Here is a 71,250-nt window from a genome sequence, read left to right as displayed (position 1 = left end):
CACCAGAGGGTGCTCTGGGCGAATGCTCACCCACCTCCTACCCTCTGTGGTGCAGTGAGCTCCAATTTCCACAAGAGGGCGCTCTGGGCAAATGCTCACCGCCTTCCCCCCTACCCTGTGGTGCAATGAACTCTGCTTCCCAACAGAGGGCGGATTGGGTTAATGCTCACCACCCTCCTCCCCTCTATGATGCAGTGAACTCCGCTTACCATGACAGCGCACTCTAGGTGAATGCACGCCGCCTCTCCCCCCCCCGCCCCCCGTGTTCCAGTGAGCTCCACTACCCACCAGAGGGCGCTCTGGTGAATGCTCACCACCCTCCTTACCTCCATGATGCAGTGAGCTCCGCTTGCCACCAGAGGGCGCTCTGGTGAATGCTCACACACCTCCTCTTCTCTGTGGTGCAGTGAACTGGGCTTCCCACCAGAGGGAGCTCTACGTGAATGCTCACCACCTTCGACCCCTGCGTGGAGCTGTGAGCTCCACTACCCACCAGAGGGTGCTCTGGTTGAATGCTCACCACCCTCCTTACCTCCATGGTGCAATGAGCCCTGCTTGCCACGACAGTGCGCTCTGAGTGAATGCTCATCACCTTCCCCGCCTCCCACGGTGGTGCAGAGAGCTCCACTTGCCACCAGAGGGCACTCTGGGGGAACATTCACCACCCTCCTCTCCTCCATGATTCAGTGAGCTGTGCTTGCCCTCCAGCGGGTGCTCTGCGTGAATACTCGACACCCTGCCCCCCTCCGTGGTGTAGTGAACTCCGCTTGCCACCCGAGGGCGCTCTGGGTGAATACTCACCACCCTACACCCCTCTGGGGTGCAGTGAGCGCCACTTCCGAGAAGAGGGCGCTCTGGATGAATGCTCACCGCCTTTCCCGCTTTCCCGTTGTGCAGTGAGCTCCACTTGTCACCAGATGGCACTCTGGGTGAATCCTCCCCGCCCTCCTCCCCTCCATGGTGCAATGAGCTCCGCTTCCAAAGAGAGTGCTCTGGGTGAATGATAACTGCCTTTCACCCCTCCATGGACCTGTGAGCTCCGCTTGCCACCAGAGGGCGCTCTGGGTGAATGCTCACAGCCCTAGACCAATCCATGGTGCAGTGACCTCCGCTTACTACCAGAAGGAGCTCTGGGTGAATGTTCACTACCTTTCACCTCCTCCATGGTGCAGTGAGCTCTGCTTGTCACCAAAGGGCGCTCTGCATGAAGGGTCATTGCCTTCCCCCTCCCCCATGTTGCAATGAGCTCCACAACCCACCAGAGGGCGCTCTGGGTGAATGAGCACTGCCTTCCCCGCCTTCCCGCTGTGCAGTGAGCTCCACTTGCCACAAGAGGGTGGTCTGGGTGAATGCTCACTGCTGTACACCCCTCCGTTGTACAGTGAGCTTCACTTGCCACCAGAGGGCAAACTGGGTGAATGCTCACAGTCCTAGACCAATCTGTGGTGCAGTGACCTCCACTTACCAGCAGAGGGCAAACTCCCCTCCGTGGTGCAGTGAGGTCCACTTACCAGCAGAGGGCGTGCTGAGCCTGTGCTCACTGTCCTCTCCTCTGTGAATTGACTCACCCTAACCTAGGTTTGTGGATTTCTGTGACCTTCTCAGCTGTGTCTCTGAATGTATTTTTCTGAGTATACGGACTATCCTAACCCTTAGACCTCTCTACAACTTCAAGATTTCTACTAAAGAAGGAATCCCAGCTTTTTTCCAATTTCTTTTTTTTCCCAGTCCTGGCTTAGAACTCAGGGCTTGAGTACTTGGGCTTTCTCAAGGCTAGAGCTCTACCACTTGAGCCTAAGCACCCTTCTGGGTTTTTCCTATGTATGTGGTACTGAGGAATCGAACCCGTATCTTTGTGCATGCTAGGTAAGCACTGTATCAGTAGGCCAAACTCCCGGCCCTTCTTTCCAATTTCTATAGCAAAAATCATTTGCATCTTATATGTTTTCATTACCCCAAGGTTAAGCTGTACATAGACTCTTTTTGAGAGAAACAACTTTATTTGCATATGGTGCCTATTTCACTAATGAGATGGTTTGAATAAGATATGTCCTCCATAGGCTCCTGTGAAGAATGCTTACTCTCCAGATGGTGGTGGTATTTTCAAGCGTTTTGGAGACCCCAGAATGGGGGCCTAGCTGAAAGAAACTGTTCACTTGGGTCACACCACTAGGCCTTGAACTCAGGCTTAGGTGCTGTCCTATAGCTTTTTCACTCAAGCCTCTCACACTACCACTTCAACTCCACTTCCAGCTTTTTGTTTCTGTTGTCTCGTGGATTTTTCTACCCTATCTGGCTTTGAATTATCTCAGCTTCCCGAGTACCTAGGATTACAAGCATGAGTCAGATGCCCTGCACAAGCCTCAGCGCTCACAAGATTATGCCCCACAACACTGCTATACAAGGGACCAGGCTCCTGTCACATGACCTTGAGAGACAACCCTCCTTCAAATCACATCAGCAATCACTCATGGTTATAACTTAAGATTTAAATTATGATGTAATTGTTTAAATTATTTTTTCTTTATTGTAGAATCTTCTAGAAGACTTAGCAGATCCCAGGACAGAAAAGGAAATGAATGTGTCAGTCTCTGAAAGTCTGCAGTATTTCCATTAGCCTCCACTCTTTGTATAAACCAGAAGATATGCAGTTTCCCGCCTAAAAAGAGAAATTTATGAGCACAGTAAAATTAAACATCTGCGGCGAAAGGAAAGAGGGTCAACAAGCTTCCAGGCTAGCGGAGCAAGTCTTCATCCAATCACCCATCTCATCAAGGAGAAAACAGTGACTTGGGAAAGTCACTTCTACGCTCTTGTGAGTTGGCAAATCTTCATCTACCCATCACCTACCATCCATCTCAGATGTTCAGCTCAAGGCTACCACCCTACCCCTTGAGCCACAGTGCCACTTCTGGTTTTCTAGTGGTTAACTGAAGATTAGTCTCACGTTCTTTAGTGCCCAGGCTGACTTTGTGCCCAGATCCTCAGATCTCAGCCTCCTGAGTACCTAGGATTACAGGTGTGAGCCACCTCGCACAGTGCTTATTTCCAATTTTTGCATCAACATTGCTGGGCCAAATAGTTTAAGGAGGCGATACTACCATTTCTCCCTTACACCATACCCAAGGGCCATAGATTTAACATTTTACAGTAATTTTGAAAAGAAACTTTATTGATTATTAGATCATTCTTAAATTGTAATTTTTAAAACATGTGTTTGCTTGTTCAGTGCAGGTACTGGGGCTTGAACTCAGGGCTCGGAACTATCCCTAAGGCTAATTTGTCCAGTGCTGACACTCTACTACTTGAGACATACCTCCATTTCTGGACTTTTGGTAGTGATCTGGAGATCAGCGTCTCACAGACTTCCCTTGCCCTGCTGCAATTCTAACACTCCAGCCTCCTGAGGAGCTAGAGTATAGACAGGAGCCATCAGCACCCAGATAAAGGATAAACTATAAAGAAAAAAGCTGATAAATTTACATAAGCCTACATTAGAATTAGAAATTTCTCTTCTATACTCCTTTTTTTACTTTTGGAAGAAATATAATTTAGCCCATTCTTTATGGAGAACAGTATGGAGATTATTCCAAGAGACAAAAATAGAACTACTACAGGATCCAACAATACCACTCCCAGGTATCTACAAGGGAATAAAAGTCAGAATACAAGGAATATACTTGCTTACAAGTGCTTATCGTGACACTACTTATAATAGCCAAGTCATGGAATCAGCCAAAGTGCCCATCAATGGATAAATGGACAAGGAAAACAAGGTTGTAGGACACACACACACACACACACACACACACACACACACACACATCCAATGAAATATCAGCCATGAATGAAATCCTGTCATCAGAAAAAATAAATGGAACTGGTAAACATGATGTTAAGCAAATAAGCCCAGACTCATATATCTCATACTTCACTCATATATGGATTTTTTTTGTGCCAGTCCTGGGCTTGAGCTCAGCGCCTGAGCACTGTCCTTGGACTTTCTCAAGGCTAGAGCTCTACCACTTGAGCCTCAGCACCACTTCTGGCTTTTTCTATGTATGTGGTACCAAGGAATTGATCCCGGGTCTTTGTGCATGCTAGGCAAGCACTCTACCACGAGGCCAAACTCCCAGCCCCCATATGTGGATTTTTTTAAGAAACATGATAGTAGAGATTGGAACTATTAAGGAAGTTATATTTCTAATGTTTATGACTGGTGGAAAGGGGGATGGTAAATAAGTCTGGTAAATGGGAGGGGGTGAATATGATTAATATAGTTGGTATACATCTATGAAATTTTCACAATGGAATTCATTGTTTTCTACAATTAAAGGATGCCAAGAAAATGTCACTAATAATGTACAAGGTAAGACAGTGTGAATAGATTTTTGTGGTGTATGTTTATAAAAACGAACCTTTAAAATGTACATGAGGTATATGAAGAAAAACTATACCATGAAATGAAACAAAAAAACTATCCACTTACAGGTTTTAGCCAGCACTTCATAAGTAAAGGGACAGTTAACTAGCAAATTTACAAAGATGTACAGATTCAGTAGTAATCATCGAACCGAACTTTAAAAGCAAAAAATATTACTACATACTAGAATAGCAAAAACAATGTTAATAGAAGCAAAAACAATAAAAAAAAAACCAGTCTAACAAAGGCTGGCAAAAAAGTCAGTGATTTAGAATTGGGACACACTAGTGGTGACAGCGTCCACTGACGGGGCCACTTTGAAAATGAATGGCTAGTATCTACTCAGGTTGGCTATGTAGATCAGTAATTCCACTGGTTTTACCAGTTCCCATGGTGATTATTATATATAATAATCACACATCAGTAATGCTAATGAAAAGAGGGAAATTTGGTAATAAAGTGGGCTTGTCTTGGGGATAGAAGCCCTTGAATACTGTCCAAAGAGCTGAAGTCACTGCAGCATTTTTGTTGTTGGTGGTGGTGGCTGAGGGACTTAAACTCTGGGCTTGAGTATTGTCCCTGAGCTCTTCAACTCAAGGTTACCGCCCTACTCCTTGAACCACAGTGCCACTTCCAGTTTTCTGGTGGTTAAGTGAAGATAAGAAGAGTCTCATGGACTTTTGTACCTGGGCTGTCTTTGAACCAGGATCCTCAGATCAGCCTCCTGAGTAGCTAGGATTTCAGGCATGAGCCACCGCACCCAGCAGGAATATTCTTAATGGCTAGAATAATACTTTAAATGAGTGAATCTTCTGAGCATCAGAACAGAGAATATGAGGGAGCTGCCTGTTTTGGACATCTTCTATGGGTAGATAACTTTAGTGCAGCAAAGCATGGCATTCTTGTTTTGCTTAGCCCTCTGAGCTCTCGATTATGCCCTTCCTCTTCAAAGGAAGACACTGAGCCTACTTTGGCATGCCTTGATGCTTTGGTCTTTCCTACTAGACACTGCTGCTAGTAATACAGAACCAGAAGGAATCAAGGTCTGGCCTGCTGGGAGGGTCTAGTGGCCAGGGACCAGTAAATACATGTCATATAGGGTATCTACAGGTTTGTAGCAGGGAGAGGAGAGAATAATCAAAGACTACCCTGTGAATTCTCCTAAATGGCCAGGAAGAACATTGGTAGCAATGAAATTCTGGAACCACAGCCTTGGTTACTCCTATTTGTTACCTACAAGTGAAGCCTGACACAGAGTACAGAATAGAAACAGGATTAGAATGTATGTGCTGAGAGATGAGTCAACACACCATTCCAGTTCTGTATTCCAAGCTACTCATACAACTAGTACTTAGAAGATGCTTCAGTGAGTTAAACAGGGACCCTCAAAAGCTCCCACTCCCAACTCTAGCGTTTCCCCATCACCCTTTAGAACTTTGCTACTTATAATCTATGAAGTTGAAGGTTCCCTGACCCAAAGTAAATTAAAATACATTCGTATACACACTCTTCTGAAAGAAGTCTTGTGCTGTGGAGATGCAATAAAGACAAATACATGGAGTGACTGTCCCTTCAGTCTGCTGAGAAATTTACCTGTTAGCTTTGAGCTTCAGTAGTACCCTCAAGAGAATGAGCTGGAAGGTGTGGTCTGCAGAACAGTGTCTCCCCCCAAAATGCCCATAACCTACTCCCAAGAACCTATTAATATGTTGCTTTGAATATGTAAATTCAGGAACTTAAGATCAGGAGATCACCTTGAATTATCAAGGTGGCTCACTCTTCTAGGTGTTAAAAGATCAATCCTCATACTAATATGCCTCATTACCAAAATTGTTTGAAAGGTTTTCTGTTCTTGTGATCAATGTTTTTTAAGCATGGAGATTCTGATAAGTTCTGTTTTCATCTAAATCTTAAGTTTTGCCTTATATTCTAGTTGACATTGCCTGGTTTTTTTTTAAAGCATTGACCATGTGGTTCTGTGTTCCATCCATGCTAGACATCTACAGTCCAATTATATGGACATTCCTCTTTACCTGTGATACTCCAAATTAAAAATTTTTTGCCTTGTGCCCAGGGTTTGTCTTCCTGTGTCATTCATATCAACTAGTCCTGCCACCTTGTCAGCTTTTTGCCTGGTCTCACCTTTTCCCTGATCTCGCTCTTTTCAAGTTTCTCTTTAACAGGATAACAGCCCTCACTTGGGACACTAACTGGGAGCACATCAAGGCCTTCTGATTACTACAACTAAAGGCTTCACTTACAATGCCCTGCCCTGCCCTGCCCTGCCCGGTACAGACCTGGGCCCTGAAGACCCTAGTCTCAGTAACTCCTTGATGCCCCATATCAGCAAGAAGTAGCCAGAAAAGACCATGACGCCTTTCAACTTTTTATGCTCCTTCAGGCTTTCGAATGATGGGAATCTGCTTTGTTTGCATAACTCCATGTTGCTCCTCTCTTACCAAATTCTTTCTATGTATCCGAAGATGGAATATGAAGGATTGTCCCCCACACACCTCCTGTTCTCCCAGGTGCATACAGATACGAGGCAAGCCACTAAAGATAAGTGTGGACTCCCTGAGTGGAGTAAGGCAATCTATCTAAGTCTGGCTGTAAACATTGCATTAGGGGCCCAACCTCAAAGCCCCTCATCTATTTTAACTTTTTCATTAACCTCTGCTCCTGCTCAAACCTCAGAAAAACCCATCTCTTGTCCCAGCTCTTTCACACAGTCTCCAAGCCCCTGGGAAGGCTGCATCACTCATTGCTATGTCTCAATAAATAGTCCTTACCTGTGGAAGACTGAGTCTAGTCTGTTTCCTTCCTTTCTCCCCCATTTTCCTAACAAAGTGTATTTGCTGGCTGCTGGTCTTTGAGACAGAAGTCCGCCATGTAATCACCGTCATTTTAATAAAATCTCCATGATTCAACTTGCTTGTTTTCTCATCTTGCAACACTATATGTGCTACCCAACAGGGTCAGGATTCTTATTACCAACAATTCTTCCATTTCACATTAGCATTTATTCATTCTACTTTTTACATTGTTTCATGTGAGGGAACTACAGGGTAGAATTATTTTTTCAAATTACACAGTCATACATTAAGAATTAAGGGATCATTGCAAGTGGTTGTATTGAGTTTTCATGTATATTTTACCTTAGGATGTAGGAGACAGTATTAGTCACAGTGAAGCCAAAGGAATACCTTCTGCATTCTAAGGCAAAATGACTGGCTTTTGACAAGGCGAACTAATTCTACCCAAACCATATTACTTTTCCCCTTGCAACCTAGAATGTCCCTATTTCCTTTTTGTTAAATTTTTGTAGAAATTGACTGTGATGAATGGAATATTCCTCCTTTTCAGAAAACTGAGCTTAACTTACAGTGACAGGTTCTTAACTACCTGATTCTAGGAGTTCAACACAGCCTCGAGTATATTCATAATTCAGTTTAAGGACATCTACTTTGGATTTTGTATCACTGTTTGTGGAATGACTTTGGAAAGCATTTCCTTTGATCAAATTCATCCCCTTGCAGGTACCTGTCTTGACTAAGAACCATCTTCCTGACACTGTAGTCCAGACAGGTCGTCTCTGGGGCACATTTGTCACATTCATGATCGAGGAATAACACACAGTTTGTAGTGTGGTGGGATGCTGCCAAAGCCAATTGTAATAGGGCTAAGGTTGATATCCTTTGGGTCAACCAGAGACTTCAGATTAAAATGCTGCAGGATAGCAGACAAGAGCAGAAACAATTCCATGCGAGCCAGACCTTCTCCAACACAAACTCGCTTTCCTAGAAGTAACAATAATTGATGAGACAAGGAGAGACCCTCAAGAGGTTATTAACACTATTAATAGTAGGGCTTCGAGGGGAGAGCAGGAGGAGGTGGTAGGCAAACTACAACCTAAAGCAGATGACACCCTTCCAGCCCAACGAAAAGCAAAAGACATATTTACAAAACCCAAGAATATTAGTAACACTGACTTATTCAAAGAACAGTTTGTGTGCTGCAATAGTCATGCAGAACTCAGCTGCAAAAACTAGTATTAGAATAAATAAGTGCATATGTTATTGATAGATAAAATAAAAATAGTAAATCACAATAAATATTTGTCAGATCAATTAAAAAAAAACAAATAAACTAGTGTTAGATTGGGGAACTGGCTTCCAACCAGCGAAGAAGGAAACACCCAGTGCTTTCCCTAATTCCCCTCACGAGAGGAAATGAGATTAAAGTCTGTTCAAACGTCAGGTGTTTATCTATCAAGTTGGTTGTAGGTGCTTCCTTCAAGGGAACCCTAGTGAGGCATTGGGAAGGGAATAAAAGCCACAGAGTCATATCATAAAAGGTCTTGTTGCTTCCCAAAAAGAGACTGGATAACCAAAGACTACAGGATTGTTTTCTTTATTATTAATCCTTGTTTAAAATGATAAGGAATTAGAAAATTTGGTTTCGAAATATTCTTACTAAATCCAGTTTAACAATGAATGTAGAAAAAAATTCCAAAGCATCCCATTGAAAAATTATGTAATCTAACTTCTCCCAATCTGGAGGAACAGAACTAGCTCATGTGCTAAATACAAACAGAGACATGACAGGACTGGGTGTGGTCCATGTCTGGGATGATAGCAAAACATACAAGGAGCAGAAATGAGCAATGGAGGATATGATCCAGGGAGTACTACTCTGGGACCCTACTTACCTGCAGAAAATGGCTTAAAATAGTCGCTGTATTTGAACTTCCCATTTTCATTCAAAAAGTGCTCTGGCTTAAATTTGTCTGGATCTGGAAATTCTTGGCTGTCATACAAAAGTGAGTCCAGAGTTGGAATTACAACAGTGCCCTAGAAAAAGTAGACACTTTGGTCAGTCAACTTCACAAACTACGGTCTTCTCCTGGAAGCTCCAACGAAAAAAAAAGATCATTTGGTTTTTATTATGCAGGATATTAACTATCTAGTTAGAAAAGTTGTTTGGCTAAGGACTAGATGGAAAACAACAAAGGGTCAAGTCTAAGCGAAAGAAAGGCCCTCAGCTGAGAGTGTAGCCTAGAGGAAGAGTGCTTGCCTAGCATGCACAAAGCCCGAGGTTCAAGCTAGAAGTGGTGCTGTGGCTCAAGTGGTAGAGCTCTAGCCTTGAGAAAGTCCATGGACATTGCTCAGGCCCTGAGTTCAAGCCCCAGGACTGGCAAAAAATAGGCCCTAAACTTTTCACAGGATAAAAACCAGGTCATGGTTGTTGCTGATTTTGCCTCCTGGTGTTAGAATGTGCTACAAATTCTAAGCCTCATTTAAGGATGTACTCTTCTAGTATACCTGTTTCTCCAGTCAACAGATCAGGCAAGAACTTCCTTCAGGGCAGTGGCACTCTGATGGATGGAAATGCTGATGTGGACCCACCATCAGTCACCCAGCTAAAGAGAGAGAAGTCCTTGCATTCCTGTCTGGCCCTCATCAGTCAAAACGGGGAGCCCTTCATCAGGACAATGCTCACAGGAGGCATTCTCATGACTGACCTTGGGAATCCGGTATCCTCGGAACATGGTGTCCCGAGTTGCTTCATGGGGAAGGTTGGAGGGCACAAGATTAATGAATCTCTGAATCTCATGCACCACAGCATCCATGTAGGGCATCTCCAGCCTGTCTTTGACAGCAGGGATGCGAGTTGGCCCAATAACCCTGTCAATTTCTTCATGAAGTTTCTCTGCCAAGAGGAAGAGATTGATTTAAAGAGCCAATCCTGAGCAAAGCAAATTGTATGTCTACATGGGCATATCTAAATGAAATCCCTCAGTATAATTAATTAATGGTAATAAAAAGGTGGCAATAGATGAATAAGTAGTTGATTCTCTAGCCACCATCCTCCCCTGTGTTTAATCATTTGCCTACTCATGTTTCCATTCATCTACCTGACATCCACTCACTCATCCACATGCTCATCTACCAGCTCATCTATATATACCTATCCCTCTATCTATGCACCACTCATTCATCCACACATTTATCCAATCACCATCTCACCCATTCACCTAGCTTATGACGGGTCACACTTATGGTGTATCTTAAATTTGTTACCCCAGGTAGTTCACAATCTGGATAATTTCCCCACAAATGTCAACAAGACCTTGGTCTCACATTCTTGAAGGTGAGAGTAATCACAGTAATCAACCACAGTCATGCAACCACTTCTTTGAGGGAAATTGTTTCACATTGCACATTGGTTCTCAAGAACTGATGAACTGGATGAACATAGAACACTGAAGGATGGCCATTTGCCTGTCAGTCCCGGCAGTTCCTGTCAGCAGCAAGTATGTGCCTGGTGCAGTGCTCTGGATAGAGACTGCACCAAGGCTAACAAGTGACAGAACTGCAGATCCTTCACCCCAGGCTGCTGTTCCCCCTGCTGTCTCTTTGCTTGGAGGTTAGCACCAACAAGCTATCTACATTGACGTGCCCTCACATTGCTTCCACCTGGCCCAGGCATGACCCTCTGTACACCAAGCCCAGGCCTCCATGCTTGCACCACGCCTGCTCCAGACTTGAAGTCCTATCTGCCTGTGTGCAGTTGGGAAGCCAGTGGAAAAATGTGGCTCTGAGGAAGCTTTGGGTTGCTTCTCTCTAGGTTCCACCTTCAGACCCAGATGGAATAATATATTCCAAGACAACTCCAGCCTTGACCCAGCTATACCTAGGCCCAGGCTCCCTTGGAGGCAGTTGGAATGCTGTTATTGCTATCATAACTAGGTTATTTATTATGAAAAATACAGGCCTGTGGCCTCTCTCCTGTTCAGTGTTGAACTTCTCTTTTTTCCATATATTTTTATTGTGATTAATAGAAGGGTTACATCATATTCACCAGATAGAGGGTGCATTACTTCACATACATTGATACCCTTTCACATGTCTTGGGCCCCATTTCCCTCCCCCCACCCCCACCCCCATCTTGTTTTCCCCCCTTCCCTATTTGATTTCAAATAACCAAATAAGCATGTATACAATATATCAAGTTAACAAGGTGAAATACTGTAACAATATGAGATAGCCAAGGGACAGCAAAAGAGATGAGAGATAACATAGTACATTAAGGACAACAATCACTCGTTATACGGCTTTTGTTTCTATATCCTAGAGGTCCTTTCATTTAGCGTCATACTATATGAACTCTTTTTCGTAACCACAGGCTCTGGCGGAGCATGGGATAACCAGTGTTCAAAAGCAGCCCAGGGACATCTGCCTTTAAAGGAAGTAATACCATGATCCTGAGAATGTTAACAAACAGCCGTAGACTAACAACTGAGGTCTAAATGAATAAGGCTAGCCATGTGGAGATTCATCCTTGACACACAGGCTTCTGGCTTGTTATGTACATACCTTCAATCTCTGGGTATTTCATTAGTATCAGGAGACCGTATCTCAGAGTGGTACTAGTAGTTTCTGTCCCTGCAAAGAACAGGTCTGCCAAGGTCACAGCAATATTTTCCATTGTGTATATGGGCTCCTTGCTATGTTTTTCCTGTGAAGTGGGAAACAGGTACTGGTTGAAATGTCTCCTGGTGATGAAAAGTGATATCTTCTACTGTTCATCAGAGTAGAGCCAGAGGTGTAACAGGATCTTCTGGTTCCACTGGGGTTTGATCATCTCTGACTCACATCTCAGCAAACAGAGGCTGCCAGAAAATAATCTAGTGGAAGGACAGGGCTCCTCATCAAGGCCACAGAGCTGTCTCCATCAATAAAGCTAGGGCTGTCCTGGGGGCACTGAGTCAACTGGTCTCCTCTGCTAATGACCCTCCAGCTTCATGGGCTGGGACAAGACTTCTTTCAGGCTTGAGCAGGGAGGATTGAACTAACAACAGGAATTCTCTGCCCCAGAATCCAGCCAAGGGGGATCAGCAAAAATGTACATGTTGTAAGAAGTGTACTAGAGTCTTCACCAGTCTGAGCTGAAGCAGTCCTAGTGGGTTACAAAGACATAAAACTGGGGAAAACCAGAGCCTCATGAAGTTTAGCACTACTGGGGAATAAATGCCAGCCAGGATGCTGAGGTCTTCTGAAAGGGCTACAGCCCTATCAGGCCTGGAGGAAACTGAGGGAGCGATCTACCCCTCTCCATGCTTCCCATGAGTGGAGAGAAGAGTTCAGTGGTCATACTGAACCAAAACATGTCTTTATAAATCCAAGACATCAAAAAGACAACAAAAGCAGACCGTCTAGCTGGGCGTGATGGCTCACATCTACTCAGGAGGCTGAGATCTAAGACTCACGGTTCAAAGCCAGCCCAAGCACTAAAGACTGTGAGATTCTTATCTCCAAATAATCGCTAGAAAATGGGAAGTGAGGCCATGGCTCAAGGGATAGGGCAGTAGCCTTGAGTTAAAGAGATCGGGGACAACGCTCAGGCCCAGGGATAGGGTAGTAGCCTTGATCTGAAGAGCTCTGGGACACTACACAGGCCCGAGATCAAGACAGTCTAGATGCCAGCAAGTGGGTCATAGGCTCAATCTGAAAAGTGAATGTTCCCTATCACATTTACCCTTTAGTCTATGGCAGATACCTTCTCCATTTCCAAGAGCAGGCAGTCAGTCACATCCCTGAGGCAGTTGAAATCAACTGACTGAAGATGTTCCTTGGCTTCTTCCAGTGCGTACTGTTTTATCTCAGACACATTCTTAAGCACTTTTCTATGACTTCCAGGCAGGAAGCGTAGGTAGCCAGATAAATTGTTATAAAGCTAAAAAGAATAAGAATATGTTACTGTGTCATGATTTTATGTGCTGGGCTAGTAACCTTCAAACATAAATGCATGGCTGAGATCACCATACAATTTAGGATATTTTGTGCAACATCGTCTTTGTGGGGACAGGGTGGGAGAGTATCATTCTCCTAGGTGTTATATTTTCTGTGGTGAAAACATGCTCACTTGTGAATAGAAAAGCATGTCTAGGTTAGGAAAAAGATGCTTAGGGCTCCATAGATACCTCTTGAAAAGCTACTGAAGCTATCTAGTCAAACACTCAAACACTTTCTGACAGGCTCCTGTTCTTTGGTTTGTCTAGGCCTGTCTATCCCATATGACCTAAATTGTCCCTCTATTTCTAATATAAACTGTGCAGCCACAGAGTAATGAAAAAGGAGGCAAATAATTACCTGGATCCAAGGAGTGCTTAGCAAGTAGAAGTCTTCATTGAACAACCTCATGAGCCTATGAACCTTCTTGTCATTATAATCAAAACGTCTGTTGAACAGGATGTCTGCTATGACATTGCAGGGTGCACAACCAATGAGAAAAGTAGGGTCAAAGGGCTGGCCTGGAAAACAGATGAGATGTTAGCGTCCGTGTTGGGGTGAGGAGTGTGACAACACTAGCCATAGCCTATTCTAGCCGACAGCTCAGACTCCATTGAGTCCTTACAAGTTCCTTCTACACAGTCTTTATTTTTCAGTGTTATCTAAAGGACAGCAGTCACACTTGGTGGTCACTCTTACTCCGTTAGAAATGAGAACTGGTGCCAAGTCAAGAAAGCTGTACATGAGAATAAACATAACTCTCTCGTGAGGAAAGGCCAACTTCCAAACACTTACAGGTTGTTCAGTGACTCCTGGGGGCCTGTCCAAGAGCCCCCTCCCTGGTTGTCTGCCTGAGAATACTCACCCTGGGTCTTCCTGAGCTCCTCCACTAGGAAGCGAGCCTCTCTCTGGATACGTTCCTCGTTGCCCTGTTTCCCCATCCCGTAATCTCGAAGAATGCTCAGGGAAAAACGCCGGACATCCCTCCAGGTGTGAGAATTGTTGAAAATAACTCCTGAAATAAAAGAACCAACAAAATTCATTCCAATTGCCCAATTCTCAAAAAAACAAGGAGGATTGAGGAGTGACCTCATCATAGCCTTAGGGTACCAACTAGGATGTGTAAATATAGAACAAGTTCACAGGAAGGGAAGGGACATGCCACATTCAAACCCTCTTGGATGTCTTCATCATAGCAGCAGTTTATTTCCTCTGGTTTTACACTTGCCACTAATCTTTTCCATGCTAAATAAAAACATACACAGCCACATCCAGAAAGAACTAACCAGTTTTTGGCCTACTGACAAAATTCCCCCGCCTCTCTCTCTGTCTCTATCTGTTTCTCTCTCTGTCACTCTCTCTGTCTCTCTCTGTCTCTGTTTCTCTCTCTGTCTGTCTCTCTCTCTCTCTCTCTCTCTCTCTCTCTCTCTCTCTCTCTCTCTCTCTCTCTCTCTCTCTCTCTCTCTCTCTGTCATTACCTGACACTTCATGTTGCGCAGCACAACAGGATACCAGGCCAAAGAAAATTAGAAAAGGCAGAGATCGAGAGATAAGATATGAGAGAAGAGCATCCGTGGGTATCAGGGGTCCCAAGGTCCTCTGGCATTCGGGCCCTGATTTCCCACAAGCAAGCATCTTTACTTAAGTTCACACAGGGACGGTTACAGTGGATTCATGCAAAGAAAACCCCAAAGCATCCACACTATTATTACAATCAGAACTGAAAGAGTTTGTAAGAGACACCAGTTCCCTTGTTATCTTGAGACAGGACAGTGCAGCCCAGGGAAAGTCCAAGCACAGTGTCCACATATTTAGCCCAAGCCCAGGCCCAGCTGTCAAGTCAAGGAAAGGGGTAGGGTGGGGTGGCCATCTTCTCCCTAACCCTCTAACAGAGCTGCCTGCTTTAACCTTCCATAGCCAGCTCTCCATGTTCAAGTGCTGTCAGGGCAGGGTTCTGACCACTCAAGCCTTTTCCAGGTTTCACAGCTCACCTTCCGAGTTCCTTTCTGTTTCACTCATTAGGTAGTGCTCGACCAACTGAGCCAGGCCTCCAGCCCTCTTTCTGTCCTTCTAACTCCATACTGTCTCTATTATTGTTTGTGTAGGACTTGAGAGGGGCATGTCACTGTCTCTATGGGCTTATCCATACTTGCTGCCTGGGAAGTAGACTCACCTTTGTTCTTATACTCCTGGAATACAGGGATATCTCCTCGGCCAGCGAAGTCATTCTTGTGGTTCAGCAACACCTCCTTCACAGCCTTATAGCCATGCAGCACCACAACACGTCGAAAACCCAGATGCAGAGTGAAGACTGGCCCAAAGCGCTCTGCCAGCTGTGGGGATCCTCACACAGAGTGGTCAGGAAGTACAAAGTCAGCCTTCTCTAGACTGCCAGGCATTGCTACCACTACTGGCTACAGAGGGATCCCAGGAAAGGCCACCTGTCTAGCCTGATGTGGGGACACTCTCCATCGGAGGACACCCTGGACACCGAATCTGGGGACACTGGCCCCTCACATCTCTTCCCTGTGGCTATTTTGCCAACACTTGTGCTCATCACCCTACTGTTTGTTTCTGAAATCAAGGCAATGCACTGAAAGATGCTGCCAGCTGACCTAGAGTGTATAGTCCCACGGCCTGTACCCATTGTGTAGTGCTGAATGATGCCCCTAAAGCAAGCCTCAAATGCCAGGTCTGCTTGATGGCATGTTGGCTTCAGTCAAACTCACACAACATTCCCAGGACATAGGTGTGGACATTGTAATGAAACACCACAGTCCAGCACTGAACTGTTGTCTTTTCTTTGACATTTTATGGTTTGACACCAGCCAAGATGTAGCTGACTTTATATCACAAGTGGCCAGCTATCTCAGCATCCTACAGTCATCCCAACTCCATACATGGTCCCAGTGTGGCAAGGCCATTTCTGAGTGCCCCATGCCCGAGGTGTACCACTAGTTATTACGTTTGGACACTACTATTAATTCAGTCCATTTATAAGGCCATTTCTGGGTGCCCCATGCCCGAGGTATACCACTGGTCATTACTCTTGGACATTACTATTAATTCAGTCGATTCATAAGAGGTTGGTATTGGAAAAGGCAAAAAAAGAGGTTGATATTGGATACCAATTGACAACTCTTATATGAGATATAATCCCCAATGAATTGTCCCTAAAATACCAATATTTCTCTTACCTTGGTGAAGGATTTAGGAATATCCTTCAAATCCACATTGAAAAAATTCCCAACAATGGGAAGTGGGAAAGGCCCTGGGGGCAAGTTCCAGCTGTTGTATATCTGCTTCCAGACAGATATGAGCAAAAGGGTGGCAAGCCACACCAGCAGGGCAATGGTGATGCCAAGAGCAGCCATGATGCATCTGGACTCCCAGGCTGACTTGTATGGATGATCTAGAGGAAAAGCAAAGTTTTTATAATGCATTATTGAGAAGGAGGGTGATTCATCAACCAATGCCACCTTCTTTTCCCCTTGGCCCCAGATATTGGCTCATTGTTAGCTGCCCTTAGACAATACTTCAAAGTGCAATCCCTACAGTAGCTGCCTTTTAGAAGTTTCATCTAGTGATCTTGCAGTGATAAGACTGGGTTTGTCAATATTCTGGTTTGAAATTCCCTGGCTCATTTCCAGTAAACACATCAATCATTCACCATCCCACAGGCCTGGGGATGGTAGACTGTCCTTATCCTTGATATAGTGAGGACCTTCAGATTATGTTTCCATGGTTTTATTTGGGATAAGGTTCATGGAAAGCAACACTAGCCATGTACTGGTTATTCCAAGCAGGTTCCAGCTTAAGTGGTGCAAACATCACTTAACTTCTAATCAAGAGGATTATATAAGCAGCCCTAGTAACTTGGATCACCATGTGGAAATTATTGAGGAGGGAAAATTAATTTCTGATCCCTATTCCACTTTTCCAAATCAACTTAAAAATTCATTGAGAAAAATAGCAAAGAAAGAGTTGACTAATTTTTTAGAGTTAGTTTCTATTTAAAAAGGTACACAATTATTTGCCTTTTGCTGAATATGTGCATACACACACACACATACACACACACACACACACACATATATATATATGTATATATATATCTACATAGGAATGTTTGTGTGTGGACAAAGAGTGTGTATACTGAGGATAAACCAAGAACCTTGTACAGGGAAGTAACTTGTAAAGGTCATAATTTTGTAGAAAATTAGGTGGAAATTATTTTTCATTATTATTTTTTTCCTGAGTGTTACTGCCTCTGGAATGGAATCCTAGCTACTCAGGAGGCTGAGGTCTCAGAAATCAGCCCTGGTAGATAAATCTGTGAAACTCATACCTACAATTGATCAGAAACAAAGCGAGAAGTGGAGATGTACTTCAAGTGGTAGAGCAACGAGCCTTAATTGAAAAAATAGAAGAGAGAGAGGCCCTGAGTTCAAGCCCAGTACTAACACATGTGCTCTACCATGTGTGCTCTCTGTCTGTCTGTCTGTCTGTCTCTCTCTCTCTCTCTCTATCTATCTATATACATATATATTATATTTTGTTAAGCTCTTTATTGTATTTTTCTGTCAATAAATTAAGTTTGTATGCTTTTATACATCTTTGCATACATTATTTGCATGTATTATTTATAAACATTAGAATTTTTTACTTCATGCATTCAGCATGGGAACTTTACCTCTAAGTCACACCCCAGGTCCTTTCAGGTTTAGCTGTTTTGGGGATAGGGTGTCATGATTTATCCTTGCTGGCACAGACTGCAGTCCTCCTACTTATGCTCCCCCAAACAGCTAGAATGACAAGTGTATGTCACCACACCCAGATATTGACTTGGTTGAGATGGAGACTCACTAACTTTTTCCCCAGTTGTTTTTGAATTATGATCTTCCTGGTCTCTGCCTGCTGAGTAATCAGGGTTACTGGTGTAAGCCGCTATGACTCTCTAGAAAGTTATTCTTAATTGGAAGCTATAGGAATATTAAACTTCTGGGCATCTAGAAGGCTACAGAGTAAAAGCAGCAGGGTCAGGGTTGAAAATAGTTCAGAATAGTTGATTTGAGTACTCTCCTCTAGGAATATGTCCTTGCTTGGTATGGTAAAAGGAGGTTAGCCTTGGAAAGCTCTCTTATTTCTAATTTTTAAAAAAGATTCTAGAACAAAAAATTTGTTGAACCAGTATCTAATGTTCAATATGATTCCTCATTATAAATAATGGCATTCACAGAGCCAAAATCTTTCCAAATACAACAAAATCTTCAAATATGCAACATCAGTGTCCAAAGAGCAAGCCAGCTTGGCCTAGGAGCAAAGTTTTCCACATCAAAGAATTCTTTGATGTATCCTCTTATCTGTTATTTGGTTCTTCCTCCAAGTCTGAGCTGCTGTGTAACATTCTGGCAGCAAACAACATTGTTTTCCTACAAACAGTGCCAAGAACTGGCCTAACACAGAGTGGAGAAAGCAGCCTCCTGGGCTCTAAACAGGCTTCAGTTCACTGAGAAACCCAAGAGAAATGCAGAGCACCACATTGGTGATGCTTGACTACCAAGAGCAGGAGTCATGACAGACAAGTGCTGCCTGAAGTCTTTAATGTCGTGCTTGGTTTATAAAGCAGAATGCTATAGTGCTTCCCTTGTAAATAATAAAGAATGTGAACAGAATGAGCACCAAACACCTATTTCCCAGCCCAACACTGACATTGCACCAGCACCTGCTCCCCAGGATCCAGTTACATCACATCCCGTGCTGATGGCTATTCTGAAATTTGCTCCAAATCTTCCATGTGGTCTTCTTTCTTTATAGTATTAATCAGATGGCATTTGCATTCCAAAAGACCTGAATGTCCCCATTATTACCTTTGCAGGCTATGTCCAGGGTAAGATATGTAGCTCTGGCTTACTGACATCAGTGTTTCTCTGTTACTCACCTTGTCAGCACTTGGCACTCACACATTTCACCCAGCAACTGTGAAATGGTGTTTAACTAATTTCTCTGATTATGAACAAAGATTTTAGGGATGCTTTATACATTCTTGCTAATAACCTTTGCTCAGTTTTATGTGTTTCATGAGTTTTTCCACTTTGCAGTTATTTCTGTGCCCTCCCTTCCCTCGCTACTCCCTCCCTCCCTCCTTCTTTCCTCCTTCCTTGCCTCCCTCACTAACTTTCTTCCTTCCATCAGATAGTCTCAAATATCCTGTCTTAACTACGGGATTCACACTTTTGAGGGGAATTTGAAGATTTTTCTGTACCCTAGAAAGATCAATTGCCTATCTTCTTGATAATTGCCTATCTTCTTGATTTCCAGATTCCATGTAGAATTGACTTTCATGTATGATGAGGACAAGGATATAATTATGTAGATATGAATATTCTAAGGCTTCATCCATGGTCCTCAGTTCCTCCTTATGCACGGATCAAGTTTCCCTACAGGAAACAATGGTCCTTAGGCCAACAACGTGCTGCTGTTTTATTAATAAAGATTTACAAGAAGTCTTGAAATTAAACATGCCAAGTTCTACCACCATATATATTTTTTCAAGAGTGACTTGACCCTTTTTTATTCCATATAAATTTCTAGACAAATTTCTTCAAAAGCACTTCTGGGATTTTGATTTGGAGTTATTCTGTGAAGTAAATACTTTTAAATACTCCTCCTTCTATCTATGGTATATATCCACTACCACTTATTTAAGCCATTTAATTGTTTTTTTCAATTAAATTGTATAAGTTTCAACATCTAGATTTACTCTTGGAGAACTGAGTTTTCTTAACCAAAATTCTGTATTAATTATATTTCACAACTATTTATTACTTGTATGTACCAACACAAATGGTTTTGGATTATTGACCCAGAGGCTAGACATATTTCTAATAATTTCTGTGAAGTTTCTTTTGAAGTTTATCAGCAGATAAGCCTTAATCACTAATAAGATTAATGTGACTAATGAGAGTCTTACCTTGTGTTTTCCACACCTTATCTTACTAATGTCTTTTTGTTGCTTTATTGTGTTAACAGCACTCAGTATACTGTTGCTTGGATTTCTCTTTTAATAAAATGTTTTTTTAAGTACTTCTTTAAGAATGGAATTTGTATAGGATTTTTACACCAAAAAATGTGATTTTCTGCAACTAACTCAAGAAGATATATTCTTTTGGGGTTTAGATTAAATACTCTTTTATTTCTAATATACAAAGTTTGCAGTTGATGTTGAATTGTATTAATGATTAAAATTTTTCCAAGTTATAGAGAATTTATATTTTCCCTTTAATTTGTGAATGTGGTATGTAACATTTATATATCCCCAGTGTTAAACCAGTTGTTAAAGATTGTAATAAGCTCAATTTAGATATGTCACTGCCTTTTTCACATATTGGTCAACCTGTAGCCCAAGAGAAGACCAGCTCAGTAGTTTGGCTAGTTTATGAGTTATTTTGGACTTTTGCATCTATATTCAAGATAAAACAGGACCATGCTTTTCACCTAGGACCATTTTCTGCTTTTATAGCAAGATCATTTAGGTATCATAGACTGATATCATGACTTACTCATTTCTGATCTTTTAGAAGAGTTTGTGTGAGATCAGGATGATTGTTGGAAGTTTGAAAGAACCCAGACATGAAATAACCTGATATTTTAAAAATAGAAATATGTGGAATTCATAAATCAACTTATTTAAGGATAATATAGTTGCTCATATATATATGTCTTCTAGGTTCAGTTACAGAAAATTACATTCCTTGGAAAATCATATATCATTATAGTTCATTTTGGTATTATCCCATATTTTTACCTTTTGTGGTTTTATCATATGTACTCTGTCAGTAACATTTTTTCGCTACAACAAAATGCCTGAGAAAATAAACTTTAAAGCAAATCACATTCTTCCAACATAAATCTATAGGAAGAATTAGACACAAGCAAGAACAAACAACAAGGCAATCATTGGTTTCACATCTAGAATTTGACATATGTGGTGGCATAAAAAAGTTCTAAAAAAGTTGGGTAGCTGGTGATAACAGATTGGGCCTACTCAGAGTTACTCAGTGATATGTAGCCATTCCACTTTCAGTGTAAGATCCAAAACAAGAATGGCTTTACATCTGGTTGTACACGTAAACAACTACCATGTATCAGACACAAATATTTATTTATTTTACTTTATTTAATTTATGCCAATAAATTACTACACTGGCAAATCTATCAAATCATATCAGAAACACCAGGCATGAACTTAAGAAAGATACTAGACAGAGTATTGAAAATATTCCCTCTCCTGAATTACATAAAGGAGAGACTCCTAGCACGGGAACACTGGGCACGTATTGAATTAGGACAAGAACATGTACTCTTGGCTTCATAAGCACTTTACTGATTTGACTGTTCTTTTTCAAAGAACAAGTTTGGTTTTGTTTCTGTTTATCTTTGTTTGCATTTCACAATTTCTGTCTTTATTTTTGTTATCATTTGGCTGTCTTCCTCTCTTCGGATCCATTATTTTGTGTATGCTCATGTTTGACATTAGCGTTATTGCTCTTCACACCTTATATTCTAGGCACAGGCATTTATTATTTCACCGCATCTCCAATTCCTACTTTTACGCTTCCCAAAATTTCATATTTGATATGTTCATTATTAATTGGGCTCTAAATGTTTCCTTAATATCCTTTTTAATTCACACTGTAGAAATGAGATACTATTCAAAATACATAGAAATTATTATTTTAGTTAGAAAAAATTTCAAATGTACAAAAATAGTGAGAAAAGTACAATAATGTGTATATTATTCACATTTAACAATGATCAAAATATGTCAACTTTGTGCTGCGTCTTTGGAGTTTTAGTTTTTCTCAATCTGTAATACCAACATCACAGCAATAGAACCATATTTCACAGTGATTTTTATTTCCTTTATATTTTTGTTCTCAGTATATACCTTTCTCTTATTTATTAGAATGTTGCTCATATATATACCATCCCTTAGAGGGTGATGGACAGGTTTCATGAGGTGATGCATGGAGTATGACATTGTAGGAATGGTACAGACCTGTGAAAAGGCTAGGACAGAAGCTACCGGGAGTAGAGACACAGTACAACACTACATCACTACCCTTTACATAACATAATCCTACTTCTAGCAATCTGCCTTTAAATGGATGTTTTAAAGAATTATCAGTTCATAAAAAAGCAACAGAATCAACAAAAAAACCCTGAAACTACTACAGCTAGTATGAGAATCATTGACCTCAGTTATCTTTGTGGTTTAAATTTGTTTGGAAGGTTTCATCATAATTGGTTTCTGCTTGTGATTATTCAATGAAGATCTGACTAATCAATTGTTTTGTTCATATTCAATACATCTAACTCATTATCATTCAGAGAATGTGAATTTTTCTTTAGTGGCTAGTATTTCTCTCAATCTTAGCTTTTGGCTTTTTAGAAGCCCTTTCAGGTTGGTCCCCTTGACATTTTTCTTCCTGGGAGCACTTTGCTACTCTCTCCAGTGCTGTAAAGCTTCAGGCCCATCTTACATTTATACTGATCATGCAAATAGCCACTTATCATATCCAGGGCTCCTTTCAATGAATAACTGTATTTAAAGGTCAACCAGGCATGGTGAAACATGGCATCAATCACAGAACTTGGGAGGTAGAGGCAGGAAATTTTCCAGGCCAGTCTAAGCTACATACAATGATCCTGTTTAAAAAATAAATGAATAGAAAGATAAGCAAATGCTGTGACATGAAACATACATGAATGGAAAAAAACATGAATAGTAAGCAAATTCTGAGATTTAACCACTGGTATGGTCACTAGCACTATTAGATCTTCTCAACACTCTTAGCAGACATAACTAAGAAATACAGACCTGTGTTTGCACACCTACTCACACTCATGTACATGTGAATGCAATCCAGAGACCACAGGATCATACGCTGAGGATTTGGTGTATCCAAATGGCCTAGGGCATAAAACAGATTTCACACTAGTGAAAGGAACTACTTAAGTAGCAGTGATATTTAATTAAATAAGTTAAAGTTATATCTTAATGTTCACCACAATCTAAATTCGGATGGTACAAGGAGTATAGCAATGCATGTTGCTTACTAACTTTCAGAGGAATAAAAATATCAGATATTCTGTGACACAAGATACGGCATTAACCTACAGACAAACAGACAGCCCCAGGAGACAAAACCAACAAATTCCAGATTCAACATATGAGAAGGGTCAGGCCCTCTCCGGCCACTTTCCAAGTTTCTCTTCTTACCTAAGGTCACCTCACAAAAGACAGGAGCTTTCTGAAGGATGCCTTGAATTCTTTGTTTCTCAAGGTATAGATGAGGGGGTTGAGAGAAGGAGTGACAGTGATGTACAGCACTGCAATGACCTTGTCCAGGAGCTCAGTGGAACCCATGGCTGGCCGGACGTAGGTATAGAGCACCGTGGAGTAGTAGAGGGTGACTACCATGAGGTAAGCTGAGCAGGTGGAGAAGGCACGCCTCTTGCCCTCAGCTGAGCAGATGCCCAGAATGTTGGTGATGATGCACCCGTAGGATGCCATGGTCAACAGGAAGTTAAGGCCACTCAAGAACATGTCTGCAATGACGGTCATGATATCATTGATGAAGGTAGGGCTACAGGAAAGCAGAAGGACGGATGGAATCTCACAGAGGAAGTGTGTGATGAGGTTGGGGCCACAGAAGGACAGACGCAGGACCAGGCAGGTGGGTCTGCAGCTTGAGCTTCCTTCCTGAGCACAGACGAGCTTTGCTTTTACCTAAATGTCAATGTTTCATATGTAAAAATCAAGCCCATGCAATGAGCCACCTGTCTGGTAGAAAAACATTGCTTAAATTTAAATTATCAGACAAAAAGTTTAAAGAAAAAACAACTCGGGCCGGGAGTTTGGCCTAGTGGTTAAAGTGCTTGCCTAGCATGCATGAAGACCCGGGTTCGATTCCTCGGTACCACATACATAGAAAAAAGCCGGAAGTGGTGCTGAGGCTCAAGTGGTAGAGCTCTAGCCTTGAGAAAGTCCAAGGACAGTGCTCAGGCCCTGAGCTCAAGCCCAGGACTGGAAAAAAAAAAAAAAGAAAAAACAACTCCTGGTTCTCTAAGTAAAGGGAAGGGCAGGTCGGTGAGAAATTCCACAGAGACTTGTTTGGGAACACAGACAGTCACTGGGGGCTCTACTCAACACACTGAGCAAACAGGGTCACATTTTCTCCACTCCACTCCACACATGGGGCAGCGATGGCCAGGAGTCAGTGAACTGGTTGTGATACTTCCTCTACAGTATAAATGGCTGAGGGGAGGGTGGAAACTGGGGTCAAATCGTGGGAGCCAGTCATAGGCATGCTTTACCTCCAACAGCCAATTCTAGGCTGTGGTGACAGACAGCAGAGTCTACAGCAGTTACCTCCATGGTTCTCTATGCCTCTGCCATCCTGGAGATTCAGCCATTGGTACCACATTACTGGAAACTCTAGAGTCACATAGCTCTCCCAGATTCATGCCATTAATCTGTCCAGGAAATGGCCTTGCTGGGTGATCCAGCAAGACATGTTTACATTGTACTGGCTATAGTTACAGTTTCAAACAAGCAATCCAAAGCTCAAAGTGATAAAAGCATCAGCGTAGCTTCAGTCCCCACTCCCATACCCTCTTCCATGAACTGCTTCTCATTCCACTGGCTTTCCAACTGCCAGCCCACAGACTCTCAGTCACACTTGGCTCTTGTTCAGTCTGTGTCGCACTAACAGCCCTCCATTACACAAGAGCGCTGCTTGTCATTGGTCACCTGGTTTCTCTGAATGCCACATGTTTCAGACATGATGCTAGATTTACCAAATAAGCTGCAACATGTCCAATTAAGCCTGACTTTCTGAAGCGGGGTATGGTGGTTCATGCCTGTAATCCTAGCTACTCAGGAGATTGATATCTGAGGATCATGGTTCAAAGCCAGCCCGAGCACTAAAAAGTTTGTGATACTCTTATCTCCAGTTAATCACCAGAAAACTGGCAGTGGCACTATAACTCAAGGGGTAGACTTGAGCTGAAGAGCTCAGGGACAATTCCCAGGCCCAGAGTTCAAGTCCTACTACTGACAAAAAAAGCAACTGAATTTCTGGTAATTATGGTGATTATTTTACAAAAAGTTTCTCCCTAATCCTGGAAGAGTAATTCTTGATATGGACATTCTGTGTTTTCTCTGAGCATCTGAGCCCAGACACAACCAGGTACCTTCTGTTCTCTATCAGGATGCTAGTGGCTCATACCTGTAAATCTAGCTACATTGGAAGCTGAGATCTGAAGATCACAGCTGTCCTGGGTAAGGAAAGTTCACATGAAACTCTGATCTCCATTTAACTACCCATAAAGCCACAAGTGAAGCTGTGACTTGAGTAGTAGAGTGCTAGCCATGAGCACAAAAGCTCAGGGATATCACTCAGACCCTGAGTAGAAACCTCAGGACACACACACACACACACACACACACACAGAGAGAGAGAGAGAGAGAGAGAGAGAGAGAGAGAGAGAGAGAGAGAGAGAGAGAGAGAGAGAGAGAGAGAGAGTTGGGAGCGAGAGAGAGAGAGAGAGAGAGAGAGAGAGAGAGAGAGAGAGAGAGAGAGAGAGAGAGAGAGAGAGGATGACCATGTGTGAATGGCTATCACCACAGCTCAGCACCAACATTACAACTACTTTCCTTTCCCAAGCACCACACTCACCTCCAATACCTCTCTGAACAAACCAGAGTTGCCAACCCAGAGTGATTATACAAAAGCTGCAGCCCCAAACCCATTTTGGGGTTCCTAACAAGGTGGAGGTGAGCCATGTCAGAAGCAGTTTCTCCTCCCTAGGGAAGGGAGGTGTCCTTTCTCTGTCCTGTCCACCTTTTGGATGGATTTGCCATGGAAAACATTTGCAGATGCCCTGGGAAAAAGTGCAGAAGGATGGCTACTGCTGGGACTGGGGCCACAGTGTGGCTGAGAGGCCACCCGAGCAGGAGCCCTTCCACCCTGTCTAGCTTCTGTGGTAGAATTCAGCTCCACATACTTTCCAGTCACGAACGCTATGCAATTATCTTGTTTGGGGGCATTTGTGAGAAAGACTCATAAACTCTACAGAAAACATCATGCCTCTGTTTCTGAGAAGCAAGTAGAATGCGTGACTATGGAGCCCACCACCTGAGGCAGCGCATAGGCTTTGGCTCCTGGTGGCATCAACAAGGAGGAGGCTAGGGAGAGGACTGTCCGTGACTGCCCACGAGTCTGCTCATATTCCTGTGATATTTACCAGAGCACCCTGAGCTCCCTTTTCCTGGACATCGGAAGTCCTCACAGAATGGAATCCATGTCCTCTTGACATGGGAGCCTCTGGGGCCTGCAGGGGCCTACAACAGCAAGTGACCATCCTGACTGAACAGAGGAAAGGGCTAAGACGTACCGCCTACCTGTGAGCAGCACACCCGTGCATCTCTAGACATGTGAGCTATTCCAGATGAACCCTAGGGGACAGATGGTGCCAGGGCCCAGATGCACTTGCCCAGAGAGCGTGGACAGATATTATAGCAGGGGTCAGCTCCACATGTCCTCCCTGTGCCATTCAGGCTCTGGGGCTATGATCCTGCTGTGTGGAGTCCAGAGGAGGCCGCTGGCTGCTGGTCATCCTGGTTACATAAGGTTGTTTTGGCTGTGTGATGCAACCGAAGCCCTAAGGAACCAGGCCCTCGGGGTCACACTGAGGTGGCCTTGAAGCCTGCCTGTGACGTCCACAGTAGAGAGTTACTCAGAAAGCCATCTTCAGAGTGAAGAAAGCCTCTTGCCCCCAGGGACAGAAAAGATAATCACAGGGGTCTTGCTGCTGCATTCTGGCTACACATGGTAGAAAGCCAGATGCTAGCCCAGATCTTGCTTAGTCATAGGCTTTGAAGACGCAAGGAAGTAGAAGGATCAGATCAAGAGGGAAAGGATCTTCACTTTCTGACCTCACTGCTCCATTCACAGTTGAGTGCTTGCAGTGTTTGATCCTCTAATGACAAAATGTGTATGGGAAATGGTCAAATCTACTTCCTCTCCTGTGATTGACACAGAAGGCCACCTACAGAGACTACTGGGACCTCAACATGAGAGAGGGGCCAGAGAAGAGTCCTCAGGCCAAGGGCTGCCCTGGCTCAGTCTGTGCCCTTAAGACCAATGCCCCCCTCTGCAGAGGCTTGAACTTCCTGCTCTCACTGCTGTCCTGTGGCTGTCTCCTCCAGAGCATCCTGTGCATACGTTCAGCTGAGGGGAAGCACAAGGCCTTCTCCTCCTGCTCATCCCACCTCCTCGTGGTCTCTGTGTACCTCTCCTCGGTGTTCTGTGCTTACATCAGCCCTGCCTCCAGCTACAGTGCAGAGAGTGGCCAAGTGTCTGGTGTTCTGTATTCAGCCCTGAGCCCCACTATGAAAACCCTCATCTACACTCTGAGGAGCAAGGAGGTCATGAATGCCTGCAGAGACAACTCTTTCCTTCTCTCCAGCACCACATGAAGGTGTTTTCAGCCAAGCTGGGTCTTCCCAATGTTCTGAGAACTATAACTCCTCCCAGCAGAAACCCTCTGACTTGGTTTTACTTCAGTGGAGGAGTATTTTAGAACTATCTCAGCTCCCATTCAGGTCTTACTGATGGGATATTAGCTTTTTGCACTTCTGATTCCCAGCTGTAGGATATATCGGAGCCTGATCCTCAAATGAACTATCACCTGTGTAATAGGGCAGAGAAAACACTGGGACAAAACAAGGAAGAAGTAATTCTGTTCACAAAGTAATATACTCAGTACCTGATTATATAAATTTAACCCTTCTCTACATCAACTTTACAATAAAAAGTTTAAACACAATCATTAAAAAAATATTTCCTAAGAATGACCAGGAAATGCACTGATGCTGGAGGGCCTAGCAGCCCTGGAATTACTTGTAAATCATGTAATACCAACACTTTACTGTGATCTAGGATCACTACTATATCCTGTGTTCCTTCAGCTGCCAGCAGAAGATGATTTCAAACATTATCCCTTGAGTCCGAGCTGTAAAAGTTGGTCAGTTAATGTTCACACACAGTCCTTCTAGAAAGAATTGACATAGCCAGAGGAAAGGCCTGGGAAATGCCAAGCTCCTGCTCTACATCTGGTGTGGGGCACGTCACATCAGGGAAATGGAAACCTGTGGTGTAAAAGGAGGCCTAACTCGTGGCCCAGTGCTCACTCCCTGGTCTTGGGACCACACCTGGGTGAGATGGTGCCTGCTGCTGGGTTGGAAAGTGTGGCTGTGGTTTGTAAGGCCACCTCTGGGATGGAACCCTGCCGCCCTCTAGACAGCACAGGCATCCTACTTCCTCAATGAGAGGACCTCCCCCGCCCTGCCCGCCTTTGTGCTGATGGGCTCCTGCACGCTATATTAGCTGATGGACTTCCTCAATAAACGAGTTCCTGCCTTGACGAGTCTCCCTGACGCGTCTGATCGTCCTCTGGTGAGGGAGGGCTGGGGGGCGGTCAGTCGGCCCTCTCCTTTCTAGGTTCATCCTGGTCGGGGCGTGTTCTTCCTCTCCCTCCTGCAGGTCAGGAGGGACTGAGGACTGAAAACTCCGACAATCTGGGACCTGTAGTTAGTATTTCAGTTTACTCTCTGAATGGACTACTTAGAAGCTCCATCATCTGTCATTCATCATGAATAAGAATTCTCTCCATAGATGTTAGAAGTAATGCCTCACTAGTTTTTATCAAAAACACCTTCCCAACAAATGCTTACATGTCTAATAAACTGACACTTTGAGCTTGGGGAGGTGTTGTTTTTATGTTATCTTTTAGCAGTTGCTCAAAGGAGTTTCAACTCAGCATGTTAATTTATGAATGTTAGGCAGTTTGATCATTGTTTCCTCTATATCATTATCCACCCCTGTCTATTCCAATCCCTTAGATTCCCTCATTTCAAACTCCACATATACACACATACATGTGCAGTGAGTGTTATGACTGGATTCACCCACCATTCCTCTCTCCATTCACAAATGATGTATTTGTGACAACTCTATCTCAAGTTCCAGCCTTAGGTAAACGATGGTCTGAATCACACCCTACGTGTCAGCTAACCAAAAAGGTTCATGAGATCCCACCTCAATATGGAGCCTAAACTTGGAGTGCCAGGTGGGTGTATTAGGTACAAGATACTGGCTGTAACACACCTGGCAGCCAGGAGAGTCAGTCAAGCCTCTGAACTGTTGGAGATGAGGACCTGGCTATGAGAAGCAGTTGAGGTGAGAACAGAAAGCAGGAGTGTCTACTGGAACCCACAAGGGTCAGAGATAATGCAGACAGTCATAAGAGGAGAAAGCTGATAGGCTGAAGTTTATGTAGTTGCACAAGAAGAGAGCCAAGCAAAGACATGTCAGGGTTCCCGGGTGTCATTTCTACTCGAATCCCTCCAAGACTCAGTCCTGGAAGGAATGAAAGTTAGCATTGAGGAACCCCAAAACACTGGATGCATGAGTTGGGACTGCTGACTAGCTCCATTGGTCTCTCTCCATTCTGGCCCCTATTGTCTTCAGAATAAAGCTGAATCTCCTCTGTCCATTGTACGTGTCCTTTGAACCCAGTGCCTGCCATATGTCTACTGAGGTGCGTAGGCCTATCATGTGTAATCCAGGTAAAGAGATGCTTCTCCTAGCCCTGAAAGAGGGCTCTGTCCCAGTACTTCAGGAACAAGCACGATCACGAGGGAGTTTGCTTAGTTGCAGGTGCGTTGACACGGTTGTAGGTGTAGTGTTGACAACTAAAAGTATGTTGAGCATGATTGCAAGCATGTTGAACAGTCATAGATAAGTTGAAAATAAACATAGCCAAAGAAAACACATTTCAAGAAGATGCTCAGATGCAGTAAGGAGGATGTGCAGCCTTGTACAAATCAGGAAGTGGCAATGGAAAGGAGAGGAATTCTGCATTTGGCCTACATCTCACTCTCCTCACTCTCACTTGTCAGAAAGCGTTATGAACAGGGCCCCCTTCTTTGTAAGAGATCTGGTGACCTCAGGAAGTATCTGTGGTGGTCTTGAGGTCAGAGTGTGGAAGCCTAGTATGTTCACTGCACCCCCACCACCAGCACACACGCAGCCACAGCCCATCCTCCCTCTCCCTGACTTCCCCATTGATAGGAATAATCATGGAAAACTGTCAACAGTTACATTACTTAATGGCAATAAGTCAAATCTAGAATAGGGTTTCTTGTCCTCAGGATTAATCAAGTTCAACTTTTGCAAATTTCACTAATTTTACAGAATGACTTTCTTCAATAGTACTAAACATAACAAAAGAAAAAGGTCAATGATCAGAAATGGACACATGGCACTCTAATTAAAATGCATATCAAGGCTTGTGGTGGAATGCTCAAAATTTCAAATGGCTGTGAAATCTGCCTACCGAGCCAGCTGCAGCCAAACATGGAAGCCGAGCGCAGCTTCCTCTGGCATACTCCTTGATGTCTCACATCACTGAAGCTGCATTCCTTTTGTGTGTGGATTTTATTTGGAATTACTTTAAGTTCACTCACTTCTTTTTTTTCTTTTTTTTTACCAGTTCTGGGCCTTGAACTCAGGGCTGGGGCACTGTCCTTGGGCTTTCTCAAGGCTAGAGCTCTACCACTTGAGCCACAGCACCATTCCTGGCTTTTTGCTATGTATGTGGTACCGAGGAATTGAACCCAGGTCTTGGTGCATGCTAGGTAAGCATTCTACCACTAGACTAAACTCCCAGCCCCACTTGCCCCTTCTTTATTTCACTAATTCATTGTTAATCTTATCCAGAGAGCCACTTTAAGAGTTTATATTTGCTCTTGCTTATAATGTTTATTTCTCTACTGAGTCACCACCTGTTCCATAATTGCAAATATATTTCTCTTAAAGCTCTTGAAAATCATTACAATACCTACTTTAAGGTAATTATTTGAACATGTTGGTCAACTTAAAGACTATCAAATATTTTCTGTATTTGGTTCACATTTTCCTGTTTCATTGTCTAGTAGCATTTATGGTTAGACTTCATGAATGGATGTATCATAAAGCATTTTTCTAAGAGTGATGAATTTGTGTTTGTGCAGACAATCAGGTGGCCCGTGGATCTAAAGAAATGTTTTATACCTTTGTTAAGGGCTTAATGTAACATTTTGTTAACATGTTGACCTTAGTATAAGGACAAACACTGAAGTCTTATGACACATAGTGTAGTGTTGAAGTATGGGCCTTTCTGGGTTGTACTAAACATCATGGGGTGTTCGCCAAGCCCTTCTCAGGTATAACTCAAACTCAGTCTTCTCATGGGAAGAGGCAGATGAAACTTATCTGTGGTCTCTTTGAGCCTTCCAGAAGTATCTTGGCCTTATGTTTTTTGAATTCCCATCTTTTATGCAGAGTTGTGGTGTCTGTCAACCTTCCAATCCTTATCCCATAGTTCCTTATGTTCTCTGAGACATTTATTTTCAACTTCTACTTTCTCTGCTAGCCATTATCTCTGTCCTCTAATACCTAAACCAACAGGCTTGTGGTTTGAAGATGGCTGCATATACCCTAGCAGTCATGGAATTTGTTCAAGGAAAAAGACTGTTTAATAACTCAAGTATTATTTTTTTCTTTCTTATGAATTTCTTTATTTCTGCACAAAAATGTAAAGAAAGGTATATATTTTATAGATCAAAACTATGCATGTGTATTTTTAACTATTTTCGGGAGCTTTGATTTCAGAAGTCAGATTGAATACAATGCATCTTGATAAATGGCATCATTCTCCCTATCTTCCCCATCTCATCCCTACCATTGAGTTCTATAATTCTGCTTTTGCATAATGTACACTGAATATAATGACTACATGCTCTCCCCCTGCACAAAGGACTCAAATCTTTAAATCTTACAACCTCTTGAGTTTCTAGCTTGTTATGAACACTCTTCAGTTTCTGATTCAGTTTCTGGTTTTAAAAAAGAAGACACATACTTTTTTTCATTTTTTTTGTCAGTCTTGGACTTTAAACTCAGGGCCTGGGCCCTGTCTTTGGGCTTTCTCAAAGCTAGAGTTCTATCAATTAAGCCATTTCTGACTTTTTCCTATGCATGTGGTACCAAGGAATCAAACCCGAGTTTTCATGCATGCTAGGCAAGCACTCTATCACTAGGCTAAACTCCCAGCTCAACACATACTTTTTAAGGGAAAAAAATTTCACTGCCAGTCCTGGGATTTGAACACAGGAACTGGGTACTACCCCTGAGCACTTTTGCTTGAGGCCAGTGCTCTACCACTTGTAGAACCACAGATCTACTTCTTAAAAATTCTAATATTTCACTTATGAAGGTTCATGAGATATGGCAATTAGACCCTTGTCTTTTAAATTTTCTTACGTAAAAATTCTCTAATATTCTGACATAATGACAGGTCAACATCGAGGGTCAAGGACAAGCCAACATGAGGGAGACAGACAAGTCAAAACAGAAGCCAATAGGTCTCCACAGTTGAGCACTAGAACAGGGCTCAGGCCAGGAATAGGGCCTATGGTGAGGACCAGAGTCTCTGCATCTTGTGAGGATTTGTTCCAAGAAGTTGGCTGCCTTTCTCTAAAGGACCTTTCAAGATCCCCATTCTGGCCACTTTTCTCACCCACACGCTCCCATACCCTGCACCTAATCCTGCTCAGAGGGAAATCCAAAGAGCCTAATTGCTAGGGTTTGTCTTGGTAAACAGAAGTTCCTGCACCCAGAGCCAGGACAAGTAGTCAGGAAGTGGCCAGCTGGCACTTCTATTGTGCACTATACAAAAGGAAAGAAAGCAGCAGCCCTTGATCATATCACATGCTTACTGTAAGCATGCCTGCATGATAGAGTTCCAAAGGTTCTGTTAAAGTGTCACCTTCAGTATGCTACAACCTGGAAATAAACTATTTGAGACGTTGTGCTTACAGAAAGATCTGTCCTCCTCAAGCCCCAGGCTCCTGCTCCCTCAGCATTCAAGCCCATCTGCCACCTATAATTCCGACAAAAGCCCCATGGCCACAAAATCAAAAACCCCAGGTTAAGGGAAGACAGAGAAGGGGCTGTGGAAAGCAATATGCTTCACTTGGATGATATCCAGTATCCACTTAGCCCTTGGATCAGTCTTGATACTACAGGACATTCCCTGGTCACATGGTTAAATGCCACAGTGAGGAGCAGCAACGCCATGGCTGCCCCTGAACAGAACGTGTGCTCTGGAGCAGGACCTGCTTCCACCAGCACAGAGCCCCCGGTGTGGCAGGCTCAGCTGCAGCACAGATGTCTCCTGAGTGCACCTTTGACATCCTTGTTCCTCAGAGCATAGATGAGGGGGTTCAGGGTGTAAATGACAGGCAGCACTTGGTCCCTGCGCAGTGAGTAGCTGGCTGCAGGGCGGATGTAGGAGTAGATGGCTGTGGAGTAGTATAGGGTGACCACCAGCAGGTGTGCAGAGCAGGTGGAGAAGGCCTGCCGCTTGGCCTCTATGGAGCGGAGGCGCAGGATGCTGGCCTCAGTGAAGCCATGGGAGAGTACTGTCACAGAGACGTTGCCCACAGCCAGGATCACATCTGCAGCAGAGGCCATAACCTCCTGAGGCCTGTGGGAGCTCAAGAGAGCTTCAGGAGCAGGGCATCTCACAGAAGAAGTGTTCAACCACACTGGAGCCACAGAATGGCAGCCACATCGTGAGGCCAGTGTTCACACAGGTGTTGGTCAGGCTGATGGCCCACACAGCAGCAGCCAGGAATGTGCACGCTCGGCCCCCATCCGTGTGCTGCAATGCAATGGCCAGCGGTCATAGGCCATAGCTGAGAAGAGCAGCAGCTCTGTCCCCATGGACCATGTAAAGAAGAAAAGCTGGGCCAGGCAGCCTCCACAGGAGATGGTCCTCGCTGCCACCATGCATCCAAGCAGCTTGGGCAGGCTGGCGGAGGTGCAGAGAATGTCCACTGCAGCCAGATTGGCTAGAGAGAAGTACATTGACGTGTGCAGGGCTGGGCTGGCACTGATGCGCACCATGATGAGCAGGTTTCCCCAGAGGGCAGCAGCATAGAGGCAGAGGAAAGTGATGAAGAGCAGAGCAGTGGTCGCAGGTGAGGTGATTCTGAGAAGCCCAGGATGAGGAGCTCAGTGAGCAGAGTCGGATTCATCCCAGATCTGATGTGTGACTCAAGTAATCTTGGACTGCTGTTCTGCCTTGCTGGCTCCACCTGGAGCTGAAGAGTAAACCAACACTAGTGTCAGCTTATTCTGTGTTGGGGACCGACTGTGGGGTCAATGACCTTGGACCTGACCTTGGACCTGACCTTGGACCTACACAACTGTATACACAAGGAAGTAACTCTTATCAGGATAACTTTAAGCAATGTCAATCAGTTCTTATCAGGATAACTTTAAGCAATGTCAATCAGTTCTTATCAGGATAACTTTAAGCAATGTCAATCAGTTCTTATAAGCATGACTTTAAGCAATGTTAATCCTTTCTCATTTATCCTATATGTGACTTGTTTACGATTTTGTATGAATGTAGCCTCTGGCAGTTCCCTAGTTTTAAGAAGAGTATTTAAGGTCGGAATTTAAAATAAACAGGAGAGTCTTAGGCGGCAGTCTGGAGCTCACAGTCCAAGAAGGCTCTATCTGTTTGTCTCTCTTTTAATTTTTCCTAGTCCTTGCCCCTATTTCAGGAATCCCAATCTGCAAACCCTGGTTTGCTGCAGGCTGGCCCTGGCAACTGGCCCCCGAACACGGACCCTGAAAATCTGGGACGAAGGTGAAGGACCCCCCCCCTGTGGTGAGTAACACGTCATAGGACTATTAAGAGAGTGTATAGTCAGGAGTAAAAATAATGGGTCAAACTCATAGCCATAGTTTATATGTACTGATCTTATCAGGCCTACTTGAAGCCCCGGAACGTGGGTGGAAAAAGGGGTGCTTCAGAGCTTCCTACAGTTTGTCGAGGAGGCATGCCCGAGGTCTATAGAGGAGAAATTCCTAAAAACCTGGCCGCGGATAGGAAAAGGAATTCAAGATTATTATAATGTATATGGCCCCGAAAAGACCTCAGTAGAGGCTATTACTGTATGGAATTTAGTAAGTGAATGCATAGATCCTCAACATGAGAATGCTGAACTTAATCTTGAATTAAGGGAAATTTATGAATTAAAGGACCCTTCTGAAAAACCTGAGGCTGAGCCATATGCCGCAGCCCAAGAGAGTCTAAGTGAGATCTTGAAAAGGGAACAACCAGTCGATATTGAGTATCAGAATTTAAATTTGAATATCAAGGAGGAAAGTTATGATGAGCCGATGGAGGACTACATAGCTACGATAGAAAAGAGGTTAGAAGAAATCCTACATCTACTATCGAAAATGGGGATAGAGCAGAGAGCCCCCCCAGAAGTAGGAAAGAAATATGACCCTCAGGCCACTATGGTGTCTGATTCTAAACCTTACCCCTCACACCCACCACCTCTGGCTGCAGCCTTACGGCCCCAATCCCTTTTTCAACCTTTAGGCAAGCCTAAAGGCCCTAGCAACAAGTCCCTTTTAACAGGCATTACAACCAGGCACAGTGCATTGCAATTAAACCTGGCTCAGGCTGCTAGAGAGAGGGAAGATATTTCAGGGCCTCGATGCTTCCCTAGTTTAGTTGATCATGATGAACAAGTATACCATCAACCTGTTACTGTTAAACTATTGCAGGATTTAAAGAGTTCCTGCTCCCAATATGGGCCAACTGCCCCTTTTACTCAAGTAATATTGGAGGCCGCATGTGCTGGTATTGTATGCCCAAATGACTGGAAGCGGCTTGCCAGAGCATGCCTTAGTGCGGGAGAGTACTTATTATGGGAGACAGAGTTCACTGCACAGTGTCGGGCTAAAATTGAAACAAATAGGTCTAAGAACCTGCCTTACACTTTTGATCAGTGGTTAGGAGAGGGAACCTATAAAAACACCGAAGATCAATTGGGTTATGCAAAGGAAGCCTATTCACAAATAAATGCTGCGGCGAAAGAGGCTTGGAAAAGGTTACGTAATTCCAATCATACAAAAAATTTAGTAGAAGTTAAACAGGGACCGAATGAACCTTATCTAGAATTTTTGTCTCGATTAATGGAGACTGCAGACTGCCTAGTACAAGATGAGAATGCAAGGAAGATTATAGTTAGACACATAGCCTATGAAAATGCCAACGCCGCCTGTTAGGCGGCTATCAGACCCCATAGGAATAAGGGAGGAATCACGGACTTTACTTCACTGTGTGCTGATATTGGACCCTCCCATGTACAAGGCCTTACTTTAGCCGCCGCTCCTCAAGGAAAGACTATTACTGAATTTCTAAAATATAGAGGTCAGCGGCATTCTCGGGATGCTAGTCCCCCGGGGAGTTGCTTCTCTTGTGGACAAATAGGACATTGCATGACGCAATGCCCACGCCAGGCCAGGTTAAAGAGAGAAAAATCACCTGGTGTTGGGAGCCAGAGTGGAATCAAACTGTACCTTGATTTGCATCAGACAATGGCTTTATTGTCTTATTGTTTTCTGGCCTTATTCTGTTTAAATGACCTGAGATTTACCATATGAATGTAACACCTGGAAGTTCCCTGGGTCTCAAGGAGGGAAGAAGCTGGAGTGAAAAATAAACGGGGCAGTCTTTACCTGGACTGCGGACATCCCGGACCCGGTGTGTCTGTTTCTCTTCTATTTCTTCCTAGTCCTTGCCCCCTATTTCAGGAACCCCAATCTGCGAACCCTGGTTTGCTGCTGGTTGGCCCCGGCAACCTGGCACATGTCCACGCTGTGGTAAAGGGAAGCACTGGGCTAAAGATTGCAAGTCAGCAACAAATCGCAATGGCCACCCGTTTTTGGTAAACTGGAGAAGAGGCCAGCCTCTGGCCCCGCAAAACCATGGGGCAGTCCCTCCCTCTTCTCGGCCACAAGTACATCTTCTAACAACCCCCCAAAATCAGTCTCCAGCCTCTTCCGTGCCACCCCAGGCAGCGCAGGATTGGACCTCTGTTCCTCCACCTGCTCAGTATTGACCCCAGAGATGGGGACACAAGCTCTCCCCATGGGGGTCTTCGGTCCCCTTCCCCCGGGAGTGGCTGGATTGCTGTTAGGGCGAAGTAGCTCAGCCCTTAAAGGGATACAGATTACACCTGGCAAAATTGACCAGGATTTTACTGGAGAAATCAAAGTTATGGCCTATGCCCCGAAACACGTGGTATCGATCCCAGCCGGTCAAAAATTAGCACAACTAATACTTGTGCCTTTACCTCACAGGGAGACTGCTAATTCTTCTGCCCCATGCGGACAGAGAGGATTTGGATCCTCTGATATCTATTGGGTACAAAGCATAAAACAAGAGAGGCCTGAGATGACTATATTTATACAAGAAAAACCCTTTAAAGGAATATTAGACACAGGAGCGGATGTGTCTTTAATATCTAAAAAGCATTGGCCAGCCCAATGGCCCCTGACAACCTCTATGACTTCCCTACAGGGGATTGGGCAAGCAACTGACTCACAGCAGAGCAGTGCGATCCTTGTTTGGAGAGATAAGGAAGGGCACTCTGGTCATTTTCAGCCATTTGTCTTGGATCATCTGCCAATTAATTTATGGGGTCATGATATCATGGAAAAAATGGGAGTGAATATGTTTAGTCCTAGTGCTGCGGTCACTAAGCAGTTACTTGATCAAGGCCTCCTCCCCTTTAGGGGACTAGGCCGAGCAGCACAGGGGGAGCCAGAGCCACTCCAACCCCAGTCTCACCCCCCCCCCCGAGACAAGGATTAGGGTATTCTTTAACGGGGGCTGTTGTTTGTTCTGCCCCTCATGCTGATCCCATAAATTGGCTCTCTGAAGAACCGGTATGGGTCGAACAGTGGCCTCTCGCTCTAGAAAAGATCATTGCAGTACAACAGCTGGTACAGGAACAGCTGGACTTGGGACATGTGGCCCCTTCTAACTCTCCATGGAATTCTCCAATTTTTGTTATAAAGAAAAAGTCAGGTAAATGGAGGCTGTTACAGGATCTGAGAAAGGTAAATGCAACTATGGAACTGATGGAGGCCTTACAGCCCGGCTTGCCTTCACCCATGGCAATCCCAAAGGATACTTATAAGATTATTATAGATTTGAAGGATTGTTTCTATACTATACCCCTGGCGCCTCAAGACTGTAAGCGCTTTGCCTTCAGTGTCCCCTCTGTTAATTTTAAAGAACCCATGAAGTGATATCATTGGCTTGTGCTCCCACAGGGCATGGCAAATAGCCCAACTTTATGTCAAAGTTTTGTAGCCAGAGCCATTTCTTCCACCCGTGAAAAATTTTCTTCTGTTTATATTGTTCATTATATGGATGACATCTTGTTGGCTTGTTCTGACCCTATCGTCGTACGACAAGCCTTTGGACAACTAAAGCAAGATCTGAGCCTCTTTGGCCTTATAATAGCAGCTGAAAAGGTATTTAGGCCATATATTAGGCCCATACTATTTTAAAAGCCAAAAAATACAATTAAAAACTTCACACTTAAGAACTCTTCATGATTTTCAGCAATTTTTAGGAGATATAAATTGGCTTCGGCCTTATTTAAAGCTGTCCACAGGAGAGTTAAAACCCCTCTTTGATCTCTTAAAAGGAGATACCAACCCTACATCCTTGCGCAATTTAAATCCCGACGCCAGGAGGGCCATCCAAATCGTAGAAAAGGCAATTTCCCAGCAACAAGTGACCTATTGTGACTACTCTAAACCATGGGGAGTTTACATTTTAGCTACTTCTCACTCCCCAACTGCTGTATTGTGGCAGGATGGCCCACTTTTATGGCTTTATCTACCATCAACACCCGGCAAAGTGCTGACCCCCTACTACGAATTGGTAGCTAATCTGATACATATGTGCCAAGTGGATTCCCGTAAATATTTAGGTCAGGAACCTCATTTTATCTGTGTCCTATATAATTTACAACAACAAGATTGGCTATTTGCCCATTGCGATTCTTGGGCCATTGCTTGGGCCAATTATACGGGAAAAATTTTGCATCACTACCCGTCTAACAAACTTCTCCAATTTGCTGCGTGTCATACGTTCCTATTTCCTTCCATAGTACGGGCCTCGCCTTTATCTTCTACCACTTTAGTATTTACAGATGGATCCTCTAATGGAACGGCTGCTTTGACCATTAATGGGAAAACCCAATCTTGGGTTACGGGTTTTTCCTCCGCCCAAGAGGTAGAATTAGAGGCTGTTTTACAAGCACTCGTCCTGTTACAAGACGAGCCCTTTAACTTATACTCAGACAGTCAATATGTAATTCGTGCTCTTCAAGTCATAGAAACTGTTCCCTTTATTGGAACTACTAACTCCAATATCCAGACCCAATTTCGCCAAGTACAAACTTTGCTTTGTTCTCACAACCACCCCTGTTTTTTTGGCTTTGTTCGAGCTCACACTAATCTTCCTGGCCCTTTAAGTGAGGGTAATGCAGTTACTGATTCTGCCACCAGAGTTTATTTAACTCAAGTTGAACTTGCTAAGCAGTCACATGCCATCCATCATCAAAACAGCCAAGCCTTGCGCCGACAGTTTAAATTATCTGGAGAAGCGGCACGTCAAATAGTTAAAACTTGCTCCAACTGTGTGCCCTTCTCACCAGCTCCTCATTTAGGTATAAATCCACGAGGACTGCTTTCTAATCACATTTGGCAGATGGATGTCACACATGTTCCATCATTTGGCCAATTAAAATATGTTCATGTTACTGTAGATACTTATTCTAATTTTATCCTGGCCACCCCCCTTGCTGGGGAAGCTACTAAACATTGTATTTCTCACTGCCTTCGCTGTTTTGTTGTGATGGGGATTCCCTCGCAAATAAAAACAGATAATGGCCCTGGCTATGCAGGCCGAGCATTTCAATCCTTCTGCCATTCTTATAATATCACTCATATTACAGGCATTCCTTACAATCCTCAAGGTCAAGGCATCGTGGAGAGAGCTAATGGATTATTAAAACATCAAATTGCTAAAATACAGAAAGGAGAGTCGTATCCCACTACCCCTGTCAATATACTTAATCATGCTTTATTTGTTTTAAATTTTTTGAATCTCGATTCAAATAATTTATCTGCTGCTCAGCGATTCTGGGAAAAAAGAGAGCAGCGTGCTTTTGCCTTAGTAAAATGGAAGGATCCCCTAACTGGTGCTTGGCACGGACCAGATCCTGTTCTAACCTGGGGTAGAGGGCATGTATGTGTTTTCTCACAGGAAGAAAATGATGCCCGCTGGCTGCCCGAACACTATGTTCGGATTGTGGAGAGTGACAGTGGTCATCCAAGCAGCGACTCACTGGACCTTCACCCCCAACCCTCCAGTGGTGCATCCAGTAATGGGGAAAAGACCTGAATTCATGTTTTTGTGTTAAGTGTAAAAGTCTCTGTTTCTTTGTCTTGTTCGTGTTACATATTTTTCTTGTCCAGTTTTGTCTTTGAAATTGGTACCAGTTTTAAATATGGATCCTTATGGTTTTTCTAAAGTTTTGTTTTGAACCTGGTTCTCACCTGCAAGAGTAAAATTGGCAAAGCTCTCTTGACACAAACTTCCGGAAAATGAATGGCCAATATTACTTTTGTGCACTTTAAAATCTTTGAGTATGAATGTGTGTGAATGAGTGAGTGAACATGTTCAAGTTTTAATCAAGAAAATCATTTAGGTTTGAATTATTGCATTGTTTTAAAGAAGGGGGAGAATGGAACATTAGATTAGCAAAAAAAAAATGAACTTGATGTTTGTATGACAGCTCTTAAGTCCCATTTAGAAGGTTGAATCAGTAGATTGGAGAGAGAACTCCGAGAGCATCAAGGGAGGCACTTAGAGCAGAGAAAAGAGCCTCAAGAACCTACTAGTAAGGTCCCAGAACAGCAGAGACAGATCACGTTGAAAACTACTGCAGCTTCTGAAGAACGAGGAATTGCCAGCACTTCAGATCCACCAACAGCCAATATCAAGCCAACTCCTGTTGTTTCTACTCCAAGTAAAGTGATAACTGAAGCTATGGCTGGGAACAAATCAACACCTATGGCCAGTACCCGTCCAATGGTCACATCTGCAACAGTCACCAATTGAACAACTCCGCAGATCTAAGCCCCAGATGGATGAATTCCCCCCCGAGAGGAATTGCAGTCAAGGACGGGATAAGAGGGGATGCTCTCTGACCAACCTAAGACAGGGCCTTCAGCTTGATCTGAAGAAGTTCCCCATGACCGATAAGGCAGAGTCAGCGATTCACCCAACCTAAGACAAGCAAGTCTTCATCTTTTAAAAGAAAGACGGGGGAGATGTTGGGGACCGACTGTGGGGTCAATGACCTTAGACCTGACCTTGGATCTGACCTTGGACCTACACAACTGTATACACAAGGAAGTAACTCTTATCAGGATAACTTTAAGCAATGTCAATCAGCTCTTATCAGGATAACTTTAAGCAATGTCAATCAGTTCTTATCAGGATAACTTTAAGCAATGTCAATCAGTTCTTATCAGGATAACTTTAAGCAATGTCAATCAGTTCTTATCAGGATAACTTTAAGCAATGTTAATCCTTTCTCATTTATCCTATATGTGACTTGTTTACGATTTTGTATGAATGTAGCCTCTGGCAGTTCCCTAGTTTTAAGAAGAGTATTTAAGGTCGGAACTTAAAATAAACAGGAGAGTCTTAGGCGGCAGTCTGGAGCTCACAGTCTTCTTGGACTGCTGACTTGGGCTGTAGTCCTCCCGAACTCCATCTGTTTGTCTCTCTTTTAATTTTTCCTAGTCCTTGCCCCTATTTCAGGAATCCCAATCTGCAAACCCTGGTTTGCTGCCGGCTGGCCCCGGCAATTCTGTAGCACCTGCTCCTCATGTATATGACCCATTCAGAAACAAAATTTTAAGCACTACATTAAGAGACAACAGAGTTCTGGGCCACTCGAAGTGTCACAATTCAGGGAGTGAGAACTCCCCACTCCCTGCTCTCAGGAAATATCTGGGGTTGACTTCATTTGGTTGGGCTGTCCAGCACAGAGACTGCTAAGCATGTGCAACACGTGTGAGGAGGGGGGCTCACAAGGAAACTCTATGGTCTGAGCCCTGCCTTATAGAAATTTCAACTTATATGTGTTTGTTTATTAGCCAAGTGCTCAGACTATCTGGGAACATGAGGGTTGAGGAACGACGACAACAAAACTCCTTCTCCCCTCACATCTAACAGCACTCAGCTAGGTCAGCCAGGAGTCCTCATCGATGACCTGTGCACTAAGTATTGGACATTGCTATGGCTCAGACAGGTGCAATGAGGTCTGGCAGAGCCAGGCCTGTCTGTGGGGAACAGGGGTGGGCTAAGCCCTGTTTCAACTCCAGGCCCTCTGCCTCCGCAAAACACAGGCTCACTTGACCTGACCCAACTTTTCAGCTGGGAATAGAAACCTTCCAGATAAACCTTAGACAGTGTCAGCTCAGGCCCATAGGTGTCAGCTTCAAAATCATGAGATAATAGCAAATTGCTTAGATTCAAACACACTAGCTTGGGGATACTAATACTTGCTTAAAATCTCCCATTTGTAAATATCTAACCCATTTAATTTTATAATTCTGTTGTCAGATGCTCTTATAAATCTGAGGACTAAACAAGCTATTTCTAGTTGACTCAGTTCTCATCTCTCCTCCTCTGCTTGCTTCAGGGGCAATGTCTGGGGGTGTGTAACTTTCACTAACCATAACAAAGACATGACTGTGAAAGGGTAGCCAGAGAGTGACAGGCCATGTCACCCTCAGGGACAAGCTTGCTGATAAGATTTCTATATGGATGTTACACTGAAGAAATGGAGAGACAGACAGAGAGACAGGTAAACAAATGTGAGAGACAGAGAGAGAGAGAAGGTGATAGAAACAGTGATAGGCAGGCAGGCAGGCAGACAGACAGACAGACAGAGAGAAGCACACAGAGAGATAGAGAGACAGAAAGACACAGAGGGACACACAGACTGGGAAAGAGAGAGGGAAAAGTCGAGCACAGTGGCTCCTAGCTACTCCGGAGGCTGAGATCTGAGGATCATGGTTCAAAGCAAGACCAGACTCTTATCTCCAAATAACCTCTATAAAATGGGCTCAAGGGTAGGGTGGTATCCTTGAAGAGCTCAGGGACAGCATCCAGGTGGAGTACAAGCCCCATGACCCACAAAAAAAGAGAGGGGGGAAATATATGGGTCTAGAGAGACATAGAAAAAAACTGTGACAGGGAATGAAGCAGAAAGACAGAGACATGGTAAAATGGGGACAAGGAAAACCAGAGTGTCAGAGACAAACACACTAACTTTCAGAGAAAGACTCAGAGAAAGAGACAGGAACAGAAAGATAAGGGCCAGTAGTTTGGCCTAGTGGTAGAGTGCTTGCCTAGCATGCACAAAGACCTGGGTTTGATTCCTTAGTACCACATACATAGAAAAAGCAGGAAGTGGTGCTGTAGTTCAAGTGGTAGAGCTCTAGACTTGAGAAAGCCCAAGGATAATGCTCAGGCCCTGAGCTCAAAGCCCAGGATTGGCAAAAAAAAAAAAGAAACAGAAAGGTAAGGCCAGAGAGACAGAGACAGAGGGAGAGACAAGAACAATACAGAGTCAAAGTCAGAAAGACAGACACTGGAAGAGATAGATACACTGGAGAGAGAAAGAGAGAGAGAGAGGAGGATACATAAACCAAGAAGAGGCTTTATGGTACAATTTGTGCAAGTTTCTCATTTTCCTTCTACATATTACAGAACATTTTTCCCAAAAAAGGACAGCCAAAGGAATTTCATGGACCTTTGTCATTACACAGAATGAAATTACCCATTCCCAAATGATTGCCCTTTGTATTCAAACATACAGATATACAGAGTCAAAAACCCATTACAGCCTGTGCTTACAAAAGATGGTAGAAGACTTCCCAGAGTCCTCTCAGGAAACTTGCTTCTTGCTCTTCTGAAAGAAATTGTCATCAGCTTTCATTAGCAAACGAAACTGGTTTAAAAGGAGTTAAGTACATAGAGACAAAAGGTGAACGTAGGAGGCCTAGGGTAAGAACCACAAGCCATGTACGGTCTATGATAACCAGACTCGATGTTCACAGGGAGGGACAAGGTCCTTGAGGGACCAGTTAGGCAGAACTACCCTAGCCTCTCGGGAAGGACCCTTGAGAGAGCTGACCAATGACTTGGGACAAATCATCATCTCCCAGGGAGTTTGAACCCTGGTACAAGCAGTGGATCACCACACCTGGGAAGGGCCAGTGCTCTGCCGTGTTGCCCAGGGACTGACTCTCCAGCAGCTGTGTCAGAGCAGTGAGGATTCAGATATGACAAGCAGATCATCAAATGGAGACAGGAGGAGGAGGAGGAGGAAGAGTAGGAGAGGGAGAGGGAGAGGGAGAAAGAGAAAGAGAAAGCAAAGGACGAGGAAGAGAAGGAGGAACAAGAGGAAGAGAAGGCAAGGAAGAAGAAGAAGAAGAAGAAGAAGAAGAAGAAGAAGAAGAAGAAGAAGAAGAAGAAGAAGAAGAAGAAGAAGAGGAGGAGGAGGAGGAGGAGGAGGAGGAGGAGCAGGAGGAGGAGGAAGAGGAGCAGGAAGAGGAGGAGGAGAAGGAAGGAAGGAAGGAAGGAAGGAAGGAAGGAAGGAAGGAAGGAAGGAAGGAAAGGAAAGGAAAGGAAAGGAAAGGAAAGGAAAGGAAGGGAAGGGAAGGGAAGGGAAGGGAAGGGAAGGGAAGGGAAGGGAAAGGAAAGGAAAGGAAAGGAAAGGAAAGGAAAGGAAGGAAGGGAGGAAGAAAGAAAGAAAGAAAGAAAGAAAGAAAGAAAGAAAGAAAGAAAGAAAAGACGATAAAATGAATATCAAATGCACCTGGAGAGCCACAGCTGAAACTGTGAGGTCTAAAGATAGAGAAAAATGCCAGACACCTGGATAGAGTTCAACTAATAACCACACTTCTCTTCAGCAAGAACTATATACTTTGGTTGCTTTTAGTGAGATTTTGTAGTTGCTTGTTTCTGTATCTCTGTAATAATTATAAAGTGATCTATCATACCATTATTTTCTAAATTTTTGCCCCTCTTTATATTTCTCTTTCTTTTCCTCACCCCATCCCTTGTATTATTCACTTTTAAATACCTATATATAAAGCTCCCACTCTATTCCATAAGAACCCGAGCTTCTTTCTTCTAACACTAAGTTGGAGAAGCAATTGATGTTTCCATTTTTCTTACTACACTTGCATACCTTACATATCTTATATAATTTACACATCAGGATCATTGTTGAATTGTTGACCTTGTCACTGATGTAATCTCTTTTGCACCTAAGTGTAAGTAAAATAGGAACCTACCACATGAAATGTGCAAACTGAAATGTAGAGATGCAAGTAAAATAAAGGGGCAAGAAAATGTGGCTCCTCCAAAACCTTTCCACAATTCAGTAACCAAATGCAAAATGCAGAATTGGCTGAAAAGCCAGAAGAGAATTCGAAAGCCTACTCTTTAGTAGCATAAACTGTGTTTTAAAACACCACCAGCACACGTCAGAGCATGTGGAGAAGGCCGCCCCCTGCCTCTGCCGAGCGGAGGGGCAGGACGCTGGCGATGCTGCTGCCATAGGACACCACGGTCAGCAGGACGTTGACCACACCAAGATAAGCTCTGCTGTCACAATCGTGATGTTGTTGAGGGTGGCTGGGCTGCTGGCAGCAGCAGCAGTGAGGGAACTTTATAGAGAATGTGAGGGATATGGTTGGGGCCGCAGAAATAGGGAGCTCAAATCACTGAACTACAAAGAGCAAACCAGCAGATTCACAGCTCCCTCCAGACTTCTAATTCCCCTCATCACTACCATGGCTCAGGGTCAAAAAAGACAGTTTGCCCTCAGAAGAGAGGAGAGAGAAAGAGCCTAGGGAATCTTGACAGTTGTAAAAGCACCATTCAGAAGGAAAGATAAGTCTCCAGTTCCAACGCGGACTCCTTGCAGAAAGGAGAGGCTTCCATCTCCAGTCCTGGTGTCCAGGCACCCTAGCTTGAAAAAGCTCAATAACAGTGCCCAGGCCCTGAGTTCAAGTCCCAGCACATGCAAATAAAGAAAAACAGAGCAGACTGACTTTGTGCTGGTGGCTCCTGCCTGTAATCCTACCTACTCAGGAAGCTGAGATCTGAGGATCATGGTCCATTAGCATCTCGGAAAAAGTCCTCATAAGACTCTTATGTAAAATCCCCACTCAACAAAGGGAAGTGATGCTGTCTCTCAAAATGGTAGAGCTTTATCCTTGAGCAAAGACTAACTATCCAGGGTCTTCCAGAACCTAGGCATGCAGGGTTTATTGCCAGAATACAATTGAGAACAGCAACGCTGTTTAGAGAGTAGAGCTCTAAACCTCACGGGATGAGCAGCCTTCTCCCAGAACTCCATCAGGGAACTACAGGCCCTCACATTGTGGGGTGCAAGCCCAGACCGGGCATGAATTTTATACCACATGAGATCCTGCAAGCATAGAAAAGCTTTCATAATTGCTTTACACTTCAGCATGTGAATGGGGAGGTAACATTTGTGGTGTACTTCATGATTTGTGAATAGTCCAAAATATTAAGCAGAATGCTCACCAGGCACAATGGCACAGTGAGAGGACATGTTTATCCCCTCTGCACCCACACAAGTCTCAAAGTTCTCCACTCCTGCCCCAGGCTCCCATGGAGAGGCAGCTACAGTGAGAACCACAGCACAAGGTCAAGGTGTCATGATTGACTGAAGGTGACCATGGTCACCAAACTCCCCCAGCACAGTCACCTCTGCTCTGGAGCTCCATCTCTGAGACTCCTGCCCCACAGCTGGCTTTATAGCAGAGGCCATGCAAATGGGACGTCCCTCTGCTCGTGAAAACCAGCCAGCCCTGCCCTGAAGCTCTGTGAGCTGGAGTCCATCCAGTGACTGACACACACCACTCACCATGGAGCTGGGCCTGCGCTGGGTTTTCCTGGTGGCTGTGTTCAAAGGTGATTGAGGGGAAGCAGAGACCCTGAGTGTGTGAGTGGAGCTGGTGGAGGAAGAGTGGTGAGTGTGAGCATGCCTGACCAGGATTGTCTGTGTTTGCAGGTGTCCAGTGTGAGGTGCAGCTGGTGGAGTCTGGGGGAGGCTTGGTGCAGCCTGGGGAGTCCCTGAGACTCTCCTGTGCAACCTCCAGATTCACCTTCAGTGACTATGCCATGTACTGGATCCACCAGGCTCCAGGGAAGAGTCTGGAGTGGATTTCATACATAAGTAGTGGTAGTAGTAACATACACAACGCAGACTCCTTGAAGGGCCACTTCATCACCTCCAGGGACAACGGCAAGAGCACAGTTTACCTGCAGATGAGCAGCCTGAGAGTGGAGGACACAGCCATCTATTACTGTGCTAGAGACACAGTGCAGGAAGTGCAGTGCAGGCCCAGACACAAACCTCCCTGCAGGGGCGCTCGGGACCAGCAGGGGGCGCTCGGCACAGCTTGTAGCCAGGTCAGCCTGGGAGCAGAGCAGAGCTGAGCCAGGCCTGGGCTCCTGGTGTCTGTGCTGCCCCTGGGCCCAGCAGTGGTCACAGGATTCCTCCCTCACTTATCACCTGCATCTCCTGTGATGGCTCTCATCTTGACTGGTGACTATTAAAAATGACACAGTGTCACTTGGGAAGTAAACATGTCTCTGCAGTGGTCATCAGTGTTGCATCCTGAAAAAATCAGGGGAGTGGTGATTCCATGAGACTCAAGGCAAAGATTCCAGGATTCTCAGAGCTGGAGTTCATTCTATGAAGAAGAGGGAAGAGACCTGAACTGGTGACTCAAGCCTGTGATCAAAGTACTTGTGGAGATATAATCCTAATGAGAACCCCATCTCAGTCAACAATCTGGATGTGGTGACCATTTTTTGTGATAACTGGTGAATAGGAGGGAAATGTAAAATGATTCTATGGACCCTGTCTTGGGCAAAAATGAAACACACTCCTAGAAAAGTAACTGAAATAAGAAACGGTGACAGAAAGACTCCAGTGGCGGGTATGATGCTTACAAATTGGACCCTGATGATGAAAAAGTACAAGAGAGAGAGAGAGAGAGAGAGAGAGAGAGAGAGAGAGAGAGAGAGAGAGAGAGAGAGAGAGAGGGAGGGAGAGAGGAGAGCCAACAGATCACTGACCTTTATGTTGGCTCTTCCATCTGTTGTAGCTCTGAGCACAGGGATTTAGAATATACCTAACAGGATTTATGTCATGAACACATTCTCTTTCTTAGTAATTCATATTAACACAACCTGTTTTTCTTTCCCTAAGAACCAAATGTCATTTGGGATTCTCAAGTTATAAAACACAGGGGTCAGCCATAGACTTAGAGCTCAGCCTACTTCGTCCTGTGAGAAGTTGTGTGTAGGCCACATGCAGTGTATATAGACCTGGCCTTGCTGTTCTCATCTATCCTTGAGTTTCCTCCACCAGTGACAGATGTGGGAGTCCTGTGGACAGATCCTCTGGGCTTGGTGACCAGGTCCTTGTGCTCATTCATGGACACTGTCACTGTGCAAGGGAATTGTGGGTCAGAAGGGGCTGTCACGCTGTCCAGCTGTCATCCAAGGTCCTGACCCCCCCCCACACACACACACTCCCAAACAATCCTTGTTTATTTCTCCATGGCATCCTGATCAGAAAAGAACTCATTTCAAGTCCTGAATAAAAACTTGTGTGTGGGGGCTGGGAGTTTGGCCTAGTGGTAGAGTGCTTGCCTAGCATGCATGAAGACCTGGGTTCGATTCCTTGGTACCACATACTTAGAAAAAAAAGCCGGAAGTGGTGCTGAGGCTCAAGTGGTAGAGCTCTAGCCTTGAGAAAAATCCAAGGACAGTGCTCAGGCCCTGAGCTTAAGCCCAGGACTGGCAAAAAAAAAACTTGTGTGTGAACTACACAGACTTTAGGAAGGTGACTTCCAGACTGTAAGGAGTTTTCTATGTACACGTTTTCTGGGTAATGATACAAATCATTCACTCATCAGGAGATAACTGTTCCTGTGTCCATGTGGATACAGATCATAAAGGACTATGATAAGGACAATTTGTATCATAAATGATACAAATCATAAAGGACAGTCCTGATCTCTGGAATGATGTCGTTGCCTCCAAACCATTGTGAACTATGAGTCTGCTGAATAACATCAGGTCTGTTATAAAGAGTACATAAAGGATTAATAACTCTGTGTATAGCTGTGTCACAGTTAGACTTTCCCTCTCCACCATCACATTCCATGACCTTGAGAGGACCTGGTTCTCAGGATTAGTGGGGTCACTGCTTGCTTGCTATTTTATGGTGACGACTGCATAGCTGTGTATGAATTTAAATGCCAACCTAGGCTCAGAGCGAAACAGATGAAGAAACAAATGGAGTGTCAGGAGTTTGGCCTACTGATAGAGGGCTTGCATAGCATGCACAAAGGCCCGGGTTCTATTCCTCAGTAACACATACATAGAAAAAAGCAGGAAATGTCGCTGTGGCTCAAGTGGTAGAGCTCTGGCCTTGAGAAAATATCCAAGGACAGTGCTCAGGTCCTGAGATCAAGGTCCACAACAGGCCAAAAAACAATGGAACCAAGCATTATCTTTGTAATCTTAGCAGTTCATGAGGGTGAGATGCAAGGATCAGAGATCCAAGCAGCTCAGGAAGGAAAGGCTTTGAAACTCTTACCTTCCACTAACCACTAAAGAAGGCAGAAGTGGAGCTGTGGCTGAAATGGTAGAGGGCACAACCTGAGCAGAATACAGCACAGTGACCTGACCACTACACATGTAAGCCATGGACTCTATTTCTCTTTCAGACCTTCTGTTATCTTTCCTCACCACAAACAACCCAAGACACCCACGTGCGTCCTCATGTAGTGGTGCTCAGTCTTCTGGTGTTCATGGTGTCAAGTGCACGGTGCAGGTGTGTGAGCTATCTGTGGTGCAAGTGTGTGGAGGATAGACATGTTCTCATGTGCACATATTCCACCCCTCGCTCCCCATCAGCTCCCTCAGCAAGCTTCCCTCCTGCAGGTCAGGGCCCGGGATGGGGAGGCTGACAGGAGAGGGCTGAGGTCTCTGGGGTCAGCCAGCAGCCTAGTCCCAGGGGACCCAGGTGACAAGGACCTGGGCTCCCTGTCAGGCATCACCTGCAGGTGCCTCCCACAGCAGACTCCAATAACACAACTACAGGAGGCTGCACTCCTGCTTCACCTCAGCGGCTGGCTCGCTCTGGACACTTTCCTGTCCTGACAGGTTTCCTCCTCAGGTCATGAAGCACCTGAGGTTGTGTTCGGGGCTGGCAGGGCACTGATGTGGGTGTCTAGGGGCTGGGCTGGGAGTGGAGGGATGCGGATCTGAGCTGGGGACCCACCTGCTCCTCTGACCCTGGCTGTGCTGTCCCAGGCACAGCTGCAGGAGTCATAAATGTTTAGACTACAGGGACCTACATCCAAGTCCCCACCTCCCACAGTCCCTGTGACCTCACCTGGGGACGTGTAGCTCTGCTGTCCTTGTCTTTGGAAAGTGGAATGGAAATGAGGCCATGGAACCTGTGGCATTTGAGTGTCTCCATGAATTAATGTCATGTGAAGTCTCATTATCTCTGTAGTGACTGAGTTTGGGTGGACAAGCTGGATTCCTTTCTGAGACAAACAAGGGTGTGGTCCAATGTTTTGGAAAAGCATCAGTCTTAGAAAGTCTTTTGACTAGCAGGGTATGGTGGCTCACACCTGAAATCCTAGCTACTGAGGAGGCTGAGATCTGAGGATCAAGGTTCAAAGTCAGCCTGGGCACAAAAGGACCTGAGACTATTATCTCCAAATAACCTCCAGAAGATGGGTTTGGCTCAAGGGTGGGGTGGTAGCCTAGAGCTCAAGAGCTCAAGCACAGTGCCCTGATCGAGTTCAAGACCCATGACACACACAAAAAAAAAAAAGAAAAAAAGAAAGAAAGTCTGTCTGTTTTACGGCAAATGTCACATTTTCTAGGTCTGTTTTGTTGTGGACAGGCGGTGCAATGTTTGCTTGTATTAAATGTACATTTTCAATACCATGAGTCAAAGCAGCCTTTGATCTGCCTTCCTTTTCCTCAAGAGGGCGAATGATGGGAATCCTGTACTCAGGCAGTGACCTGAAGAGAGCTCTCCAGACACAAAGGAAGCCCTATCAACATCTCTGTGTGAACTTCATTCCATTTTCCAGAGGAGAAGCTGGGTATCACCTGGAAGGGCCTGAGAGCCTACAGCCCCTGCACGGACCTGCAGAGAGGCTGCCAGCAATCTCACTTGTCTCAGCAGTGAAGCTGAGAAGACCTTTGGGACAAGGCCTTTCCTCTCCCTCCTGCCCAGCAAGGCAAACAGGCCTTGGTCTGTGAAGTGAGGCTGTAAACCACCATCTTTCCTGAAAATGTGAAGCATCTTTATGTTACTGGAGACAAAGAATATTGCTTATTATTTATATCACAGGAAGGGAACATTATTAGGCCTCGCATAATATTCAGGGTCTACCAGGAAACACAGATCCCGTGAGGATGGAGAATTGTCATTTAGGGGATAACCCATGGCTTGACTGTGGGTGACGCTGCCCCCACCCAGAGTTGGGCCCTGGGATAGACGAAGAGAAGCTTGTCCCCTCAGTCCTCAGGACAGAGGGACAAAGGTGCTCAGGAGCCCTGTACCTCAAGGACAGGACTCCTGCGTAAGTGCATCTCCAACTCTAGGATTCAGTGCCTGTCTCGCCATGTGGGACATCACAGTCTGGTCACACAGGCCCAGGGCATCTGGGAGGAAAGAGGTCATCCAGTAGATGAGACTGCTGGGTGCTCTGTGCCTGGTGACAGCTGCCTGGGTCACAGATGGCACCAGGGGGAGACTGAGACTGCAGGTGACTGACCAACATCGTTTTCCTGTCCCTGGCTGTTCTGTGCCAGGAGTGGCTGCAGAGTCAGGATCAGGTCTTGACACCTTAGAAGATCCTGTTGGTCACATGCAAGGCCTCTGGACCTCCATCAGAACCAGGGAAGCTTCTGGCCTTGGCTTCACTGACCCCTGAGAAGGGACTGGACTGGGCAGGAGGCTCAGGTTACCCTGAAGCCAGAAAGTTCAGCCCAGACTTCCATATTGGCAGCTAAGAGAGAAAACAAAGGCCAAGTTCTCTACACAGCAGGGCTCTGAGACAGCAGAAGGCACTGAGCCATTGACTATGTGGGGACACATGGACTTCAGGACATCTGCAGGACCCTGGCCAGCAGCAGGTGGCACAGGGGATGCACTGAGCTCAGGGCAGGGCCTGCTGCAGATGCCCAGGGCAGCCACTGTGGTTTCCAGGCCACAAAACCAACTGTCTTTCTAGAAACACCTGTGAATTCATTGTCCTATCTAGCCTCTGACAATAGAGAGGACACGATGAATTATGCCTTGTGTTTCCAGAGGGTGCCTGCCTGTCCCCAGAGCTGAAACCACCTGCGGAGAAGAAGATCCTGCTGTAGGTATGGGATGAGAGGGATTGGTGGAGACATTCATTATTTGGCACAATGAAGCCAATTTGAAAGAAACATTGACCCTGCACTGGTGATTCACAGCTGTATTCCTAGCTAGCGGGAGGCTGAGGTCTGAGGTCACAGTTTGAAATCACTGCAGGCAGGAAAGTCCCTGAGACCCCTGTCTCCAGTTCATCATTGAGAAGTGATTCATCACCAGAAGTGGAGCTGTAGTGCTGGTGGTGGAGTGCTAGCCTGGAGGGAAAGGGCCCAGAGCCAGAGTTCAAGGTCCAGAACTAGCTTCAAGGAGAAAAGTGATGGGAGGGGAAGATGAGCTTCAGCGTGGACACTGCAGTGAGAGCCCAGGGCGCGCTGATGAAGAGCTTGAGATGGAGACAAGCAGGCAGGTGCTGCTCACCCGGCAGTGATCTGAAGGGAGCACTGGAGGAGACTCGGGCCTCAGACCAGAGGTCAGGACCCAGGGCAGCCAGTGGACTCAATGGGAAGGTTCTGCAGAATTATAGGAGAGTTTAAAAAATTTATTATTTAGGGACTGGGATCATGGCCTAGTGGTAGAGAGCATGCCTAGCAGGGCAAAGCACAGAGTTCAATTCCCAGGTACCACACACACAGTAAAAGGCAGAACTGATGCTGTGGCTCAAATGGTAGAGCACTAGCCTGGAGAAAGCATGAGGACAATGTTCAGGCCCTGAGTTCAAGAGTCAGGACTGGCAAATACATGTATCATCTATCTATCTATCTATCTATCTATCTATCTATCTATCTATCTATCTATCATCTAAAATGTGTGTGTATTAAGCTAACAGCTCATCAATCTTGACTTAAAGTAGAAAGAATTCTGTGTTCTAGCCATTGAAAAAGTTTCTATGCAATCATTGGTAGTTTTGAAGGCAATTGATTAGGTACATGCTGCAATAACCATGTGTAATTCATTGTTTATCCACTCAACTACAAAATTCTGTTTAGAACATGTATCTCCTTTGTGTGCTGCCCTCCTAAGACTCCTGCCCCATAGCTGGCTTTATAGCAGAGGCCATGCAAATGGGACGTCCCTCTGCTCATGAAAACCAGCCAGCCCTGCCCTGAAGCTCTGTGAGCTGGAGTCCATCTAGTGACTGACACACACCACTCACCATGGAGCTGGGCCTGCGCTGGGTTTTCCTGGTGGCTGTGTTCAAAGGTGATTGATGGGGAAGCAGAGACCCTGAGTGTGTGAGTGGAGCTGGTGGAGGAAGAGTGGTGAGTGTGAGCATGCCTGACCAGGATTGTCTGTGTTTGCAGGTGTCCAGTGTGAGGTACAGCTGGTGGAGTCTGGGGGAGCCTTGGTGAAGCCTGGGGAGTCCCTGAGACTCTCCTGTGCAGCCTCCGGATTCACCTTCAGTAACTATGGCATGAACTGGATCCGCCGGGCTCCAGGGAAGGGGCTGGAGTGGATTTCATACATTGATTGTAGTAGCACAAACTACGCAGACTCCGTGAAGGGCCGCTTCACCATCTCCAGGGACAACGGCAAGAGCACAGTTTACCTGCAGATGAGCAGCCTGAGAGTGGAGGACACAGCCATCTATTACTGTGCTAGACACACAGTGCAGGAAGTGCAGTGCAGGCCCAGACACAAACCTCCCTGCAGGGGCGCTCGGGACCAGCAGGGGACGCTAGGCACACACTGAATTCTTAGCCTGGGAGCAGAGCAGAACATTCAGGGCTGACCCCTCCCTGCCAGCTCTGCCTCTCCACATGACCTGAAGTCTTCCCAGACAGCTTTGAGAGTGGGGCAACACCATGCTGTGGAAGAAGTGCCATCGATTGTGGCTTCTGAATGCCTGAGCCTTGTCTTGAGGCTGCTGTAGGATCAGTCATGGAGGACGGGCCCTGTGCTGAGGAGAAGATGTGTTCTGTAGCCATGGATGACATGATCTGCCAGCAGTGTGTTCACACACAGTGAGACCAAAGGAGGAATTCTCAGGAAAGGAACCCAAAGTCACAGGATCATGTGCTCTATCATATAAAATAGTGTTTATCAAATGACCTCCAGGAAGTGGAAACAAGAGGGTTTCCCTCATTGTTGTTTTTGTTTCTTCTGTTCTTTTTAGTTGATTGTTTATCTGTCTTTGGGTGGATAATGGGAGCTATATAAATATATGGGGAACACAGCAGTGCTCATCTCTTGACACTGTGTTGAATGTTAACTATACAAAGTGTGTGGGGACAGGAAAGTAGGAGAGAGCTATGCAAGGGGTGACATTGTCCAAACAGGAAAGTACTCGTAACCTGTCTTGTGCCACTCTAACCCCACTGTATATACACTGTATAATAACAATTTTTAAAGTATTTAAGAAAAAGGTAAGATGGAAACAAAATATCAAAAGTAGAACAAGGGATGAGCCACCTGTCTCCACATTGAGCTCAAGCTCCAAGCAAGATCCTGCCTGCATCCAAGAGACTCCTGCACTGCCTGTGGACCTCAGGAGTGAGGACAGAAGGCAAGACGATGGCCTCAGTGACCAGATCCAATTCCTAGGAAGGGAGGAGGAATCCTGAGCACACTCACCCAGGAAGATGTGCAGCCATGAAAACAGACGCTGTGCAGCTCTGTGTATTCACCATGGAGCACAGTTCAGCCGTGCGCTGGGAGGAGGTCCTGCCATTTGCATTCCCAATGGAAAGCCAGCCACCACCAAAATGCTATTTGAAAGCAACAAGGATAGACTTGTCCTCACATGTTAAGAACCATAACCCATTTGCAGGAAGAAAAAATGGTATCTGGTTACTCATAGGCAGAGTGGTGGTGTGTGGGGAAGCAGAGGACAGAACACTGGTATCAAGTACAGAGGAGGACAGGAGGAGGACATGGAGAAGATTAATTCACAGGATCACATTCAGCCAGAGAAGGGAGAGGCTCTGTGCCACTGCCTTGTTCAAGAATGTTTCAGAGTCTACAAACCATTTTTCATACGTTGAATGTCAGGTGCTGTGGGGTGTTTTCTCAATGAAATTAGAAAGGTCAAAAATAAAGTATGACATAGTAAGTGATTTTAATTAGGAATACACATAACCATGTGATCTTGTAGTTCTGTGTCCACAAATATCTCCAGTTGACTGGTTTTCCAGTCATCTGCTAACTGAAGCTCATGTGCTCTGTGGAGGGAGGACAGGAAGAGGTAAAGACAGAGGAAGGATTACAGAGCCTGACAGGAAACAGGTCAGGAAGAAATGTGTTCACTGCTTGGCTGTGCTGGGGGAGGGGGAGCATACCTATGTTTCCATAATACCAAGTCAACACCTGCCTATGAAGACTTAATTTACATGTTGTCACTCCCAGAATAGTGATTACAAATACACTGTACAGGAGCTATCATGACATATTAAAAGTAAATAAATGAGAAAAAACAAGGAAGACACCTATAGCTTGATGAATTGATGAATGCTGTGATCCAACAAAATCACCTGCTTGACTCATATCTCTCTTGGTGTCCTGTCAGAATGAAGTCGAGTGCAGCAGAGCCTCACATGGTCTCAGCACAGGAAGGAGGCTCTGCATCCTCTCCAGATGACCACCATTCTCCTGGAACCACACCAGGACCTGATGACCTCAACTTGATGTGTGCAGGACCAGGATCAGGGGAGAATTTAACACCATGGGAAATCCAGCAAGTGTGGAGAAGCTTTCATAATGGTATTACATTTTTCCACATGTACAAGGAGATGGCTTTCAGGTTGTATCTCAAATGTTGTATAAATTCATAAATGTTGAGCAGAATGCTCACCAGGCTCAGTGGCACAGTGAGAGGACATGTTTATCCCCTCTGCACCCACACAAGTCTCAAACTTCTCCACTCCTGCCTCAGGCTCCCATGGAGAGGCAGCTACAGTGGGAACCACAGCACAAGGTCAAGGTGTCATGATTGACTGAAGGTGACCATGGTCACCAAACTCCCCCAGCACAGTCACCTCTGCTCTGGAGCTCCATCTCTGAGACTCCTGCCCCACAGCTGGCTTTATAGCAGAGGCCATGCAAATGGGACGTCCCTCTGCTCATGAAAACCAGCCAGCCCTGCCCTGAAGCTCTGTGAGCTGGAGTCCATCCAGTGACTGACACACACCACTCACCATGGAGCTGGGCCTGCGCTGGGTTTTCCTGGTGGCTATGTTCAAAGGTGATTGATGGGGAAGCAGAGACACTGAGTGTGTGAGTGGAGCTGGTGGAGGAACAGTGGTGAGTGTGAGCATGCCTGACCAGGATTGTCTGTGTTTGCAGGTGTCCAGTGTGAGGTGGAGCTGGTGGAGTCTGGGGGAGGCTTGGTGCAGCCTGGGGGGTCCCTGAGACTCTCCTGTGCAGCCTCCGGATTCACCAGTAAGTATGCCATATACTGGATCTGCCAGGATGCAGGAAAGAGGTTGGAGTGGATTTCAGTTATTAATTCCGATGGTAGTTACACAAACTACGCAGACTCCGTGAAGGGCCGCTTCACCACCTCCACGGACAGTGGCAAGAGCACAGTTTACCTGCAGATGAGCAGCCTGAGAGTGGAGGACACAGCCATCTATTACTGTGCTAGACACACAGTGCAGGAAGTGCAGTGCAGGTCCAGACACAAACCTCCCTGCAGGGGCGCTCGGGACCAGCAGGGGGCGCTCGGCACACACTGATTCTTGGTCAGCCTGGGAGCAGAGCAGAACATTCAGGGCTGACCCCTCTCTGCCAGCCCTGCCTCTCCACATGACCTGAAGTCTTCCCAGACAGCTCTCTAGCTTGTGACCCTTACTCTTTGTCCTTCTCTCCAAATGGAGATTTCCAGGTCTTTCATTTCTATGTATTAGTTTTAGTTTATGATGAATTCTTGAATGGACATGACACAGCACCACAGCTGGGCAGGTGTCAAGTTGTTGAGGTCACTAAGGTCAACTCTGAGGAGGTTAAGGACCTTCTCAGTCATTTCCTCTCAGACTCCTGAGGAGACAGTGGACACCCTGGATAGTCGAGTCATAGAAACTCGGGTCGAAGACAGCAGGGATGTTTGCCAAAGCCAAGGACTCCATGCCACTGGGGAATTCAAATCCCACCATTCCTCACACACCACATAGTAGTGCATCCAGGCTTTGATCCCATGGTCTCCTTTCCCTTTCTGATGACACAAGAGGGAGGCCATTGATCAGGACTGGGAGCCTGCACTGTGACTCACTGAGACGCCCAGTCATGCCAAAGCTGAGTGTGGTCACCTGCAGAGGCTCAGGACCAGCTCACCCAGGAACATGGTCTCTCTCCCTCTCTCTCTCTCTCTCTCTCTCTCTCTCTCTCTCTCTCTCTCTCTCTCTCTCTCTCTCTCTCTCCTTTTCTACAAACACTGTATATGATGAGGAGTGATTTGGATTCACATCAAGAGCTCTGCAGTGGATTCTCTTGATTCTAGCACTTCTGACATTTTCTCAGTCGTCTCTGTGTTGCCCACACCTCTCTGTTGCACTCAATCCACATGCAGCTGTGGTCTGTATTCAGTCTGTAAACCTGAGGCCCTGGACTAGTCTGGAGGTCAGTGTGGCAGTGGTCATGGTTCCTGCATGCCCTAGGAGGAACTGACTGGCCTGCCCAAGTCTCCACTCTGTGACCTTCTCAGTGTCCTCTCCGTAGCCCTCCGGATCCTCAGGGGTTTTCTGTAGCTAAGGGGACCATAGATGTGGATACAAACTGTCATCACATGGATCTCCCTGCATTGCCCTCTTGTCAGGAACGTGTCCACCGGTGACTTAGGAACAGCTGAGGACACCACACCCCGGGCCTCGCTGAGCTCTGGAGAAGGCACATGAGGGCTGCCTGCTCCCAGGCCTGGCCATAGGAAAGAGCTCTAGAGTCCCAGCAGGGCCTGGAGCAGACGCGGCCTCTGCCATGGAAGCCATGGAGTCTATGCTGTTCTGACTCCACCTCATCCAGGTTTTCACAGGGGAATTGGTGAGGAATTTAATACCATCCACACAGCTCATTCCCAACATTAGACAAGTGCTGGACTCAAAAGAGAGGAGACCATGGCCCACTCCAGATCCTACAGGAAACTTCCCAGGTGCTTACCATGTGTACTTGGACATGCAGTGGGTTCTGAGTGTGGGGAAGTGTGTGTATGTGTGTGGGGAGGTGAGTGCCTGTGTCTGCACTTGAACTCAGGCCTGAGTCCTGTCCCTGCAGTTTCTCCTGACACTCTACCACTGGATCTACAGTTCCATTGGAGACTTTCTCCTGGCCCACGTTAGATGAGAGACCATGGAATTTCCTACTCCAGATAGATTTCACCTCACTCCTCAGATCTCACTGCCCTGATGCACCAAAATTTCAGGCAGGAGCCTCAGGCATCCAGCTAAGAATCTTATCCTTGTTATCATTAACACTACTAAAATATTTTTTCATGTGTTTTTATTATAACTAATCAAAGGATTACATTATATTCACCAGAGAAATGGTGTATAACTTCATAAACATTGATACCCTTTCTCATGTCTTGGTCCAATTACCCTCCTTCCACCCCTTCCCCATCTTGTATTCCCCCCTTCCTTATTCTATTTCAAATAACCAAATAAGCATATATATAAAATATGAGATACCAAGGTGAAATACTGTAACCATATGAGATAACCAAAGGATAGCAAAAGAGATGAGAGATAACATAGTACATTAAGGACATCAATCACTCATTATATGGCTTTTGTTTATATATCCTGGAGGTCCTTTCATTTAGCGTCATATTAGATGGCCTTATATATCTAGGTTTTGTTCTACTGTAAATCTCTGCTAGGAGAGCCCAAGGTTTCCACCGATTATGACAAATGAGGGAAACCATTGAGTCCATGTTCCTCTGAATCTGGCTTACTTCACTTAATATGATTTTTTCTAAGTCTTTCCATTTCCTTACAAATGGTGTGATGTCATTCTTACTGAGAGCCGCATAGAATTCCATTGTGTACAAATACCACATCTTGTTGATCCACTCATCAACTGAGGGGCATCAGGGTTGGTTCCATATCTTTATCATGGTAAATAGTGCTTCAATGAACATTGTTGTGCTAGTGGATTTAGTATGTCCTCGTTTCTGGGTGAGTGGGTAAAGTCAAGTATTGGAATTGCTGGTCATAGGGGAGCTCTATGGTTAGTGTTTTGAGGACCTCCATACTGCTTTCCATGGTGGTTGAATGAGTTCGCACTCCCACCAACAACACTGCTAAAATACTTTTTAATGTCTAAATTTCTCCAAATTTGTATCCCTTTTTTTGGGTGTATGTGTGCAGTCTTGGGGCTTGAACTCATGGCTGGACTCTGTCCTTGGACACTTTGTGCTCAAGGATAACACTCTGCCATTTGTGGCACGGCACCACTTTTGACCTGTATTGTGTACGTGGTACCAAGGAATCCAACCCTGGGCTTCATGTATGCTAGGTGAGCACTCTACCACTAGGCCACACTCCTGGCCATGGAATCCTTTTAATGGAATTATGTTCAGAACAAATCTTTAAGCACAGGATGGAAACTGATGGATGGAAGGCAAAAGCAAGCTACTAAGTGGATTCGAGTTTTGCTTCTTGACTGAAACAACTGGTCCTCAGTGACTTCTGTGTCACCAGGCCAACCTCTGCCCTCCAGAGGTTTCTGAGATTGGCCAGTGAATCTCTGTTACTGGAGACTGGAGAATCTCCTCTCCTGGAATCATCAGAAAGAAGACTGGATTTTCACATGTTCTTGAAGTACAGGCCAAGGCCGAATGGGGCTGTCTACTCATAAATAGATGGGATCTGGCACTGAGGTCAGAATTCTTCCAATGCTGGTGAAGAGATGGTGTTTTTGGGGTTCAGAGACTTGGATAACTCTGTGCTGGTGGACAGGGGAGGAGGTTTTCTGAGGTTTGAGCTGGGACAACACCATATTTGGAAGAAGTGACATCGATTGTGTCTTCTGAATGTCTGAGCCTTGTCTTGAGGCTGCTGTAGGATCAGTCATGGAGGACGGGCCCTGTGCTGAGGAGAAGATGTGTTCTGTAGCCATAGATGATATGATCTGCCAGCAGTGTGTTCACACACAGTGAGACCAAAGGAGGAATTCTCAGGAAAGGAACCAAAGTCACAAAGAGCATGTGCTCTATCATATAAAATAGTGTTTATCAAATGACCTCCAGAAACTGGAAACAAGAGGGTTTCCTCTGATTGTTGCTTTTGTTTCTTCTGTTCTTTTTAATTGATTGTTTATCTGTCTTAGGGTGGGTAATAGGAACATTATAAATAGATGTTGAAAAGAAGAACAATCACAGCACTAGTCCTCACTTGACACGATGTTGAAAATTAACTAATAGTCTGTGGGGGATAGGGAGGCAAAGTAGGAGAGAATTACACAAGGGGTGGAATTGTCTAAAAGAAAAGTCCTCCTGAGCTGACGTGTGCCACTCTAACTTCTCTGTACATACACTTTGTAATAACAATTTTTAAAGTACTTAAACTGTAAGATAGCACAAAATATTAAATGTAGAACAAGGGATGAGCCGCCTGTCTCCTCACTGAGCTCAAGCTCCAAGCAAGATCCTGCCTGCATCCAAGAGACTCCTGCACGGCGTGTGGACCTCAGGAGTGAGGACAGAAGGCAAGACGATGGCCTCAGTGACCAGATCCAACTCCTAGGAAGGGGAGCAGGAATCCTGAGCACACTCACCCAGGAAGATGTGCAGCCATGGAAAACAGACGCTGTGCAGCTCTGTGTATTCACCATGGAGCACAGTTCAGCCGTGTGCTGGGAGGAGGTCCTGCCATTTGCATTCCCAATGGAAAGCCAGCCCTCCACCAAAATGCCATTTGAAAGCAACACGAATAGACTTGTCCTCACATGTTAAGAACCATACCCCATTTGCAGGAAGAAAAATGGTACCTGGGTACTCATAGGCAGAGTAGTGGGGGGGGGGCAGGCTACAGAGCACTGATATCAAATACAGAGGACAACGGGAGGAGGATTTGCAGATTAATTCACAGGTGTACAGTCAGCCAGAAGAGGGAGAGGTTCAGAGCTGTTGTCTTCTTCATGAATTATTCAGATTCTAGAAACAGTTTTTCGTACGTTAATGTCAGGTGCTCTTCCTTGTTTCCTCATGAAATTAGAAATGGTCAAATTAAAGTAAGATACACTAAGTTAGTCTAATTAGGAATACACAAAAACATGTTATCTTATCCTCTGTGTTGATTTATGTCTCAGTCATATGGTATGTGAAACTCACAGACTCCCTGGAGAAAGGACAGGAAGAGGTAAGGACAGAGGAAGGATTACAGAGACTGAGAGGAAAGAGTTCAGGAAGGAATGTGTTCACTGCTTGACTGTGAGGAGGAGCTTGCTATGTGTCCATACTTACCATATTACCTCCTACCTATGAAGACTTCATTTTACTTGTTGTCATTGAGAGAAGTTATTATAAAAACTCAATACACATGACATAATTACAAATAATAAATATACATTAATGAGAAAAACAAGGAAGACACCTATACTGTGGTGAATGATGTGCTCAACCCTAAGTCATCTCTGTGAACACAGACTTCTTGGGGTCTTGTCAGAATGAAGTCAAGTGCAGCAGAGCCTCACATGGTCTCAGCACAGGAAGGAGGCTCTGCATCTTCTCCAGATGACCACCATTCTCCTGGAACCACACCAGGACCTGATGACCTCGACTTGATGTGTGTAGGACCAGGATCAGGGGAGAATTTAACACCAGGGGAAATCCAGCAAGTGTGGAGAAGCTTTCATAATTGGATCATATTTTTCCACATGTACAACGAGGGAGCTTTCAGATTGTATTTCAACTGTTGTATAAATTCATAAATGTTGAGCAGAATGCTCACAGGCACAATGGCACAGTGAGAAGACATGTTTATCCCCTCTGCACCAACACAAGTCTCAAAGTTCTCCACTCCTGCCTCAGGCTCCCATGGAGAGGCAGCTACAGTGAGAACCACAGCACAAGGTCAAGGTGTCATGATTGACTGAAGGTGACCATGGTCACCAAACTCCCCCAGCACAGTCACCTCTGCTCTGGAGCTCCATCTCTGAGACTCCTGCCCCACAGCTGGCTTTATAGCAGAGGCCATGCAAATGGGACGTCCCTCTGCTCATGAAAACCAGCCAGCCCTGCCCTGAAGCTCTGTGAGCTGGAGTCCATCCAGTGACTGACACACACCACTCACCATGGAGCTGGGCCTGCGCTGGGTTTTCCTGGTGGCTGTGTTCAAAGGTGATTGATGGGGAAGGAGAGACCCTGAGTGTGTGAGTGGAGCTGGTGGAGGAAGAGTGGTGAGTGTGAGCATGCCTGACCAGGATTGTCTGTGTTTGCAGGTGTCCAGTGTGAGGTGCAGCTGGTGGAGTCTGGGGGAGGCTTGGTGCAGCCTGGGGGGTCCCTGAGACTCTCCTGTGCAGCCTCCGGATTCACCTTCAGTAACTATGGCATGGACTGGATCCGCCAGGCTCCACAGAAAGGCCTAGAATGGGTTGCAGGAATTAATGGAAATGGTGGTAGCACCTACTATGTAGAGTCTGTGAGGGGCCGCTTCACCATCTCCAGAGACAACAATAAAAACATGCTGCATCTGCAAATGAACAGCCTGAGAACAGAGGACTCTGCCCTGTATTACTGTGTAAGAGACACAGTGAGAGGAGCTGAGTGGCAGCCCAGACACAAACTTCTAAGCAGGGCTCAAGGCCAGCAGGGGGCGCTGGGCCCTGATCAGCTGCAGGGGTGAGGAGGAGATGTCTCCTGGTGCCTGGCTCCTCCACATCTCCCCAGCTTCCCAGGACCCTCCACATCTGTGTCTCCACTCACCTGGGCTGTCACTGAACACACAGTGCTCTGCTTCCCTCCTCATGGAAACACTGCACTCCTGACCACAGGAGTCAAGCACAGGGCTCACTCTTAAGGGCTGAGGTGACTCTGCCTGGTCTCCATGGTCAGGTCCTGAGGAGGCTCAGGGTTCTCTGTGGACCTCTCTTCCCGAGCCCAGGTCCTCTCTCCTCCCTCTTCTGAGGGTTCTCTGCCACCCTTTCCTCCCTTATCTAAAGGTTAAAGCTACAGCTTAGTTTCCTCCTCATCATATCATCATGTAAAAGTAAAATGTGTTATGTTTGTACACATTTTTCATATGAATCTCGAGTTCCTGGGCAGGTTTGCCCCACCACCCCATCCCCAATCCAAGGTTGTATTGTCAAGGGTTCTTTTTACTTCTTCACTAATTAAGAGCATACCAAACTTACCCTTCTGCATGGACTCATCATCATTGTGATCTCTTATATTTGTTATAATAGTCATTCTAATGGGACAGCAGATGTCTTATGGACTCATTTTTAGTTTTTCATTGGACTAGAACTGCTGTTGGTCTTGTGGTTGCTGGGCTGTCAGCATGTCTCTGGAGACACCACCTTAGTTCTGTGGTTTCCTGGTTATTCTGCAGGTGATGTTCAGCAAAAGTCTAGAGCTGATCTCAAACTCTAATCCACCCGACTTAAGTAGCTAGCTAACATCACAGGCATGGACATGGCACTTGACTTTTGTTTTCATTTACACTCCTGATAAAGAGCTTGAAAATTCTAGATTAATCCTTTGAGCATCTGTGTTCTTTTTGAAATGTCTACTGATGTTCTCTGACCAATTGTCTTTTCTTTTCCTTAGGTTCAGTTGACTTGTTTCTACATCTGGTATATTCTCATGACCAGATTTATGTCTTGAAAATGTGGTCCCCCAATCTGGGTGCTGTCTCTTCACTATACTCTTTCTCCACTGAGCTATGCAGAGTCCATGAGCTGATGGATTCTCGTTTGTGTATTCTGGATTGTTCTCTCTGCTCTGGGGGCTCTGGAACGGAAGTTAACGCCTCAAATAATATCAAGATCATTCCCCTGGATGTTATCTCTACTAGTTTTTTATATTTACCTTTCAAATCCTCTCACTCCTATACGTTGAGTTTATTTTGAGGACTACGATGAGACTAGAGTCCAAATTTCATACTCCCGATTCCAGAACAAAGAAAGCTTAAGATAAGGAGCAGTTACGGTTACTCTCACAAAGAAGGAAGTGACAAACTCAGGAAAACTGAGACTGTGTCTGGCCCTGGCCCTGGAACTACACATAGTGATGGCATGGGTGTATGATGTGTATGATGAACGTTATTCTTGTCCCCAGGAGACCGGCCTAGGAGCAGCTGCACGAATCTGGACCTGGCCTGGTGAGGCCCCACAGACCCTGTCCATCTCCTGTTCTGCCTCTGTCTCTACAACCAGCCATGCTGTGAACTGAGTCCCACAACCTCCAGGAATGGTCCAGAGTGGCTTGGTGGGATCTACAGTGGAGGAAGCACAGAGTGAATATAACCCAGCCCTTGAATCCTCTCAGCATCCACAGAGACACCTGGAAGACAAGGAGATTCTGGACTGAGCAGCTGGAGATGAGGACACAGCCCTGTGAGCCTGGGAGTGAAATTCAGGGATGCAGAGGCCAAGGCTGGGGTGCTCAGATCCAGCAGGGGGCGCCCGGAACCCGCCCAGCACAGGGCTCCCAGGCTGGGAACTGGGCAGGGCCTGGACTTCACTCTCTGGAGTGCAGACCCCTCCCCCTTCTCCTGCACAGCAGGGATGCAGAGGCCTTTCCTGTCTCCACATCCCATGGTCTTTCTCTTCATAAGTCAAGCTTGGCTGCCCTTTCCTATCCCAGTGCAGGCTCCCCACAGTAACAATGAAGGCTAGGATTTCAATTAGTCTTCTTCATAATGACACTAAATATCAAACTTAAAAGCATGGAGCTGCAGGCGTGAGCCCCCCCCCCACCTTCCCTTATTCCCAGGCCTCTCTGCCCTTCTTGGTCCACTCAGCTCCAGCCCTGGCATCACTTCACTTTGTGTGTGGTAGTCAGGCCCTGGGCATGGTTCTAGACTAGAATGGCTGCTCTTGCCATAGACATGGAATGGAGGCTCAGGCAGGCACTGCACAGACTTTGACACCTGGTCATCAGCTCTGTCTGTCTGGTCTGATGAGTGGAACGCAGTCTTTACAGAGGCCAGCACTGCCTCTACCTGGAAGAGAGCTACTCACATGCTGACATCCCCAGGACACACTGACACGTGGAAGAAGTGGCCTGGGTGACCTGCTGTGTGTCTATCTGATTGAATGTAATTATTAAAATCACAGATGCACAGAATCTCATCACCATTGCCTACCAATTACTAAATATTGAAGATGAACACTCATCACGAGTGAACGTCAGGTTTCTGTAAATTAAGGCATTGCAGATGTGTGTTCATGGCTGTCCTGCTAGGTATTCAGGATGCTGAGATGTAAAAGATGATGTTGTAAAGACAGACAAACTGAACAGTTTGTGAGTTTTCATCCCCAGCATACCCAGCAAGTAACCATGCTGGAGTGTGAGGTGCAATCTCTCTTCAGCAGAGTACATAGTGTGGAGTGCAGGATTCAAGAAGCTCCTGACTCAGGACAAGGAGGTGGATGTGCAGGGATTGTTCTGTGCAGATGAGTCAGAGCCAGGGTGCAGAGCCTGAGTCACTGATCTCAGCATTCTCCACTGTGACATGACATGGAGGTGGAGCAGGCGTCTTTGTGTGGGAAGAGATGAGATCCCACAGGTGTTCCCTGGCTCCAGTATGGGATAAGGACGGCAATACAGCAATGGTGACAACATGGGATCCTATAGATCTCTGTGCTAAAACTCACATTTGCAGTCCTTCTGGCCCCACAGTGTTTCCCTCTTGAGACTGGAAATGGCATGAGGTGTCCACACAACTTATTTCATAGTGGGGATGGAGCTGGACTCTGCCCCTCCACTACTTACAGAACCTCAGTCCAGAACCTCCATGCCAAGGAGAACCATCCACAGGCAGCCTGAACTGCACCCGAATGGTACACTGTTCCCAGAGTCTGTATAGGGCCGGGTGTTTGATCCAGCAGCTGGAACCCCTTGTGCAGACCCCACCTCTGAGCCCTGCGTCAGCTCTGGCCTGTGAGGACAGAGACTGGGCCATCTGTGGGTCCAGAAAGAACCATCCATGCTTCAGGTGGCAGTGCTGGTTGCAGGGACCTGGTGCCTCCAGAGAGGGACTGAGCTGATCGTGCATGGAACTCACGGGATTCCCAGATGCTGAGGAACAGAAAACCTCAGTGCAGGCCCTGCCCAGGGAAGGGGCTGTGTCATCACATTTACCTTTGTTCGTCTGACCAAAGGAATCACTGCTCAGAAGGGTTGGTGTGGATCCTGCAGAGTACAGAGGCAGGATGGGGATGGACCTGCAGTCTAGATTTGTGCCCACACCCATCCTATGAAGGGCTGACAGGAGCAGGCTTGAGCCCCACTTCCTGTACACACAGTGGTCTGCTGTGATCTGCATGAGGAAGGATGAAGCCTAAAGGAGACAAGAGTGACTTCTCCACATCCCCAGCTCCACTGGCTTCTTTCAATCCCTGGCTTACTGCAGAGAAGAATCCTTGTGCAGGCATTGCTTGTTTGGGGTTTCTGTGCAGAAAGAACAGTCTGGTTAATGAGGGCAATTCACTGCTCCAAGAGAGGAGCTGAGTCTATGCAGGGCAGAGCCATTGGCTTGTCTGGGGATTCCTGAGGAAATGCCCTGTGAGCAGAGACAGGGCCTCCCTGCAGGACAGGTGGAGTCCAGGACTCAGGACCCATCCAGCTCAGCTGCAGAGCTGGACCTGGTGCAGAGGCCTGGGCTGAGTGTGAGGCAGGGCTGGCTGTGCTCAGAGGGAGGTGAGGACATTGAGCAGATCAACCACAAACACTGGGAAAACTTGAGGACCTGTGGACAAATACTGAAAGAATCTACACATTTCATTACATTGTCCCAGCTTATTTGAGAAAGGTTTTGGAAGCATTTCTTCACAAATTTTGGATATTTCTTCCTTAGTTAGGATACATTATTATAGCCTTTTATTTTGTTTTATTCACAACCTTCCTTATGGCAGCACAATATTAAAAGTAGAACAAGGGATGAGCCGCCTGTCTACACACTGAGCTCCAGTTCCAAGCCAAGATCCTGCCTGCATCCAAGAGACTCCTGCACGGCGTGTGGACCTCAGGAGTGAGGACAGAAGTCAGGACGATGGCCTCAGTGACCAGATCCAACTCCTAGGAAGGGGAGCAGGAATCCTGAGCACACTCACCCAGGAAGATGTGCAGCCATGAAAACAGACACTGTGCAGCTCTGTGTATTCACCATGGAGCACAGTTCAGTCATGTGCTGGGAGGAGGTCCTGCCATTTACATTCCCAATGGAAAGCTAGCCCACCACCAAAATGTCATTTAAAAGCAACAAGGATAGACTTGTCCTCACATGTTAAGAACCATAACCCAAGTGAGGGAAAAAAGACACTGTGTCAGTTGGTCATAGGCATTGTAATGTGTGTGGGTGAGCAAGGGACAGAACACTTATCAATTACAGAGAATGACAGGTGGGGGACAGGGAGACAGATGAATTCACAGGTTCACAGTGAGCCAGAGCAGGCTCTATGGCCTTTATTTCTTCATTAATTTTTCAGACTCTGAAAACAATTTTTCATGCTATGAATATCACACGGTTTGAGGTGTTTTGTCAAAGAAATTGAATAAGTGTCAAAAATAAAATTAAGACACACTAAGTGAGCATAGCCAGAAATACACATCAACATGAGGTCAGCCAGCTTGTCCTGCAGTGTCCACCATTACACCAGTTGACTCATGTCTCAGTCATATGCTATGTGAAGCTCACGGACTGTACAGAGGGAGGACAGGAAGAGGTAAAGACAGAGGAAGGATTACAGAGCCTGACAGGAAACAGGTCAGGAAGAAATGTGTTCACGGCTTGGCTATGCTGTTGGAGGGGGAGCTTCCTATGTGTCCATGCTTAACAAATCACCATTTATCTATGAACACTTTGGGTTGCATGTTGTCACACAGTGAGGTTATTACAAATACACATAAGATACTGCTGTATACAATCAAGGCATCTAAGGAGAAAAACAAGGAAGTGATCTGTACTGTGATGAATGGTGTGACCACATCAAGACCTGCCTGACCCTGGGTCACTTGGTGTCTTCTCATAGTGCAGTCAAGTGCCACAAAGCCACATGGGATCTCAGCACAGGAAGGAGGCTCTGTCACCAGCCAGATGAGCACCATTCTCCTGGAACCACACCAGGACCTGACAACCAAGTTGTCGGTGGGAAGATCCGGGATGAGGGGGTGAATTAAATGGCATGTGAAATCTTAGTATTGTACAAATGTTTTCATAGTTGTTTAAACATTAGCATGCTCACATGGAGATAGCAATCATATTGTAACTCAAGTTTTATGTTAATTCTTAAATGTTAAGCAGAATGCTCACCAGGCACAATGGCACAGTGAGAGGACATGTTTATCCCCTCTGCACCCACACAAGTCTCAAAGTTCTCCACTCCTGCCTCAGGCTCCCATGGAGAGGCAGCTACAGTGAGAACCACAGCACAAGGTCAAGGTGTCATGATTGACTGAAGGTGACCATTGTCACTAAACTCCCCCACCACAGTCACCTCTGCTCTGGAGCTCCATCTCTGAGACTCCTGCCCCACAGCTGGCTTTATAGCAGAGGCCATGCAAATGGGACGTCCCTCTGCTCATGAAAACCAGCCAGCCCTGCCCTGAAGCTCTGTGAGCTGGAGTCCATCCAGTGACTGACACACACCACTCACCATGGAGCTGGGCCTGTGCTGGGTTTTCCTGGTGGCTATGTTCAAAGGTGATTGATGGGGAAGCAGAGACCCTGAGTGTGTGAGTGGAGCTGGTGGAGGAGCAGTGGTGAGTGTGAGCATGCCTGACCCGGATTGTCTGTGTTTGCAGGTGTCCAGTGTGAGGTGCAGCTGGTGGAGTCTGGAGGAGGCTTGGTGCAGCCTGGGGGAACCCTGAGACTCTCCTGTGCAGCCTCTGAATTCACCTTCAGTCAATATGGCATGCACTGGATCCTCCAGGCTCCAGGGAAGGGGTTGGAGTGGGTTGGGGTTATATGGTATGATGGAAGTCAGCAAAAATACGCGGAATCTGTGAAAGACCGCTTCACCATCTCCAGAGACAACTCCAAGAACATGCTGTACCTGCAGATGAGCAGCCTGAGAGTGGAGGACACAGCCATCTATTACTGTGCTAGAGACACAGTGCAGGAAGTGCAGTGCAGGCCCAGACACAAACCTCCCTGCAGGGGCGCTCGGGACCAGCAGGGGGCACTCAGGACACACAGAGCTCAGGCTCAGCCCAGGAGCAGGAGCGGGACATTTCCAGCAATGCCCCTGTGTGTGTGTCCTCCTGAAATCCTCCTCTCTCAGTTCTTCTAAGTATCTGCCTGCCTCTGCTCCTCTTCTGAAGATTCCCATGGGAACTCTCCTGTGGTCTGTCATAACCTTTGAAGTCTGAACAAGATGTTCTGTTTTCACTATGAGGTTTACTTAAAACCAGGTATGATTTCACCTGAACAAAACACAGAGGGAAAATCACATTGCTGATGTTGCCTTTGCCGTGCTCTCCAGGGTCTGATCTGAGGAAGGCTAGAGGTGAAAAACACGGGAGAGGATTCCCTAAGGATGATGGAAAACGTTCCCAACGTATCTCCTGGAAACACTGAGAAGCAATGTGCTATAGAAACGGGACAAACTTTCACAACATGCAGAATTCATGAGTTTAAGGTACATGCTTATTCTCACGTCAATTTTATCCTTCTCTTCAGTGTGTTCCTACACCTTAGGTGACTGCCACACCTTGATTAGTTATCATCATGGCTTGTGCATGGGAGGACGTGTCATGCTGTGATGTTACCAGAGCTCAGTGTCACTAAATAATAGGACATTTTTATCTGCACCGTCATCCTGTGAACAATTCTCATACAACAGCAACCTCGCGGCCTGAAGCTCTGGTTCACCCTGAAATGTGAAGAGCTCAGAGTTCTGATCAGAAAGTTGTCTGGACGATGGAGGGTAAAGGCCATTCTGAGGCTGCACAGACAGAAATTAGGAGCGGGGCAGTGGAAGGTGGAGTGCAGACATCCTAGGTAGAGAGGGGCAGACCTGGCTGACCTGTGATCACAGCGTAGAAGAGTCCAGAAGTGCACCTAGGGTAGGCCAGCAACGCTGGGCGGGTGACCTCTCCACATTCAATATCGCTTTCTTTACTGCTTGTGATGAAATGTGAGCAAGGACCAAAGAGGGAAATGCAAAGACAAACAGAATCTCAGCTTGAAGAACAGAGACTCGTGCTTCAGGGTGGGGAGAAGGCTGTGCCCAGAGAAACAAATCACAAGGGAGAAAGCAGGGCTGCTGACCAGGAAATGTAAGATGGGCCAGGGACATTTCAGAGGCAGCCACCGCAACCCAGACCCACAGTGCAGCTACGAGTGTGTTCT

At 45.5% G+C, this 71,250-nt stretch overlaps 2 protein-coding genes, 5 pseudogenes and 1 gene segment (V, D, J or C); 5 read left to right on the top strand and 3 right to left on the bottom strand.

Moving 5' to 3' along the window:
• Positions 1-7,311: 7,311 nt before the first annotated feature.
• On the bottom strand, positions 7,312-16,622 carry LOC150055033 (cytochrome P450 2E1). The gene is made up of 9 exons (XM_090344964.1): positions 16,413-16,622; positions 15,389-15,548; positions 14,081-14,230; positions 13,576-13,736; positions 12,983-13,159; positions 11,800-11,941; positions 9,945-10,132; positions 9,132-9,273; positions 7,312-8,220 (listed from the first exon to the last, which is right to left on the bottom strand). The coding sequence occupies exons 1-9, from the start codon at positions 16,587-16,589 to the stop codon at positions 8,036-8,038; spliced, it is 1,482 nt and encodes a 493-aa protein (XP_090201090.1). The 5' UTR covers positions 16,590-16,622; the 3' UTR covers positions 7,312-8,035.
• Positions 16,623-23,506: 6,884 nt separating this feature from the next.
• LOC150055032 (olfactory receptor 13G1-like) lies at positions 23,507-24,658 on the bottom strand. The gene is made up of 3 exons (XM_090344164.1): positions 24,653-24,658; positions 24,453-24,523; positions 23,507-23,867 (listed from the first exon to the last, which is right to left on the bottom strand). The coding sequence occupies exons 1-3, from the start codon at positions 24,656-24,658 to the stop codon at positions 23,507-23,509; spliced, it is 438 nt and encodes a 145-aa protein (XP_090200290.1).
• An 8,881-nt stretch (positions 24,659-33,539) lies between these two features.
• On the bottom strand, positions 33,540-34,426 carry LOC150055031 (olfactory receptor 13G1-like; annotated as a pseudogene).
• Positions 34,427-47,267: 12,841 nt separating this feature from the next.
• On the top strand, positions 47,268-47,841 carry LOC150055030 (immunoglobulin heavy variable 3-21 pseudogene; annotated as a pseudogene).
• A 6,123-nt stretch (positions 47,842-53,964) lies between these two features.
• Positions 53,965-56,735, top strand: LOC150055029 (immunoglobulin heavy variable 3-21 pseudogene; annotated as a pseudogene).
• Positions 56,736-56,941: 206 nt separating this feature from the next.
• Positions 56,942-58,635, top strand: LOC150055028 (immunoglobulin heavy variable 3-74 pseudogene; annotated as a pseudogene).
• A 4,393-nt stretch (positions 58,636-63,028) lies between these two features.
• On the top strand, positions 63,029-64,559 carry LOC150055027 (immunoglobulin heavy variable 3-23 pseudogene; annotated as a pseudogene).
• Positions 64,560-69,554: 4,995 nt separating this feature from the next.
• LOC150055026 (immunoglobulin heavy variable 3-33-like) lies at positions 69,555-70,393 on the top strand. The segment is given in 3 exon segments: positions 69,555-69,600; positions 69,702-70,021; positions 70,382-70,393. Coding segments are annotated over 3 exon segments (378 nt in total).
• The last annotated feature ends 857 nt before the right edge of the window (positions 70,394-71,250 follow it).

Source organism: Megascapheus bottae, chromosome 14 (genome assembly GCF_031878675.1).
Source record: "Megascapheus bottae isolate mThoBot1 chromosome 14, mThoBot2.hap1, whole genome shotgun sequence".
Taxonomy (NCBI): Eukaryota; Metazoa; Chordata; class Mammalia; order Rodentia; family Geomyidae; genus Megascapheus; species Megascapheus bottae.
Note: the sequence above shows the minus strand (reverse complement) of the source record. Positions and strands in the feature narration are given on the sequence as shown.

What these genes read in the sequence shown, in the direction of transcription:
- LOC150055033 (XM_090344964.1), bottom strand. Translation starts at nt 16,589, where the DNA reads ATGGCTGCTCTTGGCATCACCATTGCCCTGCTGGTGTGGCTTGCCACC. An exon ending in TGCTCTTGGAAATGGAGAAG is followed by an intron (nt 11,942 to 12,982) that starts GTATCTGCCATA and finishes CCCACTTCACAG; the next exon opens with GAAAAACATAGCAAGGAGCC. An exon ending in TTTTAAGCCATTTTCTGCAG is followed by an intron (nt 8,221 to 9,131) that starts GTAAGTAGGGTC and finishes TGTTACTTCTAG; the next exon opens with GAAAGCGAGTTTGTGTTGGA.
- LOC150055032 (XM_090344164.1), bottom strand. An exon ending in TGGAGTGGAGTGGAGAAAAT is followed by an intron (nt 23,868 to 24,452) that starts GTGACCCTGTTT and finishes GCTTTCCTGTAG; the next exon opens with CCCTACCTTCATCAATGATA.